Source organism: Lolium perenne, chromosome 4 (genome assembly GCF_019359855.2).
Source record: "Lolium perenne isolate Kyuss_39 chromosome 4, Kyuss_2.0, whole genome shotgun sequence".
Lineage (NCBI taxonomy): Eukaryota > Viridiplantae > Streptophyta > Magnoliopsida > Poales > Poaceae > Lolium > Lolium perenne.
Window position 1 is genome coordinate 303,016,689 of NC_067247.2, and position 72,089 is coordinate 303,088,777.

General features: G+C 41.3%; 1 protein-coding gene and 4 long non-coding RNA genes across 11 annotated transcripts; 2 read left to right on the plus strand and 3 right to left on the minus strand.

Annotated features, from left to right (window-relative positions):
• Nucleotides 1–18,120: 18,120 nt before the first annotated feature.
• LOC127349015 (uncharacterized) lies at nucleotides 18,121–20,035 on the minus strand. 2 transcript variants are annotated; one of them, XR_007880074.2, is made up of 4 exons: nucleotides 19,898–20,035; nucleotides 18,787–19,662; nucleotides 18,631–18,695; nucleotides 18,121–18,281 (listed from the first exon to the last, which is right to left on the minus strand). It is a non-coding gene; the product is annotated as an uncharacterized lncRNA (long non-coding RNA). The 2 variants fall into 2 exon arrangements; XR_011756870.1 differs by having other exon boundaries at nucleotides 18,631–19,662.
• Nucleotides 20,036–20,087: 52 nt separating this feature from the next.
• Nucleotides 20,088–21,257, minus strand: LOC139839200 (uncharacterized). Its single transcript, XR_011756871.1, has 3 exons — nucleotides 21,120–21,257; nucleotides 20,304–20,431; nucleotides 20,088–20,212 (listed from the first exon to the last, which is right to left on the minus strand). It is a non-coding gene; the product is annotated as an uncharacterized lncRNA (long non-coding RNA).
• Nucleotides 21,258–22,011: 754 nt separating this feature from the next.
• Nucleotides 22,012–26,312, plus strand: LOC127295975 (uncharacterized). 2 transcript variants are annotated; one of them, XR_007848199.2, is made up of 4 exons: nucleotides 22,012–22,504; nucleotides 22,606–22,877; nucleotides 23,519–24,602; nucleotides 25,937–26,312. It is a non-coding gene; the product is annotated as an uncharacterized lncRNA (long non-coding RNA). The 2 variants fall into 2 exon arrangements; XR_007848197.2 differs by having other exon boundaries at nucleotides 22,013–22,877.
• Nucleotides 26,313–27,308: 996 nt separating this feature from the next.
• LOC127295976 (uncharacterized) lies at nucleotides 27,309–33,128 on the minus strand. 5 transcript variants are annotated; one of them, XR_011743741.1, is made up of 6 exons: nucleotides 32,711–33,128; nucleotides 32,348–32,618; nucleotides 29,624–29,967; nucleotides 28,149–28,341; nucleotides 27,764–27,890; nucleotides 27,309–27,659 (listed from the first exon to the last, which is right to left on the minus strand). It is a non-coding gene; the product is annotated as an uncharacterized lncRNA (long non-coding RNA). The 5 variants fall into 5 exon arrangements; XR_011743740.1 differs by having other exon boundaries at nucleotides 27,794–27,890; nucleotides 28,149–28,328; nucleotides 32,711–33,127; XR_011743739.1 differs by having other exon boundaries at nucleotides 28,149–28,328; nucleotides 32,711–33,127.
• A 4,654-nt stretch (nucleotides 33,129–37,782) lies between these two features.
• Nucleotides 37,783–38,488, plus strand: LOC127295977 (uncharacterized). The gene is made up of 2 exons (XM_051326004.2): nucleotides 37,783–38,009; nucleotides 38,120–38,488. The coding sequence occupies exons 1-2, from the start codon at nucleotides 37,882–37,884 to the stop codon at nucleotides 38,406–38,408; spliced, it is 417 nt and encodes a 138-aa protein (XP_051181964.1). The 5' UTR covers nucleotides 37,783–37,881; the 3' UTR covers nucleotides 38,409–38,488.
• Nucleotides 38,489–72,089: the final 33,601 nt, after the last annotated feature.

Below are 72,089 nucleotides of genomic sequence, written 5' to 3' on the forward strand. Positions count from 1 at the left end.
CTGGCGGCACCAAAACATCGCCTCGGCGGCCTCCCGTAAAAACAAGCCTCGCACAGACGCATCTAGCTCCACACACGCACTGCCATTCCCGCAGGCTGCCGCACACCTTCTGTCCCTGCCGCCGCCGCCCACATCCCGCCCCGCGCACCGTCCCGGCGTCCCCATCGCGGGTCAGATCTCGCGTTGCTACCCTACGTTCGGCGACCACCACCGTCGTACCCCACTTGGCTTCCCGCACCACTGAGGTCACGCACAACCATTCCCTGCATCTCGACCACTCAGTGCAGCCCCGAAATTCCACCATCGTGAGTCCCAGGAGTCCACATCTGCCACGGGAATCCAGTGCGGGCGACCTCGGAATCCACCAATGGCCGAAACGGGAATCAACCCCTGATCCGCCCAGGAGCCCATCCAAGCTCCGCCTAGGAGTCCCGATCTACAGGCTGCAGGCACCAGGTTTGTGCATTAGCGTGAGCAACTTTCTATACTCCAACGAGCACCAGGTTTGTGCATTTTTCGCTCTGCACTTCTCCAAATTCGTGAAGATAATTTTTTATACGGCTGATGTGGTATGGATGATTCATTTTTTTTCAGTACGTATGTGGGAAATTTAGTGTTTAGCACTTCAATTAGGCTGAAGGAGTTCATATTCTGGACAGTAAGTTCTGGACACTTTATAACTTCATATAGGTAGTTCACCAATAACCAATTCTATTTCCCACTATAAACGTATGTATTTGGGGCAATTCGCCTCTCCAACTCTTACTAATTTCACTCATGACTAGTCAGCAGTTCACTAATTAGACATATATAGTTCAGTCGGCATAAATAGTTCACTAAATAGAGGAGTAGGTGCATAAGAGTGTTCTATTTTGACAGCTAAGCAACATGGTGAGTGCAGGTTCTTAATTTCCTGAACTCCTGAACGTGTAGTTCAGAATTTTACAACCATGGATGCATATGCGGGAAGATTGGTTCACATTTTGAACTAGTCACACTTCCATTTTAAACTAGTCGCACTTCAAAAACGAAAGTTCACCTCGTCCATGTCTGAAGTTTAGTTATATATGTTTGGAAGTTGGATTAGAAGTTAAGAGTTCAATCTAAAATATGCTCATATAAAATTGCTCTCGGTTTCGAGAAATGCACTACTGTTATATGCGAAGTGCATGTGTATATTCATTTTATAAAGAAAAAGAGTGCATTTTGTTTTTGCAGCCAATTATATGCGAAGTGAGTATGTGGTTCAGTTTGATGTTGGGATTTTGTACACAGGTTCTGGGCACATTTGTCCATCTGAAAGTTCAGTTTCGTATTACCAGGAAGTTCATCTTTTTTGAGTAAACGAGTTTTAGGTAGAAACAATTTGATTTCACTTTCAAAAGGAGTACAATTTACGGTGAAAAAGAAAGTACACTTGCCAACCTATAGCGGTTTGTTTGCTGAAAAGCTGAAGGCCACTTCATAAAAACTTGCTTTTATGTCTAAAATGAAGAACTATATTTCTAGAATGATTTCCAGCGGAAATATGTTGGTCTCTGTTGAACTCCTAGTTTACAATGAAATACATATATTTGTTGTTAAGAGTTGCTGAGAGAAATATTTAATAGAAGTTCGTATCTTTCTATTGACAGATTCATTTTCATATTTTCGGGAGTTCATTTCGTTTGGTGAATATATCAGTTTTAAACATGTTGAAAGTTCACATATAAACATGCAGGAGTTTGCCAATGACGCTGCCGGCGGCAGAAGTTCAGAGATACGTGCATGCGGAGTTCGCAGATGGGCTGTGTGGTGCTTTCGATGATGCTGTCTGTGTTTGTCATGTGCACGCCGGCACCGCTAGTCCCGTCGTTGGCTAGGCAGGGCACTGCTCGACTCTATGGACCTTCTCTGGGTCCAGCAGAGCAAGCACTTGCTGCAGGTGGGTACCAGACACACCCTGTCCAGCGGCAGGTAAGAGAGCCACTGTTGTAGCTTCTTGCTGTTATTATTATTAACACTGCAAATGTCTCAGTGCTCCTACTAATTTGTGGTTGATGCTTTGTTGAGAGATCATTGATGTTGACCGTGTGCTATTTAATAGAGAAACTAATAGAGGTTTGTCTAGAAGTGCACATAGGAGAAAATAGGCGGTTCTTTATATATAAACTAAATAAAAGTTCACTTCATTTTGTAAGTTTACCTTTTTCTGTCGAAAAAGTTCATCATTTTGGGAGTTTCTTTGGTATTCACGGGGGAGTTCGTTCCTTAAAGGAAATTCAGTTTGGATCGAAAAAACAGTTCAATCAGGCCACACATGCAGTTCAGTTTTCTTTTGTCGTGAAGTTCAGTTCGTGTGCACTTGAAAGATTACGATTTGTATATATAAAAATTGTAGAGATCACATACTCATACAACTTCAGTACACAGTTAATTATTCTACAGTTCACAGACCACGCGGGAGTTCACCACCATGTTGCCCTGGCCTGCCGCCCACCACCGCACTGCTCTGGCCTGCCATCCACCTCCAGTAGGCGCTCGCTCCCTCCCTCTTGGTCACCTGCAGTCCCATGTTTTGATCGAGCTACAACTCTATACTCTAATTGTCGCGTTTCAGTCGAAGAACACCTGGTTCCCTCGACACGGCCACCGCCTGGTACTCTTCCTTCGGTGAGCTCTCCCCATCATGTAAATTGGGCTACTACTGCAACAAATGTGAATTGCCATTCTAATGTGAACTGCAATGCTGATGCCTCGTATGTGAACTGCATTATGCATAGTTTATTTAGGAAGATTACTGCGTTTGGCACTGGGAGCACACTTTTTATTCTAGGTAGTTCATTCGTTCGGGCAGACAAAAGAAGTTCGGATTGTTTACATGGCAAGTTCACTTTATATATTTTTTGGGAGATTTGATTCACTTGTGTATTTATGTTTCTGATCTGACATTAGATAAGAAATATGTAATAGGCAAGCAGCTGCAGCCATTCTTCTGGCGCTATTTGTCTTTTTTATACATAGGCAGGGGTGATTGAAGAAACCATTCAGCTTTAAAAATACAGGAAGTTCATCTCGAATTCACCAAAAGGTTCACCTTCTCTTTGTCACGCAATTCACTCTGTCAATTATTTTTGCCTGCAAGTTCACATCATTTTCCTTTCGAGGTTCACTTTATCTCAATGTGAAAATTCGGTTTTATTTTGTGTGAAAGTTCATTATTCCTATTAACTTAGAAAAGCTAAACAATAGGAAGTCCACTTATTAAGCGACATATGATTATTTACCCAAGTCCACTATAAAAAAACTTTTGAGTTTGATGTGTAAAACAATTAAAGTTCACTTTTCGTTTTGTAGAGTTTGATGTGTTAAACCAAAGTAGGAGTTCACTTTTCGTTTTGCATGATATGGATCAGTATTTCTTTACCATGAACTCCACTTTTATTACAAAACGTACCTTCTGAAATTAACAGCAGCTCATCGTGTTAAAAGAAACCATTGCTGGGTAGTTCACTACGTCTGGACTGGGGATTCATTCTTACAAGTATGTATGTGTTAACATGTTTCTGACTATATATAAAAAGGTAGAAGTTCGGTTTGTTTACAAAAGAAAGTTTACGTTTCATTTTGTAGAACCTCACTACCTTTTGCGGTGATTTCTTTCTGCTGGTGAAAGATTCGCCATAAGTTCACTGTCTCTCTGTTTTATTTATGTGTTCTTCTCTGTTTCTTGTGCAAAAAACAAACCTGGCCCAGTGAAAAGAAAATTCACTTTTCATTTTGTAGAAGTGTACTATGTCCTGTGATGATTTCTTTCTGTTGGTATACCACCGTGGTGAAAGCTTTCAGCCAGTAGTTCACTGTCAGCCCAGCTAAATAGTTAGCGTCTTCATATGTACACAAAAATATCAATTCATGTTTGATTTATCTGCTGTTTGTTCTAGACAAGTTCACGTTCTTGTTTTTGGAAAATTCACCTTCTTCCGGTTAGCTGTGTATGTATGGGTGTTAGCTCTGTTCTCATTTGGAGTTCGTTTTTTCGCTAATGTCATGAAGTCCACAGCGTGACCCCACGAAGACCAACATGTGTGCCTCCCAAAAAGATACCAACATGGGTGCCGCATGCAGAGACATCTGCCGGGTCACTCTAGGTGATGAATCGTCGGCTCGTTGACATATTTGAAATAAAATCTACATATATGTTCGTCAGTTATAACAATGTGTTTTAATTAGCACTGAATTGCACATGGTCTGCATCGAAAATATGTCTTTTTTCGATGCAGCGAGAGGTAGTTCACTGGCTCTGTTCGTGATGCAGTGAAACTCTTTTGTTCTTGTTTATTGACAACAAAAGTGAGTAACAGTTTTTTGATGTCTGCTGAACTTCCATGTGTTGCTTTTCTTTCCTTCCTGTTCTTAGAGCGAGCCCAAGTTTGATGTTTCTTCTATGTATTGCATATAGAAAGTGTAGGATAACGTTGCATAGAAAACAAAAAATTTCCTACCGCGAACACGCAATCCAAGCCAAGATGCAATCTAGAAGACGGTAGCAACGAGGGGGTATCTAGTCTCACCCTTGAAGAGATTCCAAAGCCTACAAGAGGAGGCTCTTGTTGCTGCGGTAGACGATCACTTGCCGCTTGCAAAAGCGCGTAGAAGATCTTGATCACGATCGGTTCCGGCGCCACGAACGGGCAGCACCTCCGTACTCGGTCACACGTTCGGTTGTTGATGAAGACGACGTCCACCTCCCCGTTCCAGCGGGCAGCGGAAGTAGTAGCTCCTCTTGAATCCGACAGCACGACGGCGTGGTGTCGGTGGCGGTGTAGAAGTCCGGCGGAGCTTCGCTAAGCTACGCGGGCAATATGAAGTGGAGGAGCAAAGCTAGGGTTTGGGAGGGGGTGGCCGGCCACTCAAGGGGGGCGGCCAAGCTATGGTCTTGGGGTTGGCCGGCCCCCTCCCTTGGCCCCTCATTATATAGGTGGATCCCAAGTGTTGGTGTCCAAGTCTTCGAATAAGACCCGAAACCAAAACCTTCCATAGGAGGGGGGAAACCTAGCCCAACTAGGACTCCCACCCAAAGGTGGGATTCCCACCTCCCATGTGGGGGGTGGCCGGCCCCCTATGGTGGAGTCCACTTGGGACTCCACCCCCACTAGGGCTGGCCGGCCATGGAGGTGGAGTCCCTTGTGGACTCCACCTTCCTTGGTGGTTTCTTCCGGACTTTTCTAGAACCTTCTAGAACCTTCCATAGAACCTTCCGCGACATTTTATTTCACATAAAATGACATCCTATATATGAATCTTATTCTCGGACCATTCCGGAACTCCTCGTGATGTCCGGGATCTCATCCGGACTCCGAACAAATATTCGAACTTCATTCCATAATTCAAGTACTACCATTTCAACATCCAACTTTAAGTGTGTCACCCTACGGTTCGAGAACTACGTGGACATGGTTGAGTACTCACTCCGACCAATAACCAATAGCGGGATCTGGAGATCCATAATGGCTCCCACATATTCAACGATGACTTTAGTGATCGAATGAACCATTCACATACATTACCAATTCCCTTTGTCTCGCGATATTTTACTTGTCCGAGGTTTGATCTTCGGTATCACTCTATACCTTGTTCAACCTCGTCTCCTGACAAGTACTCTTTACTCGTACCGTGGTATGTGGTCTCTTATGAACTCATTCATATGCTTGCAAGACATTAGACGACATTCCACCGAGAGGGCCCAGAGTATATCTATCCGTCATCGGGATGGACAAATCCCACTGTTGATCCATATGCCTCAACTCATACTTTAGGATACTTAATTCCACCTTTATAGCCACCCATTTACGCAGTGGTGTTTGGTGTAATCAAAGTACCTTTCCGGTATAAGTGATTTACATGATCTCATGGTCATAAGGACTAGGTAACTATGTATCGAAAGCTTATAGCAAATAACTTAATGACGAGATCTTATGCTACGCTTAATTGGGTGTGTCCATTACATCATTCACACAATGATATAACCTTGTTATTAATAACATCCAATGTTCATGATTATGAAACTAATCATCTATTAATCAACAAGCTAGTTTAAGAGGCATACTAGGGACTTCTTGTTTGTCTACATATCACACATGTACTAATGTTTCGGTTAATACAATTCTAGCATGATATATAAACATTTATCATAAACATAAAGATATAAATAATAACCACTTTATTATTGCCTCTAGGGCATATCTCCTTGAGTCTCCCACTTGCACTAGAGTCAATAATCTAGATTACATTGTAATATACCTAACACCCATGGCATTCTGGTGTTGGTCATGCTTTGCCCTAGGGAGAGCTTTAGTCAACGGATCTGCTACATTCAGATCAGTGTGTACTTTGCAAATCTTTACTTCTCCATCTTCGATGTACTCACGAATCGAGTGGTAACGCAGCTTGATATGCTTCAGCCTCTTGTGTGACCTTGGCTCTTGTGCATTGGCGATGGCACCCATGTTATCACAAAATGATTAATGGGTCCAATGCACTAGGAACCACACCGAGCTCTACAATGAACCTCTTCATCCATACCGCTTCGATGAAGCCTCACGAGCCGCTATGTACTACGATTCCGTTGAAGACTTCGCCACCGTGCCTTTGCTTCGAGCTTGCCCACTTGCTGCGGCACCATTCAATATAAACACGTACCCAGATTGTGACTTAGAGTCATCGGGATCGGTGTTCCAACTTGCATCGGTGTAACTTGTTACAACGAGCTCTTGGTCACCTCCATAACAAAGAAACATATCCTTAGTTCTTTTCAAGTACTTCGGGATATTCTTGACCGCTGTCCAGTGTTCCATTCTGGATCACTTTGATATCTGCTAGTCAAACTAACGGCATGTGCTATATCCGGTCTTGTACATAGCATGGCATACATAATAGAGCCTCTTGCTGAAGCATAGGGGATGTTACACATCCTTTCTCTTTCTTCTGTAGCCAGGTCCTTGAGTTTTACTCAATACCTTGCACAGTAACATAGGTAAGAACCCTTTCTTACTTTCGTCCATTCTAAACTTCTTTAGAATCTTGTCCAGATATGTACTCTGTGATAGCCCTATTAGGCGTCTTGATCTATCTCTATAAATCTTGATGCCTAATATATACGATGCTTCACCAAGGTCTTTCATTGAAAAACTATTATTCAAATAACCCTTAAAACTGCTTAATAGTTCTATATCATTTCAGATCAATAATAAGTCATCTACATATAATATCGGGAATGCTACAGAGCTCCCACTCACTTTCTTGTAAATACGAGGCCTCTCCATGACACCGTAAAAACCCGAAGTCTTTGATCACCTTATCAAAGCGTCGGTTCCAACTTCTTGATGCTTGCTTTAGTCCATAGATTGAACGCTGAAGTTTGCATACTTTGTCGACATTTTTAGGATCGACAAAACCTTTGGGTTGTACCATATACAACTCTTCCTCAATGTCTCCATTAAGGAACGCCGTTTTGACATCCATCTGCCAAATCTCATAATCGAAAAATGCAGCTATTGCTAACAAAATCCTCACAGATTTTAGCTTCGCTACAGGTGAGAAAGTCTCATCGTAGTCAACTCCTTGAATTTGTCGGAAACCCTTTGCGACAAGTCGAGCTTTATAGACAGTAATATTACCATCAGCATCTGTTTTTCTCTTGAAAATCCATTTATTCTCGACAGCCTTTCGGCTATCAGGTAAGTCTACCAAAGTCCATACTATGTTATCATACATGGATCCCATTTCGGATTTCATGGCTTCTTGCCATTTGTTGGAATACGGGCTCATCATCGCTTCTTCATACGTCGCAGGGTCCTCATCATTGTTATCTACAATCATGACATTTAGACAAGGATCATACCAATCGGGAGTGGCACGTTCCCTTGTCGATCTGCGAGGTTCGATAGTTTCCTCGTTCGAAGTTTCATGATCATTATCATTAGCTTCCTCTCGTTGCTGTGTAGGCGGCAGTACAACTTCCGATCTTGCGCTACTCTGATCAACGAGTATAGATTCATCAATCTCATCGAGTTCTACTTTTCTTCCAGTCACTTCTTTAGTGAGAAATTCTTTCTCAAGAAAGGTTCCGTTCTTAGCAACAAAGATTTTGCTTTCGGATCTGTGATAGAAAGTGTACCCTATAGTTTCCTTAGGGTAACCTATGAAGACGCATTTCTCCGCTTTGGGTTCTAGCTTGTCCGGTTGTAACTTCTTTACATAGGCTTCGCAACCCCAAACTTTCAGAACGACAGCTTAGGTTTCTTATTAAACCATAATTCATACGGTGTCGTTTCTCACGGATTTTGATGGTGCTCTATTTAAAGTGAATGCATTTGTCTCTAATGCATAACTCCAAAATGATAACGGCAAATCGGTAAGAGACATCATACTACGAACCATATCTAAGAGAGTTCGATTACGACGTTCGGACACACCGTTTCGTTGAGGTGTTCCCGGCGGTGTCAATTGTGAAAGTATTCCGCATTTCTTTAAATGCATGCCAAACTCATAACTCGGATATTCACCTCCACGATCAGATCGTAGAAATTTGATCTTCTTGTTACGTTGATTTTCTACTTCACTTTGAAATTCCTTAAACTTCTCGAAAGTTTCGGATTTATGTTTCATGAAATAGATATACCCATATCTACTCAGATCATCTGTGAAGGTTAGAACATAACGATAACCACCGCGCGATGCTACGCTCATTGGTCCACATACATCGGTATGTATGATTTCCAATAAGTCGATGGCTCGCTCCATCATACCAGAAAATGGAGTCTTTGTCATTTTTCCCATTAGACATGCTTCGCATCTATCAAGTGACTCAAAATCAAGTGATTCAAGTAATCCATCAGTATGGAGTTTCTTCATGCGTTTCACTCCAATATGACCAAGGCAGCGAGTGCCACATATAAGTAGAATTATCATTAAGTTTAATTCGCTTAGCATCAATGTTATGTATATGCGTATCACTACTATCGAGATCTAACAGAAATAAGCCATTCTTTTGTGGTGCTCGACCATAAAAGATATTATTCATAAAAATAGAACAACCATTATTCTCAGACTTGAATGAATAACCGTCTTGCATTAAACAAGATCCAGATATAATGTTCATGCTCAACGCAGTACATAATAGCAATTATTTAGGCTTAAAACTAATCCCGAAGGTAGATGTAGAGGAAGTGTGCCGATTGCGATCACATTGACCTTGGATCCATTTCCAACGCGCATCGTCACTTCATCTTTCAGCTTGTCGTTTATTCTTTAGTTCTGTTTGAGTTACAAATATGAGCAACCGAACCGATATCAAATACCCAGGTACTAGAACGAGAACTAGTGAGATAAACATCTATAACATGTATATCGGATATACCTTCTTTCTTCTTCTTGACAAGGCCGCTCTTGAGATCAGCCAGATACTTGGAGCAATTACGCTTCCGGTGTCCCTTCTCCTTGCGTAATAGCACTCAAGCATCAGGCTTAGGGCCATTCTTAGGTTTCATAGGAGGCGTGGCAGCTTTCTTGCCACCCTTCTTGAATTTTCCCTTAGACTTGCCCTGTTTCTTGAAACTGGTGGTCTTGTTGACCATCAACACGTGGTGCTCTTTCTTGATCTCACTCGCGGCAGCTTTTAGCATGCCAAAGAGTTCGAGGTAACTCCTTGTTCATGTTACGCATATTGTAGTTCATCACAAAGTTCTTGTAACTTGGTGGCGGTGATTGAAGGACACGATTAATCCCCGATCTGTTAGGAATCACTATTCCCAAGTCACTGAGTTTCTTCGCATGCCGGTCATGGCGAGCATGTGCTCACTAACGGAGCTGCCTTCTTCCATCATACAATTTGAAGAAATGTTTCGATGCTTCATAGCATTCCATCGCCGCATGAGTCTCGAATATAGCTTTCAGCTCATTCATCAACTCATGAGGATCATGGTGCTCAAAACGTTTTTGAAGATCGGATTCAGATCGCACAGGATGGCACACTGAACTTGAGAGTACCGAGTTTTCCGAGTCGCGTAAACAGCTTTTACTTCATCGGATTCATCTTACGCGGGAGGGTCACCTAGCGGTGCATCAAGCACAAATTGCAGATTTCCGCGAGAGGAAGATCCTCACATGACGGAACCGATCGGTGAAGTTGCTACCGTTGCTCTTAAGTTTCTCTTTCTCTAGGAACTGATTAAAATTGATTGGGGACGCCATCTCTACAACATATATTTGCAATAGTTTAGACTAAGTTTATGACAAATTGAGTTCAAATTTTAATTCAACATAATTAAAAACCTAAGTGAACTCCCACTCAAAACAATATCCCTCGCATTGTCTTAGTGATCACACGAACCAAATCCACCGCACCTAAACCCGATCATCACGAGAAAAGGTGTGATTTCAATGGCGAACACTCAAAGTGTTCATCATATCAACCATATGATTCATGCTCTACCTTTCGGTATCACGTGTTCCGAGACCATGTACGTACATGCTAGGCTCGTCAAGGCCACCTTAGTATCCGCATGTGCAAAACTGTCTTGCACCCGTTGTATGTACTTATCGAATCTATCACATCCGATCATCACGAGATGCTTCGAAACGATAAGACTTGATAACGGTGCTACTAAGGATGAACACTTTATTATCTTGAGATTTTAGTGAGGGGTCATCTTATAATGCTACCGTCGCGATCTAAGCAAAATAAGATGCATAAAAGGATTAACATCACATGCAGTTCATATGTGATATGATATGGCCCTTTTGTCTTTGCGCCTTTGATCTTCATCTCCAAAGCACGGACATGATCTCCATCATCTTCGGGCATGATCTCCATCATCGTCGGCGAAGCACCAAGGTCAATGGCACCGTCTTCATGATTGTCCTCCATGTAGCAACTATTACAACTACTTTGAAAAACTACTCAACATGAAATTTAAAGACAACCATAAGGCTCCTGCCGGTTGCCACAATACAATAATGATCATCTCATACATATTCATCATCACATTATGGCCATATCACATCACCAAACCCTGCAAAAACAAGTTAGACGTCTCTAATTTGGTTTGCATATTTTACGTGGTTTAGGGTTTTCGAGAGAGATCTAATCTACCTACGAACATGAACCACAACATTGATACTAATGTTTTCAATAGAAGAGTAAATTGAATCTTTACTATAGTAGGAGAGACAGACACCCGCAAAGCCTCTTATGCAATACAAGTTGCATGTCGAACGAGGAACAAGTCTCATGAACGCGGTCATGTAAAGTTAGTCCGAGCCGCTTCATCCCACTATGCCATAAAGATGCAAAGTACTCAAACTAAAGATAACAAGAGCATCAACGCCCACAAACCATTGTGTTCTACTCGTGCAACCATCTATGCATAAACCTGGCTCTGATACCACTGTAGGATAACGTTGCATAGAAAACAAAAATTTTCCTACCGCGAACACGCAATCCAAGCCAAGATGCAATCTAGAAGACGGTAGCAACGAGGGGGTATCTAGTCTCACCCTTGAAGAGATTCCAAAGCCTACAAGAGGAGGCTCTTGTTGCTGCGGTAGACGATCACTTGCCGCTTGCAAAGCGCGTAGAAGATCTTGATCACGATCGGTTCCGGCGCCACGAACGGGCAGCACCTCCGTGCTCGGTCACACGTTCGGTTGTTGATGAAGACGACGTCCACCTCCCCGTTCCAGCGGGCAGCGGAAGTAGTAGCTCCTCTTGAATCCGACAGCACGACGGCGTGGTGTCGGTGGCGGTGTAGAAGTCCGGCGGAGCTTCGCTAAGCTACGCGGGCAATATGAAGTGGAGGAGCAAAGCTAGGGTTTGGGAGGGGGTGGCCGGCCACTCAAGGGGGGCGGCCAAGCTATGGTCTTGGGGTTGGCCGGCCCCCTCCCTTGGCCCCTCATTATATAGGTGGATCCCAAGTGTTTGTGTCCAAGTCTTCGAATAAGACCCGAAACCAAAACCTTCCATAGGAGGGGGGAAACCTAGCCCAACTAGGACTCCCACCCAAAGGTGGGATTCCCACCTCCCAGGTGGGGGTGGCCGGCCCCTATGGTGGAGTCCACTTGGGACTCCACCCCCACTAGGCTGGCGGCCATGGAGGTGGAGTCCCTTGTGGACTCCACCTTCCTTGGTGGTTTCTTCCGGACTTTTCTAGAACCTTCTAGAACCTTCCATAGAACCTTCCGCGACATTTTATTTCACATAAAATGACATCCTATATATGAATCTTATTCTCCGGACCATTCCGGAACTCCTCGTGATGTCCGGGATCTCATCCGGGACTCCGAACAAATATTCGAACTTCATTCCATAATTCAAGTACTACCATTTCAACATCCAACTTTAAGTGTGTCACCCTACGGTTCGAGAACTACGTGGACATGGTTGAGTACTCACTCCGACCAATAACCAATAGCGGGATCTGGAGATCCATAATGGCTCCCACATATTCAACGATGACTTTAGTGATCGAATGAACCATTCACATACATTACCAATTCCCTTTGTCTCGCGATATTTTACTTGTCCGAGGTTTGATCTTCGGTATCACTCTATACCTTGTTCAACCTCGTCTCCTGACAAGTACTCTTTACTCGTACCGTGGTATGTGGTCTCTTATGAACTCATTCATATGCTTGCAAGACATTAGACGACATTCCACCGAGAGGGCCCAGAGTATATCTATCCGTCATCGGGATGGACAAATCCCACTGTTGATCCATATGCCTCAACTCATACTTTCCGGATACTTAATTCCACCTTTATAGCCACCCATTTACGCAGTGGTGTTTGGTGTAATCAAAGTACCTTTCCGGTATAAGTGATTTACATGATCTCATGGTCATAAGGACTAGGTAACTATGTATCGAAAGCTTATAGCAAATAACTTAATGACGAGATCTTATGCTACGCTTAATTGGGTGTGTCCATTACATCATTCACACAATGATATAACCTTGTTATTAATAACATCCAATGTTCATGATTATGAAACTAATCATCTATTAATCAACAAGCTAGTTTAAGAGGCATACTAGGGACTTCTTGTTTGTCTACATATCACACATGTACTAATGTTTCGGTTAATACAATTCTAGCATGATATATAAACATTTATCATAAACATAAAGATATAAATAATAACCACTTTATTATTGCCTCTAGGGCATATCTCCTTCAGAAAGTGAAGTTGATTCCTGTTTAATACAACAATTTGGGATGGTACGAAAAAGAATTAGTTCACATTATAGTTTGGGGAAAGTCCACTTCTTATTTTTGGGGAGTTAATTCGTATGCCTCATGGGTTTACTTAAAAAGCACGCAACATATTAGGGAGTTCAGAAACATAAGTACGATGGGATGGTAAGCTCACTCTTTTTTGGACAAGTTCAATTCGTCCAACACAGGGTGTTCACCTTTTACAAAAACAGTTCAGTTTCGTCCAGCCACCGCTGCCCATCTACCTTCGCACCTTGCCAGCGAGCACAAGCCACCCGCCACCGCAAGCTGCTCCATCGCAACGGTGATGGAAGTTCAGATATGCGCAATGAAAGTTTAGATGTGGAGCAGGCAGGCTACAAGTTCAGTGATGAACTGCTACTGCATTTGTATCCAACCGCTGGCAAGTCCAGTTCACTATATTTGGACGGAGAAGTTCATTTCTATGGTGATTCGTCGTTTTTGCTTAGTGGTCTGTAACTTTTTTCCATCCAGTGAAATGTTGAATGCGAGAGATTAAGTGGATACATTTTTCTTAGATTATTTGGGATATTTCTTTACTGTGACATGAAATTTGGACTCCCAGGTGCGTGGTCGTCGACTCCTAGGAGCACTGTCATGGACTTTGAGGCACATCGCTGTCAGTGAACTTCACTCACGTCATGGAGGCAATGTGCCATGCCATGGAAGCAAGTAAGCATTCAGATAAGTTCACTATATGTACACAAAGAAGTTCCTTTCTTAGTTAATTTATGTTACATTCTACCATTCATAACATGGCGTTTTGTACTTTCCTGGTAATAGTGTGAACTCCCTATTTGGCCAAGATCATTTGAGATGTCTACATTTAAGAAACCTCTCTTGCGACCCCTCCAACGAGCTCTATTGGGAAGTTCACTTCTTCTGAGATGTGGAGTTCACATCTCCTAATTGGTAAATTTCACATCTCCCTGCTACTTCAGTTTAGATATTCCTGCCAGCTAAATTAGTCTTTCCGATTTTAAATTTTTTGTTAACTGAATTTTGAAATTCACAAATGGATAAATGTGAAGCTCAGATAGACATGAATGTGAAGTTCATGAATTTGTTGATGTTTGTGTTACAATCATGCTTGAAGTTCACCTCCTTTTTTTCTCTAGGATTTAGCATTGTCCATTTGATCGGAAAGTTCACATTGTAATTGCTTGGAAGTGCACATTTGTCTACGTGAAAGTTCAGATTTTTCTTACTAGAAAGTTTTATCTTTTTAGTATAAATTTTTTGGTCGAAACAATTCAATTTGACTTGCAAGAGAAGTCTAATTTAATGTGAAAATAAAGTCCAATTGTCAAGCTATAGAGGTTTGTTTACTGAAAAGCCGAAGTTCACTTCATAAAAAATGCTTTTATGCTTATTAGAAGAACTATATTTCTAGAGTAATTTCCACTGGAATATACCTATCTATGTGGACACTCCTAATTTACAAAAAGTTGGCTTTAGAATAGCTAGAGAAGTTCATTCTTGTTCAAATTCTGGTCCATATAAATCACTTTTGTAAACAAAAAAGTTTATTTCAACAGCTCAGAAAATGGTTCACATTTACATAGCACAAAAAAATTCACTTAATTTATCCTGGAAGTTCATCGCCCCTCCTCGGTGTCCTGTAAAGTTCGTTTTGCATATTTTTTTTTCAATTATCAGGAAGTACACTTCATATATTGTCAGACTTAATTTACGTTTACCAGAGTACACTTCGAGAAGCTTAGTCTGATTGATTTTCTTTGCTTCTTATTTGCTGCTATTATCATGTTTTTTCTCTGTATAAACTATAGAAATCCATTTGTTACTGTGTGAGATGTTTACGTTATTATGTTGAGAAAGTTCAGTTCGTCTAGATAGAATTTTTATTTGCTGGAAGTTAACTTATTCTTACTGGGGAATCCACTCTGTCAGTGTTGGGAGTCGATTTCCTACTTTGTAAACTAGCAAAAGTTCACACAAAAAGAGAGTTCAGACATAAGAAAAGACAGTTCATTGAAAGTGAATTCAATAGCAGTTCACTCACATCCTTTTGCTAGTTCTGACACATAAATAGGTGAAGTTCGTTTTTGAGTGATATGCTTTATCATCTTGAAGTTTGCTACAAGACTGATAGGAGTACAATCTGGTAAGTTGCCTCCAACTTAGTCATTTCTTCAGTTTTCATATACTTGCTACAGGCGGTGTAGCTGCTGTAGCTTCTTAATGCTATTATTAACATTGATAATCGCTGAAGTGTTGTTGATAATTTATTGTTGATGCATAGTTGGGTTCTCACTGATGTTGATTGTATTCTATTTTACAGAGAAACTACTAGAATGTATTTTTCGAAGTGCACATTGGTGAAAATAGGAAATTCATTGTATAGAAAAAAATATAAGTGCGCTTCACTTTCTTGTCTTCTCTTTTTGTGCAGGCGGGCAATGCTCTGAGGCTGTACAATAATTTCATCTCTCATTTCGAGACCAAGATCAACCTTCCTGAAATTGCTCACTAAATGGTAGTAGTTTCACGCCAGTATTCACAAAAAAGAGAAATAGCTGCTGGTGCCGAGTGAGGGAGTTTGCTTCTATATTTTGTGGAATTCACTACGTATAACAACAGAAGTCTAGGCTATAAAGTTATTTTTCTTGTTTATTCATTTCCATGTAATAGTAAATATTTTATTGAACTTGAGTTTTATTGTACGCAAGAGTTCATTTCATTCACGAGAGGAGTACACTTCATCCGTAAAAATCAAAATCAAATTCAACTCCACAAATTGATACTATTTGCAATATAAAAGCAATAGAAGTTCACTCCAACACAGAAGTTCGCTTTATAAACTATATTAGAATTCACTTCGTAACAAACAGAGAAATAATTCACTGTATGAAAACTTTATGTCCACTATGCAAAAAAATATTGTAGTATACAAAGAAATTTGGGAACATATATAGTCATGTCTAAGTTGCAGATTTGTGACCGAGAAGATAAATTAAGAAGTTAATTTTATTAACGTGGGGAAGTTAACTTTTATATTTTGGGGGATATTGTTTTGTCTAGATGGCTGATGAGAAACAGGAAATATACTTTGTGTAAAGTGCGATTTCACTGTTTTATTAGTGTTGGGATTCATTTCATGTTCTATTTCACAAAGTGAACTAAGTAGCTCAATGCATGTGACATTGAAGTTCACTCTACAATACATTAGGAAAAACATTGCGAAACTTAGAAAACAGATTTTCCATATTGAAATCTGCTCTTAATTTTTTAAGTATTTTGAAAATTGATTTCTATGAAAAGATGTGGAATTTGCATAGCGTTCCAATGATATATTAGTTGTATCATTTCGGGAAACAGTTTGAAACCAAAACGAAATGACCAGGTGCAGCGAAGACAATCTGTACCGCGATCAGAAGTTCAGTAGCACCTACTAGGAAGTTCGCTTATGTGTCGAAAGAAGTTCAGCCTCTCCATTTTTTACGGGCGGAAATCCTATGTACTAAATTCATCCCTGCTAGCTCCAGTTGACCAAATCGACCCCCGCCTTGAGTAGTTGACATCTATATGAGCCTAATTTCACTCTAATATGCTGCCTCGCCCCACTTGAGCACCCAAGCCATGTCAATTTTGAACCCGTGGCGTGCCGATGAACATCTCCTTTTTATCATATTTAAAATTACTTTTAAACTGTTCATAATTTGGAAAAATGTTCAGCATGAAAAAGTTGCACATTTTTCATAGCTTTCCAACGGTGTATCATATCTACCAATCCGACGAGTAGTTTGAAAATAGTGCCTAAAAATAGTACGAAAACTGAGAAGTTCACGAAAACAAACTTGAGTATATTTAAATCTGCTCTTAAAACGTGTAAAATTTCGGAAACCCATCCGAACGAAAGTGGTGCGCAATTTCCATACCTTTCCAATGGTACATCATATGCCTTAATCCGGCAAACGGTTTGAAAATAGCGGCCAAATAACTTTATGAAAACAATGAATTCCGCGAAAAGAGAGTTTAGTATATTTGAAATTAATTTTATATTGTAACGAATTTGGGAAAACAATCTGAACGAAAGTGATGCGAAATTTGCATATCTTTCCAACGGTATATCATATGCATCATTTCGACATTCGGTTTAAAAATCAACCTTGAAAAACTGTCCGTCAAAACAAGAAATTTTGTGTCTCGCCGAGAAGTTCACATCCGCGCAGCGGGAAGTTCAGAAAGGGTTCGAGAATAGTTATTCTCGAACCGGTTCGAGAATAGCAGACCTATATATATAGGACATATTCATGCTACACCCGGGTGTAGTTACTCCCACGTGTGTTTCATACAATCTAGGTAGTATCTATCATACCGAAGAGTATATACATGTAGTATGAAGTATGTAAGAATATTTTGGTAGTATATATACTACTTTGTAGGTAGTATGTACACTTTTTTACGTACACTGTTTATTTACGTATAAATATGCATGTATTTTGTATATATACTGCAAACTATGGGTGTATTTAATTTTTTTTCACCAAAGTTGGTATGAAGTATCTTAGATATAGTGTACGAACATACTCAAACCAATAAAGTATGTTATATACTTCCGTATGGTAGTATATGAGACGTGGATGTAGTTACACCCAGGAGTAGGAAATATATATATATATATATATATACTAGTAAACAGCACGTGCTTTGCACGTCCCCAACCAAACAAGGCAACATAACAAAAATACATGTGACTTTTAGAACTCAAACAAATACACATAGTTACAAACTAATGAAATATTATGTGAAAATATTATGGAATACATTGACATCGTCTATCATATGTTGCGCCAAATGTGATGAATCCATGTTGTCTCAACGGAGCTGATTCATAAGTACATCATTCATGTTTCATAGGATCAGAACTAAATTTGGTGTTCTTCAAAAGAAGTGAAGATCGAAAACATGGACACATAGGGCTATCATAGGCCTTCACTTTAGGTTATTCGCGTTCAAAACAGGCACATGGTTCCAAATTCCCCTGCAAAAGAAAGTTTAAGACATGAGACATTCATTTATTAATACAAAATTCTTTCTTCTATGAGAAAGGGTATTAAATGGCATCTTCTACAATACCAAACAGAACGCAACCTTCAGCATAGTTTTTGTAAGAACCTACCAGCATCTAAAATTACAACAAAATTAGTTAATCACACTCAAGATTCGTAAATCAAATAATCCAGTCTAGTCATAAAAGAACAAGGATCATCTTTTAAATCTACAAAATATATATATATATATATATCTCCTTAGTAAAAATCACCATAACATTGATCTAGAGAGTATGAAGAACCATCGTCCAGTACTAACTGAAGAAAACAAAGAAGTACCCGTAGTTGCACCGTGGTTTTGCATGCAATGGAACTATAGTGCTGCCAAAAAAACATGCTACTTCCTGACAAAGGAAAAAAGAGCATCACTTTTAGCTGCATGATCGAAAAATATATTTTTAACATATATAAAATAGTAGCCAGTGATCAACATACCTATGTATTAGGAGTGAATGAAAAGCGGTATCATACACGAAACAAAAGGCATTGATTCATAATTCAAATTTATCATACCATCAATACCTCCTTATACACAATATTTTTGGTACTTTTGCCTGATGAGTCAATATCCTTGTTTGGCTTGGCAAGTATTCTTGTTGTTTGCCTTGATATCCCTCTTGACAAAGCAACATATAATTGACCATGAGAGAACACATTCTCGGGAAGGTAGATGCCAACATTTGGAATGGTTTGGCCCTGAGCTTTATTAATTGTCATAGCAAAACTAAGACGAATTGGAAATTGTTTTCTTGTAAATTTAAAGGGGAATACATCATCTTCAGATGGGTATAAAGGAATTCTTGGAAGGAATACGCGCTTTCCAGCATGTTGTCCTCCAATAATTTCTGCATCAATAGCATTATCTTGAAATGCCTTGATAATAAGTCTTGTGCCATTGCATAATCCATTAGATGGATCCAAATTTCGAAGCAGGATTACTGGGCAGTTGATCTTCAACTTGAGAACATGTGGAGGCAAGCCATTAGGTGTTAGAGAGTTCAGGAATTCGGGTTGGTAGTGATTCTGTGTATCATCCACTGCTGAATCAAAATTGTAGTAAACCTTTTCATCCCCAGGAAATCGGTTTATAAGTAGCGTATTTATTTCATCCACATATTCATTCTTAGTGGAAATAATGACACGGGCACTTATATAGGATGGCAATCTTCCATAGTGGTCAAGTGCAGGAAAGATATCGTTGACTAACTTACTAACCGATGCTTCTGAATCAGTGTAACCAATAATTATATCTTCAGGTAGGCGCACATAATCTTCACCAATTGATTCTTCGGTACATGTTTAAGAGTCCAACTGCATCAACAATATTAGAAAGAAAGAAAAAAGTTAGAAAAAAATATACAAATAAATACACCTCTTGCACTGTGGTATATAAACATTTTATCATCTGACTGCATGTCTTGAAAATAAACATATTGCCATTGACCCTTTTAATATCCATTTATGCTAGACTGTATGGATAATTAAGTCATGTAATTTTGTATCTAATAGATAAGATGGATTTTGAACTGTATTGATAGATACGTACCTTTCTCGCGTCTGTTGGCGAGAGCTGGTGCGTGCATGTTGATGTGGGTAATTTTATTAATTTGGCTAACTGCATATTGCACACCCTCGCTAAATGCATCATGATTCTTCCTTCTCCGTTTGTATTCACGGTTCCTTTGCGAGTAGGCATCACGCTGTTGCAGAGTCATCGTCACGTATCTTTCCTGGTCACGATAACACTTGCGCTCAGAAGCATTTCTTCCTATAATACTTTTATGTCCATGTGAAGGATTACTTGATTGTATGGATACACCAGATGGATATATTGGGCGTTTAGTTTCATTAACCAGAAGATCTACAAATAATAAAGCTTTGCTGATGATGACAAAGTTCACAGTGAACAATATATTATTTCGAACCGGTGATTGCAAATATCAAGGATATACCTTGTTTACCATTTGACGATATCCGCAAGTCAGCCGAATTTGTAATATCTTTAAATGGACTTCGTTCTTGTATTTTAGTGTATCTTCTCATGATTAGCTGAATTTCCCTTCATTTCATCTGTAGATAACTGTCAATACACGATTCCACTTAGGCGTTACATATTTTTCTAAAATGCAGCATAATAGTCATATTATTAGCAAAAGTATGGAGAAGATGTGGTTGTACAACACACGAATATTAAATCCACTCCAAATAGTTTTAGAAAAAATGACTATCATAACCCAGGCTTAAAGATGGTTTAAAACACACCAAGCTTAAAGAGATATCTTGCTTTGCATTTGATGATACCGGTGAGTCAACCGCATTTATAATATCTTGAAAAAGGTTCCATCTTTGTATTTTTTGGTGGATCTCATTGTATATTATCTGAATTCTCCCCAATTCCCTTTCTAGATAAATATCCCTGCATGATTCCACTAAGGCACCACATTAGTATAGGAAACATGTGCCTATACAAATGGAGGAAGCTCAAGTACCCTCTAAATATTCAACAGAAAACTAATTGTCTTCCATTATTTGTCAATGTCATTTCACAGTGGAAAAACATCCACCATCCATACAAAGATGGTTTAATTGAATGCACAAAATCACCAGAGTTTTTAAAATTAGTCATAACACGTACATACAGGTCCATTAGAAATTAGAATGGACAGAGATAAAAATCAAAATGATTCGTAGACACAAACACAAACACTTGGTGGGCATAATAGCGGATAGCCTGTAACTACTTCATTCTTTCAGAAATAGCATATTACCTCTTCAAATGGAAGTGCGTTGTTGGGCTGTACTGATATGGCGTGGCTGCAGTAGCAGCTGCAACCCACAAACCGAGAGGCGAAGGAGCTGAAATTTTAGGCCAGCAGTACGTAGCGGTAGCACCAGAGAAACAGACGACCACGGATGGCCGAGTCCAGAGGGCAGGAGGCTCGAAGCGAGCTGGGCGAGCGCTTGCCGCGGTTGGTGAAGAGCGCGCGTACGGCAGATGTCAGGGAGCGGTGTTGGCGGCAGCGGCAAAAATGTGGAGTTCCGCCGATTGGATTGGAAGCAGCTCGATTTAATTGGAAGCAGCTCGATTTGATTGGAAGCAACTTGGTGACGGACGGACGAACACTTGAAACCTAGCGAATCGCTTGTGAAGGATGAGTAGCAGCGAGGGCAAGCGCCGAGGAGATGGCGGGCGAGCGGTGGAACTGGAAGCTGCTAGAGTTTTTTTTTATCGAGACTCTAGGTGCTTCTAGTCTAGTCAGGCGAGCAGGAAAAACAAATCGAGAGAGCGCGCTGGCCGGCCGCGAATCCTGAAGATCCTAGCCGTTGGATTTGTTCCTGTATGAATCTAACGGTAGATCGGCATCAGAGTGACTTAAATCAACGGTTGGTAAGTGTTCTAGGATTCCATGATAAGAGAGAGAATGGAACGCAGATTCAAAATTCAAAATTGGTACACTATATAGGAGTATAGATATAGATATATATATATATATATATATATATATATATAGAGAGAGAGAGAAACTCTATTAGATACCCTGGGAGTAGAATAAGTAATTCTGCACCCGGATCATATACCGAGCCGGTCAAGCCAGGTTCCGGTGCGGCCTGCCGACCGAGGTCATGTTGGCCAACACCTAGGTCCCAACGTAATTTCTTTTTCCTTAATTTACATCAGCGGTTTCTCTTCTTTTCTGGTCGTGGGGTGCCGGAGTTACGAGCTAGCCCATCATCATCTATCGTCTAGTCGCGTGCGTGCGGTTCTGGAATTTCGACGGCTTCAGGCTGGTGCGGGCGGCGCCGCGGCGAGCGACTTCACTTGGGCATTGCGGTCGGCGGTGAGCGCTGCAGTTGGAATTGCGGTGGTCGCGAGGGCTACATACAGCTGAGGATTGGGGCAGGCGGCGCCGCGGCGGGTGTCCTCGGCGGCGCTGTCATGGTGGGTGGGTCGATTCGTCTCCAGTTCCGTTGAATCCGCAGCGGTGTCAGCGGCGCTGGGCAGTGCGGCGTCTTGTATTGCCGGGCTTCCAGGCAGCACGGTGTCTGGTCGTCGTCGAGCAGCATGGCGGGTGGCCGCTGCGGGCGGCGCTGCATGTTCAATCGACATCCTTGAGCGGCAGGTGAACTATGCCCATGGACATCACTACGTCAGGTACGTGGCTCGTTTGCTCTCCCTTGTCACATCCCTCTTTCTTCTCAACACCATGCCTCAGCTCCACCCCGTCGGATCTGACCTCGCCGAGAATCCGGCAGCCGGATCTGGTGAGTCCCGTTAGGTCCTCTGTAATCCACGCGCTGCTCGTCGACTTCGGCCCGCCCGGCCACCACGCGTCGCATCCAACTTCACCGTGGATCTGCCGCCCTCCATCCTGCAGTTGCCGGAGTTCCCCGGCGCCTCGCACCAGCAGACCTCCACCATCCTCCCGAAATCGGGCGCCGCCTCCACCAACCTGCCACCGCCACACAGTCCCCCCTACCCGGCGTATATCAGCAACGTCGAGCCTCTTTATCCCCTTATTGTAAAGGTTGCATTGAATTTATTTGTAACTATTATCCACGGATTCATGGTTCCTATGCCCAGTTCTTAAACCAGATCCGTAATTTTTTGTGTTCGTATTGAGCTCAAGCCAGGTTATGTTACTGACTTTCCAATTCGTACTTCCTGTGCTGCTGTACAAGCTTATCAAATTCATTTTTTACAGGATTAGAGTCTTATCAATTAATACAAATTTGATTTGAGCTGTAAATGTTTTCAGTTCCGTGATAGTTATTGATTGTGTGGGTAAGTACTCTTATTTCCCACAATCCAAGCACTTTGTAGATGCTTAGACGATTGCATAATTTAATTACTGCAGGAAGTTAGGTGGATAAGCACCCGTTAAACACTTCTTTGCAGATCCAAGAACTTCTTTTTAGATGCTTAGATGGTTGCAAATATTGTTGTACACGTGTCGCAAAAAAAGACACCGATTAAACACTAGTGTGTAACCAAGCACTAGCGCCGAAATATTAGCACCTTGCTCTGCTATGTGGAAAGGAAAAACATTTTTTTCTTTTGGTAAGCATGAACCCAGACATCTGCATTGTGTATGACAAATAAGTGATGCATTTAGAGTTCATGAACTATGAACTGGTTCCAACTCCATTCTTTCCTGTGTGAATGCAGCAAAATTAAGACAAAGAAGTGAACTAGGAAGGCAGGGTGCCTGATGTGATTGTTGTGATGGAATGGTTTAATTGGATGCTATGTTGCATGGAGCTGAGGGATAACAATGTTTCAGTTGCCAGAGGGATTGGTGAACAACTGAAGCTAACAGGAAATTTCTGGCCATATGCAAATTGAGCTACTTGAAGACAAGTTCAGAGTTCAGACCTGTATCTGGCAATAAATTTGTGCAAGTCGGCTTCCAGTACGAGAAATCAGCAAGCCACCACTTTGAACACTCCCATCTACCTCACATATGGCGTGGTCGATAATGGAGCTCCCATCCTCAGGTTCGCCATTTTTTTGTCTGCTCTGATCCATCAAATGTTCATTATTAAGAAAAAAAAAAGATGTTGCATCATTACCTTCTGCCTTCTTTGGGGTGTTCAGGAATACACGCATTGTTCAGGTCAACTTGTAAGCAATTAAGCATTAAGCATTTGTATAATATAATTTATTCTGCAACCAAACGCTGGCACATAGCGTGCCTTGGCATTATTCTTTTGTTGATACCAATTGATTTATGACTAGCTATGCAGTCTTTCATGTAAAAGTTAAAGAAATGGTTGGCTCACTTTGCTGCATGTCACCAATGTGTAATTTCTGATCAATCACGAAATAGACAGTAATTTTTTGTCTCTTGTTGTAGCTTGGCTCTACCAATCTAATTATTAACAGGTCAAGTTATTTTCATCCTAATTGAATTTTATTTCACTTCAGCGGAGTGGCAACCCAATATAATTTTGTCGGTCACTGCTAGCAGTTCTCAAACCTGCAACCATGATTTTTAGAATCTTGAATCGATAATTTTCATCATTACTCGAATGCTAAATGACATCGTTTCCCATTTTGCAGAAAACTTGGCTCCAGTCTTGTGAGCATCGTGGTCTAGTGTTGATTCATGTTGCTGCAAACTTAGCATATGCACTTGTTTGTTACACAAATTCAAGTTACGTTGCAGGTTCATCCCACTTATAAGCATTTGGCAAATTTGTTGCAGGTTCATATTATAATGATCTCTTGATGGCAATGCTGTCGCATTTGGGTAAATCCTTCTGCTAATTTTTGCAGTTTCTTTCTCTCCGTTGTTGGTATTTTTTAGTTTAAGCTCAACACATGGCCAGAGTTGATATATGGTCCTTGTGGTTTACAAGCTGCTTGCGATACCTTCTGTTAGTAAATCTTTTGCCTCTTTCTGTTTGGCATGCTTCTTAGTTTTTACTTTTTTCCAATCATTATACCTACCTTTGGTTATGCATAAATGCCTCTCCTTTTCAGATGCCTAGTTATGCCATTGTCATTTGCATGAAAATTGATGATAATGTGAATGGCCAATACATGGAAGTTGGTGTAACATGTTAGTTGATTTGCTTCGAGCTTTGCCTATGTTCCAAGCCTAGTAGATTTTGCCTTGCGGACCGATACAGACCCCAAGTATGCCAAATGCATTTTAAAGATGTCAAGATCATTGTATGTGGAGCTAATTTCAGTTTGCTGGCCGACCATAGGATTTTTTAGGGATAATTTCTTCGACTCCAATCTAAAACATGACCGAATTCTAAATAGTCGCATGATACATTCTTTCTTGCACCTGATGCTACATGGGTCATATATTTCTGCTTTTTCTTATTAGCACCTAGTCAATTTCTAGTCCAATTCTTGAATGCAAGCTTGGTTTTCTTTCTAGCATGGTCGCGGACGGCCCCGACCTTTCTCTCTAGCTGCAGCCATGGTCCCTGACCTGAGATTTCTTAGTTAAACTTTATCATGTGCATGAAATTGATGATAGTTTGAATGGAAAATGCATGGAAGTTAGTTTGACCTGCTAGCTTCTTTGTTTTGAACTTTGATCATGTTCCGAGCCTTGGTAGATCTCGCCTCACGGAACAATATCAATGCAATATGCCAACTGTAATTTAAATCTGGGAAATCTGTTTGGTACTAGTACTAGCCGAAAACTTAGCCAACTTTAACTTTTTTCCACTTCGGTGTTTTACTTGTAGAGATTGCTTTGCTTCTGCTAGCGTATTTTGCCATGGTAATTCCTATTGGTTGCTGCACCATCTTCCTCAGATTTCCAAGTCATGTGTATTGTATCGCATAAGGCATTGATATTTTCATCTTCATCCCAATTTGCTATCTTGTAGAGCTGTACATTCAAGTATGGTCAGTTTGTACTTTCGGAAATTTTACCACGGCCACTGTCCATGGCTCTGATGTGAATGTGGCAAGGCAGCTGAATAAGTTTTCCATTAACAGATCAGACCCCAAAACGATGCTACATGACCACATTCTCTACCGAAAGCTTCACTTTTCATCTTACGCATTTGTTGAGAACCCTTTTTGCGTGCTTCTTACATAACTTTTCTGCCATTTCAGGCATGAGCATAGTAACTATTCACCAATGGTACGATAAAGGCATAGCTTCTGCTGTCAACTAAGCAAGCCTTGCACTTGTGCCAAATGGAAAGGAACTAGCAAGTCGTCCGTTATAAACATCGGTGGTTATGCCATTGGGACAGTATACTTTGTTACATTGATTAGTTCAAGTTTTTTGTTCTGCGGTAGTTCTACCATGACTTGGAGTTCTTATGTCGTGTTGTCGGAGACATGTTCCTTTATGTCAAGATTGGCACCTGAAATTCTTAGGTGACATAATGTATTCAGAATTTTATGCGACATAATGTATTGGAATTCTTTGAGTGACATAATGTATCGTACGACAATTAGTGGAACATAATGTATCTTTAAGTAACACTGTGTGCTGGCAGATTCTTACAAGCAGCTCAGCGTTGTCATGTACGAACACACCATTAGTTCTTACGCCGATTGGTGGTTGAATTACTTGCACGTGATGAGCTAGTGGTTCTGCTTTTATGTTGTCTTCAGAATTCTTACACCAGCAATTCACACACACCATTAGTTCTTACGTCGATTGATGGTTGAATAAATCGCACGTGATGAGCTAGGTTCTGCTTTTACGTTGTCTTCAGAATTCTTACACCACCAATTTCACTTGGCATAAAATAGTTCACACGGGCTGACTACGGACGGTTGGCTGCTATAATTTACTTTGGCATAAGATTCTTACGTCAGGTAGTGCGCACCGTGGGTACACGCGCGGCCGGAGCAGAGAAACTTACATCGCATGCAAACAAAATTATGTCGCTTCGTACCGGAGCGGGCGTGTTTGTGACTAGAGCCTGGCGCGCGGGGATCGGCCCGGGTGCAGAATAATATTCTGCCCCCAGGGAGCCAAATAGCGCGCTATTTGGCTCCCTGGGGGCAGAATATTATTCTGCACCCCGCCGGACCATGGGCACGAGCCGCGCGCCCGCGCTCCACCAACCCACGCGCCAGGCGTTGTAAACTTACGGTGCATGTGACGTAAAATGGCCCATCGGAATGTGAGCCTGTGCAACATAAAAATGCTTCAGAACGCGATGTAAAAACCGTGGGACCAATATAATTACAACTCAGTGTGACTCGTCGTGGCCACACCAACGAGTTCGCCCACATGCATGAGCCCGTGTGAGATATTTTCTTTGTCACCAGCTGATGTAAGAAAACTGGTGACAACGTAAAACAGGAACGTCTCCACTAGTTCTTTTTTTTTTTGAAGGGGAACGTCTCCACTAGTTCATCTCGCTAGAAGCCACCCAACAACATAAGATATTTTTTTTAAGGCTGATGTGCTTGTGAAAAATTGCCGGCCTGCTTACACACCCTTAAGAAAACAGTGTCACAAGGCTTAATGTGCCAGCAAAATGACACCATGGCCTAATGCGCCGTAAAATCATAAAATTCTGATCTGAAGTCTAGCAACTTACAAACTAGAAAGGGCTAGCAAGAAAAGAATACACATAATGTTTGTGTAACCAATAATTACATTTGAAGCCTAGTGTATACACAATTCAAATGAGATAATGATAGTTTATGCATGAGGCATGATATAAAGTTTAACAAAAGAAACTACATAATGTTGTCGCCAACTTTTATCACTTCACTTGATGCTCAGCGGAGAAGACATGCAGCAGGAATACAATGGTAAGTATATCCAAGAAGGGACTATCTGGACCAGCGATATGGTTTCCCAAGAGTGCTGCACAAGGAGAAAGATAACACATCACGTATCTAATGTATCTTAAAAGATGAAACAGTAACAAAGTTTTGACGTGATATTTTATTATTAGAGAAGAACTTTACCAGAAAGAGCAACACCAATTGGAATTTTACCTAGAAAGAGCAAGACCAATTGGTACAAACCACAGCTGCCAGCTTGCCATCTTGGCATGACTATTGAAGTGAACTTAAGGAACTCGATGATAAGAGCCTGCGTACAGAGGAATAAGATTACGACACTAACATAAACCTGTTTAGTAGTGTGGAACAGAAATATTATAGTGGTGCATCGATAAAATATTTAAATACACCAACACATGGGAGGTAGCTACTCCTTAACTACAAGATTCAAAATTTGAGCTTCCACTCCTGGATAATATAATATGTACAGAGAATGCACGTGAAGGCTGGATTTCATTCCTTATAACTGAAAGTTCTCATCTGATAAACTGAAAGATGTGGTTTTTACCAATTGGTCTTGCCATTTGAAGCTCCAACTTTCTGTTTGACATAATGGTACCATCGCAGAAATTACTAGATTTTGATTACCCCCCTATTCCAAACTTCTTTCAAGCATGTTGACCAACTGTTGAGAGAAGCCAGCGGATATTTGTGGACATGAAAAATGGAAGCCAACAACATTCCAATGCTACAAAAAAAAACTATCCAATTATGCTACAATCAGATACTAGTAATGGAACGGAATCATTTTTTCTGCTGGTGTAGGAAAAATATGCCACCAAACGAAGTATTCAAGAAGTAAAATATAAAATAAAAGATAAAAGAAATTGGCATGCGTGCTAGCTCTATATTTACCAAAATGAGGTGTTCGCCTAACAAAATTTGGCATCCACATGTTAGTATATGAGTCAGTCATATATGCCAAAGTCAAAAACTGTAGCAGTGTATGGCACAGACTTCTACATAAAAAGAAGCAACATACATGCTCGATCTTTGAAGACATTTACAGGAAAGGTTTATCAGAATATTGCATACACAAAGGGCGTTCCTCTTAACAAACGGATCTACAATCTGCTCATTTTTCATGTGCTAATAAACTGAACTAATACAAGAACAGATCCATGTAAAATAATCTAGAGGTACAGAAGGCTATAAAGGTTTAGTGTCCACATACATGGATCTCACTCTAGCAATTTCAATTGATCGTTTGCCAGCAGAAATTGACATGATGTTGCTACAAGGTTTAGCATTGGTACAGAAAGAACGATTTATGTGCACTGAAATTAAATCGGATTGAGCATTTGGTGAAGCCGCCGATTTCTACATAAAACTACTTTCCTCTGAATCTCAATTTCAGAATGCTGACAGTAATCTTGCATTATTAAATTTAGTAACAGATGCATCTTCTTTGCGCTAAGGACACTTGAGTCTACCCGCCAGGCATGGCCAAATAAAATTACTACTTATCAGACGCAAACAAGGATTCTGAAAAGCTCACAAGCAAGAATTCTTTTAAGAAGTATCTAGTGAATGAGGTCAAGAATTTGCATCTTCCTTTATCCCAAATTATATCACACCTATAACATTATTTCCCACTCATGCTCTAAAACAAACACCGTAATATTACTGAATGTCACATTCCCATCTACTGATCTACCTAGCTAGAATTGCATGATTACTCACCAAAATAGAACATTTCCATCTCATGTATGCTACATCCTATAGAAAACTAACAAAATGAGTAGTCAAAATTGCTATTATAAAACATTACTCCTGGTTGGGGGTGGATTAACCAAAAAAAAACGAAAGGTTGGGCGAGGGCAGTACTGAGTCCACCTCATTACAATTCAAATAACTCTTAAGTCGAATTTGCCGCTACATGAATATCTGGGTAATACCAACTAAAACAACAAAATTAAATGATGTATTTGCACCCGTAATGAAGATGGGCTAGGAAATTAGATGGTTGTGAGTGTTTCATACCAATGTGGCCTTACAGTTGAGGACGCCTTGGCATGTGAGGTAGATGGGAGTCTTCGAAGTGGTGGCTTGCTGATTTCTCGTACTGGAAGCCGACTTGCACAAATTTATTGCCAGATACAGGTCTGAATTCACTGCCAGATACAAGTCTGAACTTGTCTTCAAGTAGCTCAATTTGCATATGGCCAGAAATTTCCTGTTAGCTTCAGTTGTTCACCAATCCCTCTGGCGACTGAAACATTGTTATCCCTCAGCTCCATGCAACATAGCATCCAATTAAACCGTTCCATCTCAACAATCACATCAGGCACCCTGCCTTCCTAGTTCACTTCTTTGTCTTAATTTTGCTGCATTCACACAGAAAAGAATGGAGTTAGAACCAGTTCATAGTTCATGAACTCTAAATGCATCACTTATTTGTCATACACAATGCAGATGTTAATTTTTTGTGCTTACCAAAACAAACAAAATGTTTTTCCTTTCCACATAGCAGAGCAAGGTGCTAATTTTTCGGTGCTAGTGCTTGGTTACACACTAGTGTTTAACCGGTGTCTTTTTTGCGACACGTGTACAACAATATTTGCAACCATCTAAGCATCTAAAAAGAAGTGCTTGGATCTGCAAAGAAGTGTTTAACAGGTGCTTATCCACGTAACTTCCTGCAGTAATTAAAGTATGCAATCGTCTAATCATCTACAAAGTGCTTGGATTGTGGGAGATAACTCTCAGACAGGTGCATGATGATGTAGCTATGCTTTTTTAAACAGAAGGCTCCACGAGCCCGACTTTGAATTAACAAAGCCATCAACCGGCCAGGCGTACAACGATACAACGAAACAACCGAAGGAAAGAAAAAGAAAACAAAACTGGGGTTACCAGCTAACGATACAAGCACAAGTGATGCAAAGCTATAGCCTAAACCAAGATACAAGGGCGCCCAAGACTACAGCTAAACATCGGCAGCTCGGCTGGAACTTCAAGCAACGAGCCGCCACTCCATGGAGCCGCACCAAACTGAATCGGCACAAGGCCGCCATGCAGAGGACCACCATCACCGAGGGAGCTGGCTAACGGCGCAAGTGAGCATACGAGCCTCCAGAGTTCAAAGGGGAAGAACTTCACGACAACGCCTCCATGAAGGGGAACGGCGCTCACGAGCGTCGCCGTTGTCGGCACAGGGGAGCCGTGCAATGCTTTCGCGGAAGTCTTAACCCCACCCCAAGGAAAACCAAAGGCTTTGCACCTGCCATCAGGACAGCCACCGGCTGTTTAGAACCACCGTTGTCCTCCGGTGCCACGACACACTCTCCGACAGCCACCCTAGGCACGAGAGAGGCCGCGCAAGCCGGAGGAACACCGTATATATGAAGCCAGTAACAACAAGACACAGGGCATCGACTAGAGGTATCCCGAGGAGGACCTCGGAGAGAACGCAAGTCAGCAAGGTCGTAGACAGTGCCCCAGGGGAGGCAACCAGCGGCAGGACGTGTGTCATGGCCACCCTCCAACAAGGTGAACGACATCCAAAGACGTCGCCGTGGCCGGCAATGGCCGTAGCCTTGCGGTGCTTTCGCGGACACACCGTCGCGCACGCTAGCGTCCCTGTAGGCCAAACCTCGCGGACCAACCAGTCCATCAGGCGCAACTCCGAACGCATCGTCCCCACGAGCGTCACGACTGGCCGGGAAATCAAGCAACTTGTGGCGACGAGAATCGACGCCACTCCGATGAAGCGCCGCCCACACAGCCATCGAACCCAGATTCTATCAAGCGGAGCAATCTCGAGAGAACCGTGCAAGATATCCCAGCCCCTGCCAATGGACATCTGCAGCTAGAACAGGGCTTCGGGCCGCGCCGGACGCCGAAGCAGCCCCAGCGCCGGCCACCGGCCATGACTAGCCGGGGAGGAGACCGCACCTGCAGCTCCGGCCGCATCTAGCCCTCCAACCCGCGAAGGCCCAGATGGGGCCCAGACCTAGGCCCGCTGGCCCCGGATGCGGGCCCGCCGCCGCCACCCATGGCCACGGCCGCCCCGGTGTCAAGGTCGCGCCACCGGCTGGGCCGCCGTGCCGCGCCGCCACCAAGCCGGGATCCGGTGGCACGCCCGCGCCCGACCGGAGGAGGAGGCGCCGCCGCCGTTGCGGACCGCCCCGCGAGGCCCGCGGCAGCTCGCGCCGAGAAGAGCCACCGCCGCCGGCACCGCGCGGGCTTTGCCCGGCGGCTCACGCCGGCAGCGGCAGCGGGGAGGGGCAGGGGAGGAGGGCTGAGGCGGGGAGGAGGCGGGGTCGCCCCTGTCGCCGCGGGGGCGACGCGGAGCGACTACGTTTTTTCACTGTTTTAATAATTACTGAAGTTGTTTTACTGTTGGAAAGTCCCCGAGCATTCTAACTTCTAAGAATATTAAACGTGGAGTTTCTATTGTAAATAACAGTACTTGCCCACACAATCAATAACTATCACGGAACTGAAAACATTTACAGCTCAAATCAAATTTGTATTAATTGATAAGACTCTAATCCTGTAAGAAATGAATTTGATAAGCTTGTACAGCAGCACAGGAAGTACGAATTGGAAAGTCAGTAAAATAACCTGGCTTGAGCTCAATACGAACACAAAAAATTACGGATCTGGTTTAAGAACTGGGCATAGGAACCATGAATCTAGATCATCAACATGAACCAAGCATTAGGAAACGTGGATAATAGTTACAAAGAAATTCAATGCAACCTTTAGAATAAGGGGAAAAAGAGGCCCGACGTTGCTGATATACGCCGGGTAGGGGGACTGTGTGGCGGTGGCAGGTTGGTGGAGGCGGCGCCCGATTTCGGGAGGATGGTGGAGGTCTGCTGGTGCGAGGCGCCGGGGAACTCCGGCAACTGCAGGATGGAGGGCGGCAGATCCACGGTGAAGTTGGATGCGACGCGTGGTGGCCGGGCGGGCCGAAGTCGACGAGCAGCGCGTGGATTACAGAGTACCTAACGGGACTCACCAGATCCGGCTGCCGGATTCTCGGCGAGGTCAGATCCGACGGGGTGGAGCTGAGGCAGGTGCTGACGGGATGTGACAAGGAAGAGCAAACGAGCCACGTACCTGACGTAGTGATGTCCATGGGCATAGTTCACCTGCCGCTCAAGAATGTCGATTGAACATGCAGCGCCGCCCGCAGCGGCCACCCGCCATGCTGCTCGACGAACGACCAGACACCGTGCTGCCTGGAAGCCCGGCAATACAAGACGCCGCACTGCCCAGCACCGCTGACACCGCTGCGGATTCAACGGAACTGGAGACGAATTGACCCACCCACCATGACAGCGCCGCGGAGGACACCCGCCGCGGCGCCGCCTGCCCCAATCCTCAGCTGTAGCCCTCGCGACCACCGCAATTCCAGCTGCAGCGCTCACCGCCGACAGCAATGCCAAGTGAAGTCGCTCGGCGCGGCGCCGCCCGCAGCAGCCTCAAGCCGTCGAAATTCCAGAACCGCACGCATAACATCATGTAATACAACAAAGCCATGCAAGTTTAAGTTCTTGAGAGCTAGAGCTATAGGGCAAATCCTGCTTGTGTGAGATGAAGAAATACAAGTGAAGATAGGCCTCTGTTGTGAAGTACCCGCTTATAGTTGCTGGGAGTGTGGCGCCCACTCTAGCAGATCCTCATTTTATTTATATACATATATAATGTAATAATATAACTATATATAAAATCTGAGGGGATTTGTCCTCCCCATATTGATATGGACACTTTTCACGTACATGACCATTGTACTTGAACAGTACAATCTTTTTTTTTTACTTTTTAAAAGTTGATAGAAATTTTTCGCACTAATTCATCAGTAGAAATATTCTACTGTAACTTAGTTATCTGCGGGTAATACTTCATATGAGCACAACTCTTTAGCGGTAGTTCTAATTTACCGTGTATTTCGTAGTGGTTTTTCGCCATGCGGTAACTACCTAGATTTTCTCAAAAAGCAATTTGTCGATAAAAAATCTCGAACGCCAACAATAATTTGACGATGTCAACTACGAAACAGGCAGTTAACTACCTAATAAAAATTCTTTCTGTGTGTATTTCCATGATGGTAATTTCTCAACGGTGCACAAGCGTGGTAATTTTATAGAAATCTTCAGTGTTGGCTATTTGGACAGTAATTAACCCTTAGTAGTTTCTCACCGGTGCATAATTCTTGATCTGTTATTACAAAAAAAGAAAAAATCTCTACCTCTTTTACCGGATAAAATAATGTTGTATTCTTCTACGATACCATCGAACAAATATATTTACTATATTGCCCGTCTATATTGCCATCTTTCCGGTATTTGTGTAAAAACTTGCTCCGGCGTACATCAAAACCGATGCCTTTGTCCTCGCTCCGGGCACTGCAGCTACTGTGTGGTGCAACTAGCATATTACCCCCTTTTTTTCATCGCCTACGATCGCTCGGTGTTTTTTCATAGTACCCACTTTTTCATGGCCTCACGATTATTGCTTCCATGTTTTCTTCTTTTCCTTCCTTTAGACCACCGAAAATACAACATCTAATAGTAAAGGCTATTTTAGGATGTTTTAAACAAATGATTTTACACTTTTATCTTTCATGTCTTTTTCTGTTAGGGGAGTTTGACCCTTCTACATCCCTATTAAGAAAAAAATATCTCGCATGTGCTTTCTTTGTCAGGAAATCAGTTTTTTTTCTTTCATACCTATAGGAGTTGGAGAAAAAAATCTAAACCATAGCGTTATAATACTACTTTTACGTTTACTTAATTATTACTTCCACGCCATCACTTTTGTAGTACCTATATATTGCAGTAGTTCTAAGCTATTATAACAATACTCTAACAACTAAGAACGCGGCGTGTCGCCGCGACAAACTTTCTACTCCCTCTGTCTATAAATAGATATATGACATTTGTCCAAATATGAATGTATCTCCTCGGATTCCTCTCACGCCAAGTGAAGATCGGTCGGAAGCTTCTTCCCACCGGGCTGGTTGGATTGTCGTGTTCCGGAAGGCACTGCTAGCGAAATTCATTGTGCGATCAATGCCTGAAGATTGCTGGATTTGGTGTTTTCGGTCATGGGCACCCATGTTTTTATCTGACTGTTTGGTTTCAGAGGGAGCGCTTCGAAACTCGGTTGGCTGTTAATATCATGGAGCTCTTTTTCTTTCCATGGCGCTGGCGGAGAAGGTCATGAAAGCCGAACGGTGGAGGAGCAATGTTGATCAGATCTTGACGGTGAGGTGAAATTGTATTGGTGCTTCGTGACTTTAAACAACGACTTGTATGTGAAGGCGACTGCATAGGAGAAGTTCAAACTTCTATATTTCAGAGGGAAAATCCAAGGTCTGGCCTTAATTGGTTGTTCTTGGCAATGTTCTTGTTGAAGGCATTGTTTTGTGAGTAAGAATTTTTTCAGGGTGAAAACCTAAAATCTATGATCGGGCGACGATAGCGTTTGTGCACTGTTTCCTTTTTGGAGGCGTCGTTTATGGAGAAGCTGATCTTCTGGTGTTGTCTTGGTGGTGCCAGTGTTGCTGTTTTAAGTTTTCGATCTCTGTAGCGGAACTTTTTTTTGTAATTCTTCTATTTTTTTTGGGTTGTGTGCATCCTTTATGCTATTAGGGCATGATGTTGTTCCAGAGGTTCGCCGTACCGCATTGGGCGGCAATGGAATGTCCCATTCTCCATTTCCCACAATACCCCTCTCAGGCTTAGTTTGGTACTATAGTGTTCATGGAAATTAGTGGGAATAATACTTTAAAGTATTAGGTAAACCTTTATCATCACCCTATCCCCGCAAAACTCCATCCCCAATCACTAGGTAGGAGTAGAGTACTGGAAACTGAAAAAATGCACTAAGATTTAAAAAAAAGTAAAAAAAGTGTAAACGAGGATTAAACTCACTCAATACTTTAACGCCAAATATATACTACCTCTGTCCATTTTTAGATGTCAAAAGTTTGTCTAAATTCGAATGTATCTAGACATATTTTAGACATAGATACATTCAAATTTAGATGAACCACTGGACATCTATTAATGGACGGAGAGAGTATTTAGAATAAGTAAGAATTTAGAGTTTGCTGCGAATTATTGTCACTAATTCTCACCTCACGAGGAACATTTCCGAAGAATCTGTGGAGACGAACTGGTTGCCACCAAATGAGTGGCAAATCCTATACACCGACCAGGTCGGCCGCTACCGCGCGCCGCACACCACGGTATGGCAGTACTTTGGTCGGCGATTCGCCTTTTTTTCTGTTCATTTCTTTTCTTTCCTTTTTTCCTTTTTTATTTTCTGTTCCTTTTTGTTTCTTTTTTGTTTATATTTATTTTTGTTCAAATTAAAAAATATTTCAAATACAGAAAAAATTCAAAATTGAAAACTGTTCAAATTTTTAAAATGTTCAAATTTTAAAACCGTTTAAATACAAAAAAATGTTCAAATTTGAAATCCGTTCAAATTTGAAAAATGTTCAAATACAAAAAATGTTCAAATTTGAAATCCGTTCAAATTTGAAAAATATTCAAATTATAAAAGCGTTCAAATTTGAAATTCGTTCAAATATATAAAGCGTTCAAATTTGGAAAATTATTCAAATTCGAAAAATGTTCATAACTAAGAATGTTAATTTTTGGAAAAAATAAATTTTACAAATTTTTAATTTTTTTCAAATTTAAACTATATCCATATCCGAAAATGTTCAAATTTCGAAAAAATCAAATCAAAATCTGAACATTTTTAAAATTTCCAAAATTTCGAATCTGAACAGATTTTGAAAATTTGTTCTCCGAAATATATTTTTGAAAAGTTAGATATTAAAAAAGAAAAATATTAACAAAAAAGAAACAGCAAAAAAAGAAAAAAAACGTACCTACTACTAACGGACCGCGGCCCAACCAACCGGTCTGGTCGGTGGGGTGTGCGGTGGCCCGTACACACCGACCAGGTCGGTGTACAGCACTCCCCCAAATGAGTGATGCGGGAGGTGCTATCCACCGAGCTGGTCGGTGCCGAAGCGGTCACCGCACACCCCGCGCCCCGGGTTACTAACTGGGCCGCAGCCCAACATCAGGTAAGCCAGTTTTTTCTTTTTCGTTTTTTTTCTGTTGTTTGTTTTCTTTTTTAAAAGAATCTTTTTTAAAAATCTGAACATTTCTAATATTTAAAAAAATCAAATTAAAAATAAATCACTTTTTAAAAAATCTGAACATTTTCAGATTTGAACATTTTTTAATTTGAACAAAAATGTATTTTTTTCTATGAACAATTTCCGAATTTGAATTTTTTTGAATTTGAACAAAATTTATGTTTGAACAAATTTCGAATCTGAACGATTTTCATATTAGAACAATTTTCAAAAATGAACAAATTTCATATTTGAACAAATTTCGAATATGAACGATTTTCATATTTGAACAATTTTTGAATTTAAACAGATTTCATATTTGAAAAAATTTAGAGTTTTAGTAATTCTCAAATTTGAACAATTTTCGAATTTATATATTTTTCGAATATAGACTTTTCAATTTGAACAAAAGAAAAAATAAACAGAAAGAAAAGAAAATGAAACAGAAAACGGAAAAACAGAAAAAAAAAGAGAAAACGAAAGCGAAAACGCTAAATGGGCCAGGCCCAATACCCGACCAGGGTGTGCGGCAACCGCATCGGCACCGACCTGGTCGGTGTATAGGACTGGCCGAGTGATCCCGTCCCGTCCGAAAGCTTTAATGGGCCGAGCCCGGAACTAGAGGAGCACCCCAGTAAACCGAATGCACGATCCAATAAAATTTAGCCCCATATACAGCCCAACCCCATGAGGCCACGAGCGACCAGTCCAGCATCCCAGTCGCTCACCGAGTTGTTCTGCATGTTCTCAAAAAAAAAAAAAAACGAATTGTTCTGCAAATTGCGTTGGTTCTGAAAGTTCAAACTATTCCCCACCGGCCACCGCTACCCAGCCTTTGGAGCAGGTGCTCGATCCGAACCTCTTCACTCCACGCGTGTCACCGAGAAGAAAGGTAGAGGCTGAAACGTGGAGAGAAGACTCCAGATCACAGCACGCATGCGCGCCACCTCCCAAGCTTCCCGATGGAACCGACGATTACGAGCCGCAATAAAAGGAAAACCATACCCTGTGCGCCGCTAAACGAGTGAGCCCAGCAAGACAGAACTGCTCCAGACGAACACCGTGCAATCTGCATCTTCAAGTGGCTAGCACCCGCACCCGTACGCAGGGAAGGGACGATCGAGCCATGGCGTCTAAGGCGGTGTGTCCGGCGCTCGCGTACATCGTGGTCTACGTCGAGGACGTGCTGAAGTCGGCCGAGTTCTACGCCGCCGCTTTCGGTTACTGCGTCCGCCGCGTCGAAGACTCTCGCAAGTAATTCATTCGTTCTCGATCTAGCTCCTGCCGTGCGTACGCATCAGTACTTTATCAGATCAGGGCCATTTTGTCATGCATGTGTCTTTGTGTGCATCCACTGTGAGCAGGTGGGCGGAGCTGGACACCGGGGCGACGACCATCGCCTTCACGCCGCTGCACCAGAGGGAGACGGACGCGCTCACCGGCGAGGTGCATCTGCCTAAGTCGCCCCGCGAGCGTGGGCCCGTGGAGATCTGCTTCGATTACGCCGACGTCGACGCGGCGTACCGGAGGGCCGTGGAGAACGGGGCGGTGCCGGTGAGCGCGCCGGAGCAGAAAAAGTGGGGCCAGAAGGTCGGATACGTAAGGGATGTTGACGGTATCATCGTACGCATGGGAAGCCACGTCCGCGAGTAGTCGACTTACCTAGTATAACGAGTACTGTACTTGTATGTCGATACCAAATAAATCGAGATGTCACCAGTGTTTCCCAGTCACAGCAACTTCCAGTCTTACGCACTGATATGCCTCCCTTGTCGTGATGACGCGAACCCTGAATGCTCTTGTTTTCCCCTTGGCAAGCAAAACATCTGCGTTGTTCTTTTGGACACTCGTGAAAAACTAAGTATTCATAATTAATCATGTATATTAATTAATCCCTAGATTAGTTAAGAGTTACTACTACTGGATTTGTTTAGTGGCTGGGTTAATTTCTTCCATTAGAGCGGGTCCTTCATAAATTCAAAACGCCAGGCTGGGTAGTTGGCACAGTATTGGGTCTGCCAGAAAAAGCAGCCGCAGAGCTCAGACTGTATAGGCTTCTGGGTAGTTGGCTGGTTCAGACTCTGAATTTGCCACAACGATTACAAATAATAATACCACACTGGATACATTTCGGGTGAGAGAAATGGATGGTTAGATGCGGTAAGGATAAACGGAGCAATCCAGCTCGGGCGAGCTTCGGAGTTTTCGGGAAAATTGCCACTATAATACTACATATCACATGTACTATTCATCACATAGACCTAAAACCAAAGCCTGTGAATTAGAATACTTGCCATAGTATCTACAGTTTTTGCTACATTCAGAGCTCACACTGGTAGAAAAATGGCCTTCCGTCCAGCCCCATTAGTCGCCAAAATATAGGAACCGCGACTAATGGGGTTTTTAATCGCGGTTCGGGTGGCGAACCGGACTAAAGACCTGGGCCCAGCGCGCTTGCTGGCCAGCTGGTGGACGGGAGGGGCTTTAGTCGTGGTTGGCCAGGCCAACCGCGGTCCTCAGGCCTGGCCCGAAGGCCTTTAGTCGCGGTTGGCCAGGCCAACCGGGACTAAAGGCCCATCCCTAAAAGGGCCTCAGCTCACAGCACTTAGCCATTTGGTGTCACTTCTCTTCACAAGCTTCACAAGGGGGTGTAGGTTTGCTTTTGGTTCCTCTTATGCACACAAGGTGTTTGATAAAATGCCCCAAGAGCATGAAACAAACATGATATGAAGTGTTGGAGCCACAATTGAGCTTCCTCATTTATTTTTTCCTCCTCGATCGCGGTTAGCAACTTGAACCTTTCATGCATGTGTGTCATTGATAAAATATGCATGTGTGTAGTTCATTGTTTAATTTCTATTGATTATAGCTAGTTAGTTTAACAAATGCATGATGGTTAATTATATATTTTATATTATAATAATGCAGATGAATCGGCAATGGATGTACGGTAACCGACTCTCCGGCGAGTTCACTACGGGTTTGAAAGATTTCCTCGTAGTGGCTAATGCGAACAAGCAGAAGGGTTTTGTTATCTATCCATGTGTTGACTGTAAGAATCAGAAGGGTTACTCTTCCTCAAGAGAAGTTCACCTGCACCTGCTTCGGCACAGTTTCATGCCAAGCTATAATTGTTGGACCAACCATGGAGAAAGAGGGGTTATAATGGAAGAAGATGAAGAAGGGGATGATTTCATCGATGAAAACTATCTTGCTCATTTCGGTGATACTTTCATGGAGGATGCTGAAGGTGAAGGGGAAGGTGAAGGGGAAGGTGAAGAAGAGGCACGTGATGAGCCCGTTGATGATCTTGGTCGGACCATTGCTGATGCACGGAGACGCTGCAAAACTGAAAAGGAGAGGGAGAATTTGGATCGCATGTTAGAGGATCACGGAAAGTCGCTGTACCCCGGATGTGATAATGGTCTGAAAAAGCTGGGCTGCACACTGGATTTGCTGAAATGGAAGGCACAGGCAGGTGTAGCTGACTCGGCATTTGAAAACTTGCTGAAAATGTTGAAGAATATGTTTCTAAAGAATAACGAGTTGCCCGCCAGTACGTACGAAGCAAAGAAGGTTGTCTGCCCTCTAGGTTTAGAGGTTCTGAAGATACATGCATGCATCAACGACTGCATCCTCTACCGCGGTGAATACAAGAATTTGAATGAATGCCCGGTATGCACTTCATTGCGTTATAAGATCAGAGGCGATGACCCTGGTGACGATGTTGAGGGCGAGAAACCCAGGAAGAGGGTTCCCGCCAAGGTGATGTGGTATGCTCCTATAATACCACGGTTGAAACGTCTGTTCAGGAACAAAGAGCATGCCAAGTTGTTGCGATGGCACAAAGAGGACCGTAAGTCGGACGGGGAGTTGAGACACCCCGCAGATGGAACGCAATGGAGAAAGATCGACGAGAGAGTTCAAAGATTTTGCATTGACGCAAGGAACATAAGATTTGGTCTAAGTACGGATGGCATGAATCCTTTTGGCGAGCAGAGCTCCAGCCATAGCACCTGGCCCGTGACTCTATGCATCTACAACCTTCCTCCTTGGTTGTGCATGAAGCGGAAGTTCATTATGATGCCAGTGCTCATCCAAGGTCCGAAGCAACCCGGCAACGACATCGATGTGTACCTAAGACCATTAGTTGATGAACTTTTACAGCTGTGGGGCAGACCTGGTGTCCGTGTGTGGGATGAGCACAAAGAAGAGGAATTTGACCTACGAGCGTTGCTTTTCGTAACCATTAACGATTGGCCTGCTCTTAGTAACCTTTCGGGACTGTCAAATAAGGGATACAATGCATGCACGCACTGCTTACATGAGACTGAAAGTGTACATTTGCCAAATTGTAAGAAGAACGTGTACCTTGGGCATCGTCGATTTCTTCCAAAAATTCATCCAGTAAGAAAGAAAGTCAAGCATTACAACGGCAAGGCAGCGCACCGGCCGAAGCTCGCGGAACGTGACCGTGCTGAGGTATTTGATATGGTCAAGGATTTGAAAGTCATCTTTGGAAAGGGTCTGGCGGACAATCGGTTCCGAAGGAGCTGACGGGCACGCAGCCATGTGGAAGAAGAAATCTATATTCTGGGAGCTAGAATATTGGAAAGTCCTAGATGTCCGCTCTGCAATCGACGTGATGCATGTTACGAAGAATATTTGCGTGAACCTCCTAAGCTTCTTGGGCGTGTATGGGAAGACAAATGATAGAAAGGAAGCACGACAGGACCAGCAACGTTTGAAAGACCCTGATGACTGATACGTCCCCGACGTATCCATAATTTCTGTCGTTCCATGCTTGTTTTATGACAATACTTACATGTTTTGCTTGCACTTTATGATGATTTCATGCATTTTCCGGAACTAACCTATTAACGAGATGCCACAGTGCCAGTTCCTGTTTTCTGCTGTTTTTGGTTCCAGAAAGGATGTTCGGGCAATATTCTCGGAATTGGACGAAATCAACGCCAAACCTCCTATTTTTCCCGGAAGGCTCCAGAACACCGAAGAAGAGTCGGAGAGGGGCCAGGGGGCCACCACACCACATGGCGGCGCGGGCCAGGCCTTGGCCGCGCCGGCCTAGGGTGTGGCGCCCCCAGGTGCCCCCCTGCGCCGCCTCTTCGCCTATATAATCCCTTTCGACCTAAAAACACCGTACCAATTGACGAAACTCCAAAAAGACTCCAGGGGCGCCGCCGCCATCGCGAAACTCCAATTCGGGGGACAGAAGTCTCTGTCCCGGCACCCTGCCGGGACGGGGAAGTGCCCCCGGAAGCCATCTCCATCAACGCCACCGCCTCCACCATGCTCCGTGAGTAGTTCCCCCATGGACTACGGGTCCTAGCAGTAGCTAGTTGGTATCCTCTCCTCCATGTACTTCAATACAATGATCTCATGAGCTGCCTTACATGATTGAGATTCATCTGATGTAATCGGTGTTGTGTTTGTTGGGATCCGATGGATGATACATTATGATTAGTCTATCTATAAAGTTTGTGAAGTTATTGTTGCTGCAATCTTGTTATGCTTAATGCTTGTCACTAGGGCCCGAGTGGCATGATCTTAGATTTGAGCTCTATACTTATTGCTTAGATTGTATCTACAAGTTGTATGCACATGTCACTGTCCGGAACCAAAGGCCCCGAAGTGACAAGAATCGGGACAACCGGAGGGGATGGTAGTGATGTGAGGATCACATGTTTTCACGGTGTGTTAATGCTTTGCTCCGGTACTCTATTAAAAGGAGTACCTTAATATCCAGTAGTTTCCCTTGAGGCCCGGCTGCCACCGGCTGGTAGGACAAAAGATGTTGTGCAAGTTTCTCATTACGAGCACGTACGACTATATACGGAAAACATGCCTACATAATTAATAAGCCTGATGTTCTATCTTAATGCCTTTGATTCCTATCAATTGCCCAACTGTAATTTGTTCACCCAACACCTGTCACTTATTGGAGAGTTACCACTAGTGTAGATCGTTGGGAACCCCGGTCCATCTCTCATCATTATATACTCGTTCTACATGTCATTGGAAGTAGTATCAACTATTTTCCGGTGCCATTGCTCTCATATTGCTATTACTGCTGCTGTGTTACTGTTAGTATTGCTCTCATATTACTTTCCAGGTGCAGCTGAATTGACAACTCAGTTGTTAAGGCTTGTAAGTATTCTTTGTCTCCCCTTGTGTCGAATCAATAAATTGGGTTTTACTTCCCTCGAAGACTGTTGCGATCCCCTATACTTGTGGGTCATCAAGACTATTTTCTGGCGCCGTTGCCGGGGAGGCATAGCTCTACTCATAAGTTCACCTGGGGAGTACACTCTACCTCTCTCTCTGTTTTTATTTTGTTTTGTTTAGTTTACTTTTGTCTAGTTTATTTGTGCTTAGTTTATTTCTGTCTAGTATTATTTTGCGTAGTTTACTTTTGCTTAGTTTATTTTTGTCTAGTTTTATTTTTCTCATATACCCAAAAATCCATAAAAATTTGAAAAACCAAAAAATTAAAAACTGCTGTTATGGGAGAACCTACAACCTACTTGGAGCTTATAGAATGTTATAATAATTATAGAGAATCAAGAACTGGTAAAATAATGAGTGCTATGATAGAGAAATTAAATACAATTGCTAGAATCTTGCTTAGACGCCATGATATAAACTGTTGCTCTCAACAGGATACTAAACATCTTAAATTTCAATGTGGCTTTAGTGAGGAATTTTTTATTAAGAACTATAACCGGAATTGCTATATTCATTATGGGTTCGAAGAGGTAGAACAATTTGTCTTATTTATGGGAGCCTCCGAGATAGAATCCTTCATGGTTGAGAATTATGAAACTTGTGCTATTTGTAAGGACCTTAAAGATTATGTCTCTACTATCCTTAATTCTTGCATAGAATGCTACAGTAGGAATCCTTATATCCTTGATTATAAAGAGAGACACATTAATGCACAAGAATGCACTCACAATTTGCAGGAACCGGTGGAAGAAGAAATTGATGAACCTGGAAGCTCATTGGATGAAAAAGAGGAGGAAATTGATGAACCTGAAAGCTCATTGGATGAAAAAGAAGAGGAGAGCGACGAACAAAAGGAGGAAGAATGGATTAGCTACCCATGCCAACCTTCTAATGAGAGTAACTCTTTATCTCTTACACTATTTGATTGTCCTCCATGCTTACCGAAAGAGGTTGAATGTTATGTTCCTGTGGATTCTCTTGAAATACTACCTATGAGTAAAACTTGTGAAAATAATTATGCTACTGTTATATATGATAATCCATGCTACTTTGATAAATCTTATGATAATGCTTTGTTTGTGTCTGATGTCGAAATGCATGGTACTAAAGAATTTTTCTTGGCAAATGTTTATGATAAAGCTCTAGATGATGGTCCTATGTTACTTGATAATATTAATTGTACTACTAATGAAAATGGGATTGGAGAGTTCTTGACTTATTCTATGAGTCCCATATCTATTGAGATTGATCAACTACCTTGTTATATTATTAATAAAAGTAAGTTTGAAAGTTTTAATTCCACTATTCTTGAACTTGATAAAAATGATATGTTTGTGGATCATGAAAAGTATGCTGCATGTGATAGTTATATTGTTGAGTTTGTTCATGAAGCTACTGAAAATTATTATGAGAGAGGAAAATATGGTTGTAGAAATTTGCATGGTACTAAAACACCTCTCTATGTGCTTAAAATCTTGAAGTTACTCTTGTTTTATCTTCGTATGCTTGTCACGTTGTTCTTCATGAATTTATTTGTGTACAAGATTCCTATGCATAGGAAGCATGTTAGGCTTAAATGTGTTAAGGATTTGCCTCTTGATGCTCTCTTTTGCTTCAAATACTATTTCTTGCGAGTGCATCATCAAAACTGCTGAGCCCATCTTAATGGCTATAAAGAAAGCAACTTCTTGGGAGATAACCCATGTGTTATTTTGCTACAGTAATTTGTTTTATATTTGTGTCTTGGAAGTTGTTTACTACTGTAGCAACCTCTCCTTATCTTAGTTTTATGTTTTGTTGTGCCAAGTGAAGCCTCTAATCGAAGGTTGATACTAGATTTGGATTTCTGCGCAGAAACAGATTTCTATCTGTCACGAATCTGGGCTGTTTTCTCTGTAGAAAAATCATAAAAATATGCCAATTTACGTGCGTGTTCCTCAGATATGTACGCAACTTTCATTAGTTTTGAGTTTTCTGATTTGAGCAACGGAAGTATTTTATTAAAATTCGTCTTTACTGGCTGTTCTGTTTTGGCAGATTCTGTCTCTGTTTTTTGCATTGTCTCTTGTGGACTTTAAGCGAGCTTTTCTAGACATAGAGAGCTGTAGCTAATGTTTTATTGAGTTCTTGCAATGTGCCACTACAGGACCAAGGTGGATTCAAATTTTTTGAGTACTAACCCCTCTAATGAAGTTTATGAGAAGTTTGTTGTGAAGGAAGTTTTCAAGGGTCAAGAGAGGAGGATGATATATGATCAAGAAGAGTGAAAAGTCTAAGCTTGGGGATGCCCCCGTGGTTCATCCCTGCATATTTCAAGAAGACTCAAGCGTCTAAGCTTGGGGATGCCCAAGGCATCCCCTTCTTCATCAACTTATCAGGTTCCTCCCCTGAAACTATATTTTTATTCAGTCACATCATATGTGCTTTACTTGGAGCGTCTGTGTGTTTATTTTATTTTTGTTTGTGTTTGAATAAGATTGGATCCTAGCTATCCTCGTTTGGGAGAGAGACACGCTCCGCTTTTTCATATGAACACTTGTTCTTCGTTTTGCTTTTAATGTTCAATGATAAAAGTTGGAAGCTACAATACTTATTGTTTGGTTGGAAAAAGAAAATGCCTCATATGTTGTGGATAATTTGACACTTGGCAATTGTTTTGAGCTCTCAAGTAGATCATAAGTTTTTGCATATAGTTTAAACCTATTAGTGGAGAACTACCGTAAAGCTTGTTAAAATTGGTTTGCATAATTGATCTCTCTTAAGGTCTAGATATTTTCTGGTAAAAGTGTTTGAGCAACAAGGAAAACAGTGTAGAGTATTATAATGCTTGCAATATGTTCTTATGTAAGTTTTGCTGTACCGGTTCATACTTGTGTTTGCTTCAAACAACCTTGCTAGCCTAAACCTTGTACTGAGAGGGATTACTTCTCGTGCATCCAAAAACCTTGAGCCAAAACCTATGCCATTTGTGTCCACCATACATACCTACTATGTGGTATTTCCTGCCATTCCAAAGTAAATTGCTTGAGTGCTACCTTTAAACAATTCAAAATGCTTCTCAATTTGTGTTAATGTTTTATAGCTCATGAGGAAGTATGTGGTGTTTAGCTTTCAACCTTGTCATTTACTTTTGACGGACTCTCATATGGACTAGTGGCACATCCGCTTATCCAATAATTTTGCAAAAAGAGCTGGCAATGGGATTCCCAGTCCCGAATTAATTAACTTAAATAGACACTCCTCCATGGTATGTGATTGTTGGAAGGCACCCGAAGGATTCGGTTAGCCATGGCTTGTGTAAGCAAAGGTTGGGGGGAGTGTCATCATCATAATAAAAATAAAATAAAAAGGCACTCCTTCATGGTATGAGATTGTTGGCAGGCACCCGAGGATTCGGTTAGCCATGGTTTGTGAAAGAAAGGTTGGAAGGAGTGCCACCCAAAAATAAAATAAGATGGGAGCCGCTCTTAAAAGTCCGGTTGGCGAGGTAGTTAGTGTACCCATTACCATTCGTTGACAACAACAAACACCTCTCAAAATTTTACTTTTTATGCTCTCTATATGTTTTCAAAACCAAAGCTCTAGCACAAATATAGCAATCGATGCTTTCCTCTTTGAAGGACCATTCTTTTTCTTTATGTTGAGTCAGTTTACCTACTTCCTCCCACCTTAGGAGCAAACACTTGTGTTAACTGTGCATTGATTCTTACATACTTGCATATTTGCATTCATCATATTACTTTGTGTTGACAATATCCATGAGATATACATGTTGAAAGTTGAAAGCAACCGCTGAAACTTATATCTTCCTTTGTGTTGCTTCGATGCCTTTACTATGAACTTATTGCTTTATGAGTTAACTCTTGTGCAAGACTTTTGATGCTTGTCTTGAAAGTACTCTCCATGAAAAGTTTTGCTATATGTTATTTACTTGTTAGCAACTATAGATCATTGCCTTGAGTCACTTCATTCATTTCATATGCTTTGTAATAGTATGATCAAGGTTATGTAAGTAGCATGTCACTACAGAAATTATTCTTTTTATCGTTTACCTGCTCGGGACGAGCAGGAACTAAGCTTGGGGATGCTGATACGTCCCCGACGTATCCATAATTTCTGTCGTTCCATGCTTGTTTTATGACAATACTTACATGTTTTGCTTGCACTTTATGATGATTTCATGCATTTTCCGGAACTAACCTATTAACGAGATGCCACAGTGCCAATTCCTGTTTTCTGCTGTTTTTGGTTCCAGAAAGGCTGTTCGGGCAATATTCTCGGAATTGGACGAAATCAACGCCAAACCTCCTATTTTTCCCGGAAGGCTCCAGAACACCGAAGAAGAGTCGGAGAGGGGCCAGGGGCCACCACACCACATGGCGGCGCGGGCCAGGCCTTGGCCGCGCCGGCCTAGGGTGTGGCGCCCCCAGGTGCCCCCCTGCGCCGCCTCTTCGCCTATATAATCCCTTTCGACCTAAAAACACCATACCAATTGACGAAACTCCAAAAAGACTCCAGGGGCGCCGCCGCCATCGCGAAACTCCAATTCGGGGGACAGAAGTCTCTGTCCCGGCACCCTGCCGGGACGGGGAAGTGCCCCCGGAAGCCATCTCCATCGACGCCACCGCCTCCATCATGCTCCATGAGTAGTTCCCCCATGGACTATGGGTCCTAGCAGTAGCTAGTTGGTATTCTCTCCTCCATGTACTTCAATACAATGATCTCATGAGCTGCCTTACATGATTGAGATTCATCTGATGTAATCGGTGTTGTGTTTGTTGGGATCCGATGGATGATACATTATGATTAGTCTATCTATAAAGTTTGTGAAGTTATTGTTGCTGCAATCTTGTTATGCTTAATGCTTGTCACTAGGGCCCGAGTGGCATGATCTTAGATTTGAGCTCTATACTTATTGCTTAGACTGTATCTACAAGTTGTATGCACATGTCACTGTCCGGAACCAAAGGCCCCGAAGTGACAAGAATCGGGACAACCGGAGGGGATGGTAGTGATGTGAGGATCACATGTTTTCACGGTGTGTTAATGCTTTGCTCCGGTACTCTATTAAAAGGAGTACCTTAATATCCAGTAGTTTCCCTTGAGGCCCGGCTGCCACCGGCTGGTAGGACAAAAGATGTTGTGCAAGTTTCTCATTGCGAGCACGTACGACTATATACGGAAAATATGCCTACATGATTAATAATCTTGATGTTCTATCTTAATGCTTTGATTCCTATCAATTGCCCAACTGTAATTTGTTCACCCAACACTTGTCACTTATTGGAGAGTTACCACTAGTGTAGATCGCTGGGAACCCCGGTCCATCTCTCATCATTATATACTCGTTCTACATGTCATTGGAAGTAGTATCAACTATTTTCTGGTGCCATTGCTCTCATATTGCTATTACTGCTGCTGTGTTACTGTTAGTATTGCTCTCATATTACTGCTACTTTCACATCACCCCTGTTGCTAGTGCTTTACCAGGTGCAGCTGAATTGACAACTCAGTTGTTAAGGCTTATAAGTATTCTTTACCTCCCCTTGTGTCGAATCAATAAATTTGGGTTTTACTTCCCTCGAAGACTGTCGCGATCCCCTATACTTGTGGGTCATCAATGACCGGCATCCGGAATGGTTTCAAGGTCGTGCCAGCTACGCTCTGACCAAAGAAGAGAAGGTCATCTTTTTTGAATGCCTGAGCAGTATGAAGGTCCCGTCTGGATTCTCGTCCAATATAAAGGGAATAATAAACATGGCGGAGAAAAAGTTCCAAAACCTGAAGTCTCACGACTGCCACGTGATTATGACGCAATTGCTTCCGATTGCTTTGAGGGGGCTCCTGCTGGAAAATGTTCGAGTAGCCATTGTGAAGCTATGTGCATTCCTCAATGCAATCTCTCAGAAGGTAATCAATCCAGAAGTTCTACCACGGTTACAGAACGATGTGGTCCAATGTCTTGTCAGTTTCAAGTTGGTGTTCCCGCCATCCTTCTTCAATATTATGACGCACCTACTGGTTCACCTAGTCGAAGAGATTTCCATTCTCGGTCCTGTATTTCTACACAATATGTTCCCCTTCGAGAGGTTCATGGGAGTATTAAATACATTTGTTCGTAACCGTGCTAGGCCAGAAGGAAGCATCGCCAAGGGCTATGGAAATGAGGAGGTAATTGAGTTTTGTGTTGACTTTGTTCCTGACCTTAAGCCGATTGGTCTTCCTCGATCGCGGCACGAGGGGAGACTAAGTGGAAAAGGCACGATCGGAAGGAAATCAACGATATGTATGGACGGCCATTCTATGACTGAAGCACACCACACAGTTCTGACCAATTCCAGCTTGGTAGCTCCGTACTTTGAGAAACACAAGAATATTTTACGCTTGGACAACCCGGGGAAGCCTGAATCCTGGATTAGGAAGGCCCACATGGAGACTTTCGGCAGTTGGTTGAGAAAACATTTAATGAATGACAATGATGTTGTAGATCAGCTGTACATGTTGGCCAAGACACCATCTTCGACTATAACGACTTTCCAAGGGTACGAGATAAATGGGAATACATTTTACACGATCGCCCAAGATAAAAAGAGCACCAACCAAAATAGTGGTGTCCGCTTTGATGCAGCAACCGAGAATGGGCAAAAGGTCACATATTATGGTTACATAGAGGAGATATGGGAACTTGACTATGGACCCTCCTTTAAGGTCCCTTTGTTCCGGTGAAAATGGTTCAAGCTAACAGGAGGTGGGGTAAAGGTGGACCAGCAATACGGAATGACAATGGTGGATTTCAACAATCTTGGTTACCTTGACGAACCATTCGTCCTAGCGAAAGATGTCGCTCAGGTTTTCTATGTGAAGGATATGAGTAGCAAACCGAGGAAACGGAAAGATAAGAAAACGATCAGTACATCATGCGATGATCCAAAGCGCCGCATTGTTCTTTCAGGGAAAAGAAAAATCGTGGGAGTGGAGGACAAGACAGACATGTTAGAAGATTATAATATGTTTGCTGAAATTCCGCCCTTCAAAGTGAACACCGACCCAAGCATTAAGTTAAATGATGAGGATGCTCCATGGATACGGCACAATCGTAAGCAAGCAGGGACACAAGGGAAGAAATGATGTGTAATAATTTATTGTACCAAACTTTGTTGAATGGATCATGTGAATTATATTACCCGTGATGTGTTTGGTGTCCATTTTCGAATGATTCAAGATACCACTGATGATACATGAAATTTGGAGTGATTTATTCATACTCCTGCCTAGGCGTATAATATGCATACTCGTAGTCTTCATAGCCGCCGCCGTTGTACTGGTAGTCGTCGCCTTCTAAGTTGCCGCCGTCGTCGTCACTGCTGTCGTCGCTGTCGTCGGGCGGCGCTCGTGGCTCGAACTGAGGGTAGCTGTGGTGACCCAGCATACCACTGCATGGTGTAGTATGCAAGTCTGATATAACACCAATGAAACATCGTTCCACTAGTCTTATATCGCTCAGAGTGGTACAACAGAAACATATGCGGGTCCAAGGCATGTCTATAGAATTACATACGAGACTCGATTACATAAGATCAGCTGACCTCCTACTTTACAATGAGGTAAATCTGCAAATAAACTCCAGAAGAACGACTCGTAGTCTAATTCTATCACGAACTCTATGTGTAGAGTATTTGACTAGCTATAGGGGCTATGAATAGATTCTAGCTAAATAGGAGCTAGGTTTAGGAGGCTAGTTCCCTTCTATGGCTAAACTTGGTTTTCTCCTTGTTGGATGTGATATCTGATTCTTCTGACAGGGTCATGTCCCGTGAAGTAGTTGTTGACTCCTCGGTCTCCGAGTTGCACTGTAGATCCTCCTTCAATGCCTCCATATCTAAGCAGGGGATTTAAGAGTGGAATGAGTACGAGCGTACTCAACAAGTTCATTATAGGAAAGAGGTGTTTAATGCACTAGCTACAGCATTAGACCAGAAAGTCTAATACCAATGCAAGTTTTCATAACCATTTCTTCAGAAGGTTGCTTTTATTCAGAAGAACTATGTCCATCAGCCTTCACCGGTTTACTAGAACTTCATGGAGCTCCTTTCCGGCCGCGTTTGCAGTTCCATATCCCGGAACAGGGAGTGACAGGTCACGGTTCTTTACACTCTGCAGAGGTGTGTTGCTTTACCCATAAGAGATCTTAACCTTGGTGCCAACCGGGCATATTCCCCGTCCACACTTCCTATGGTGTGAGGCCCCGTATAAGGTCTAGCCAATCATGTTCCTCCGCTACCTCGAACACCCACCCTTTGTTGCATGCCCCGACCCTGGGTCCACGCCGGTCCCATTATTCCTATAGATTTCAAGGTGGACCCCGACCACGATGACAGTGCTGGGCTCTACCATACACTCCTACGCCGGTAGCTGCAACCCATCATAGACCGCAATACCGTGGGGACTTAGGACTCCCCAGCCTCACCGCTTGCTCCTTCGGGCGACAAGTGTACTACGGACTATGCCGCGGGGACTTAGGACTCCCCAGCCTCACCGCTAGCCCCCTTGGATTACAAGTGTACTACGGTAAAGCGCATCCGTTGATGAACGAGAGGTGGAAACACTTTTGACTACTCCGTCCTACTCCGGATCTTATGGTTAACACGGGTATTACGGCACAAGAATCACTGGCGACATTTGTTGTTTAATCCTAGATGGATATAAACCCTTGCAATGGAACCTCCACCATATCAACACAATACATGGTTCCATTGCCCACCACATAGTCATATTCATAGTTATGAAAGTAGTGGTTTTGGTTTTTTATACAATAGTGATAATCATAGTACTTTGCAAGTAATTTGATAGAAATACTCAAATGACATGAGCAAGTGATGAACTTGCCTTTCTTGACTGCAAGATTATGCAGGCAAGGTCTTCATTACGCAATAACTCCAAATTCTGAAATAGCATCATCGTCCGGTAAGGGCGATGTTTAAAAGATTGGCAAGGATGCAATAATGCATAAGAATGAGATGCAATCGCTCTAAGCGTGACCTAACCCCGATGATTTAGGATCAGTGAGTTGTAATAATTGGTTTAGGGTGTGTTGCACTTTTAGAGTGATTCACATACAAGGTTCTTATTCATGTGTGATTATTTGGTACTATAAACAGGTAGATCATAAAGCATAATAATCAATTGAGTACACAAAGAATGATAATTAGCATAATGTTATCAAGTAAAGAACAGTGGTTAGTTTTAACCCTTTATGGCATGGTTAATGATTAATTATCATATACTTCAAAAGAATAACTTTTGAAGAACATATTCTTTAATAAAGAATAAGTATGATAATTAGGGTTGTGGAGATCTATGGTTTATTATGATTCTAATTGGTTTCTGAAGTAAGTGGTAAATGGATCACAACCTAGTTGGATTCATCAGCTACTAGGCTTGTATTGTTGAATTAAGCCTAAACATCTTAATTACCAATAGTTGCTATCAAGGTGGTATACCTTGTTGGTGATAGCTGGCTAGGGTTTATAGGTCCTTATAAGCAGGGTTGATGATGATTCTTTATTTACTTCAAAAGAATAACTTTTGAAGAACATGCTTCTTAAATAATAAGAAGTATATCAATTAGGGTTGAGGTGGTCCAGGTTTTACTGTTGGTTCTATTAAGTAAGGAGTAATTGGCTCCTAAATAGGATGGTTGGTAAGTTTCCAACACTAGTAGGGTTTAGTGGGTATGGTGTGTGATGCACAATTAATGGGCATGGTTGCTATTATGGTTCATCACAGGGGTGTGATGCTAAATATGGATAATTAAGGTTGTTGCCTCTAAGGATAGGAACTATGGTTGGTTCTATTTGATCATCTAGGTTTGATTAAGATGAATATATGGGATACTAATTTAGTAATGATGGTTACTACATTTTATGTGATCAAGGTAAACATTTAGAAGCTACTATGGTTCTATGAATGAAATCAAAATATCATGATCACATGTTCTAACTTAGGTTTAGGTTTGGAAGTAATTTAGGGTTCACAAGTAATAATGGAACTAGGGTCTAAATGGCATTAGGGTTTTAGGTTTATACATGAAATGATGAATTCCTGTTTTTCTACCATGTGGAACTAGGGTTTTCTGGTTACCCTATAATTCTTTGATTAATAACTTTATTAAGGAAATTAAAGTTATTAATAGCTTTGAAATAAAAATAATGTTGGATTTGGCATTTTATTATTTTTAATGAATTAATAAATTAGGGTAATTATTAATTAGGGTTTAAATTTCCCTAATAATGATTTAATAGGATTGCAAATAAAGAAAATTAGTTTTCATGTTTTCTTTATTTGCTTACTGGTTTTATTTAATTTATAAATGGTTTCTTAATTTCTGAATTTTTAATGGTATTTAGAATTTAAAATTAAAGGCTTAAATAACAAGTATTAAATAAGTGAATTTTTATTAAAAATAAAAATTTCATTTTATATTTTTATTGGATAGAGTTTTCTTTTCTAAGAATTTTGATATCTTATTTTCATTTTTCTGAGTTATTATTTATTTTATATAATTTTGTAAAGTTGCAGCAATTAATGGATTTTGAAATAAAATGAAAAGATCTGCTAAACGCACCCAGGCTACTGCTACACAGGGTCACTGACAGGTGGGCCTATGGTCCACGTCAGCTGCCACGTAGGCTTGACTGGGTCAAAATTGAATTCATGTCCAGGGGTTGCTGGCCGGCGGCCAGACGGCGATGATCCCCGGCGATTTCGGGCGCGTGAGGTCAGGGGATTACTCGCATTCAATTCGGGGTGGTGTGGTGAACGTTTTGAGGGTGGCGCCGCCCACTATCGGCCGCCGGAGCCTGCTCGCCGGCGTGGTCGAGCGGCGGTGCTCACAGACGTGCGATGCAACAACGATAGAAGGCGCGCGCGAAGGAGCTACGGGGTGCTCGCGAAGCAGGAGCTCACCGTGATTACGCAGGAGGCATCGGCGAGGTCGGAGACGGTCCCAATCATCGGAATTGATGGCTACCGGCGTCAGAGAAGGTGAGCATGACGCGGACTCTCTGATGGTCTGTGGCTCGATTCCTCGCGCGGTTTGGGCATGTCGAGGATGGCGATGACGATGGCGTCCACGGCAGGGCCTAGGGCTTCCCCAATCGGCGGCGAGAGGTGGCGGTCCGGGAGCTAGGGTTTCCAAAATTGGGACGATTGAGACGAAGAGAGGAGAATGGAAGGGCTTCTGCGCCTTTTATACGGGCTTCGTCGTGTGCTGGCGGTCAGCGTCGGCGGCGGCGACCGCGGGATGTGTCCCTTCCCGTCGCGGTGTCGACCTCCTGTGGCGCGGTGGAGAAGACGAAGATGATGTCCTTCATCTCGTCTTTATCCACGACGAAACGGTAAGTGGATCGGTTCTGATGGTGGACTAGGCCGTGCTGATGGGCTCGTGCTGGGCTGCGGTGGCCCGTCAGGTAAGCCAGGTAGGCTCCCTTCTCTTTTCTATTTTTCCATTTTCTGTTTTTAATTTCATTTATTGAATTCTATTTTAAATCTAATTTGTTTTCAAAATTTTCTTGCAGGGTTATTATTATGTTAATTCAATTAAAAAATTAGTGTGATGTATTACAGCACACTCCAATATGAAGCAAGTATTTTACATTTTATTACATTTCATGCTTGTTGGCTTATTCAAAAATAAATAGGCATGAGTTTATATTCTCATTTTTAATTTTCTTTTTCCTTGTGAATCCAATTATTTGGATTAGTATAGTTGATACTTTCATCTCAAAGTATTTTAAAGGTTGTATTAAGAGGTGGTTTCATTTTAGGGAATTTATCACTTGCACAGAGTACTTGCTTGTTAAGGTTTTGTGGTTTTTATTATAACCACATTTCAAAGGTGGCACTAGGATTATATTTAATAACACCTTGAATTACCTAGAGTAGACATTACTCTTATAAGGGTTTGGTCTTGGTTATAAGGGCAAGTGTTTGATCACCAGACATGGGTTTAATTATAGGATTTAGCACTAAGTTATTCTTAAGTTCCATATTAAGCATGAGCTTTAATTAGTGAACAATTCTAGGGTTCCCATCATATTCACCTAATGGTAATTGGTTTGAATCTCAATTGTGGTTTAGGTTTTATTTGTGATCACCCAAGTGATACTCAAACTAGGGTTGAGATTTAATTCTAGGGTGTAGAGATGAGATGACACCATATTGCATGAGCTAGGGTTTAATCTCCCCTAACCATGATAAGGTGGTTACTTGCTTAATATTTCATGTGCTTCTCTATTTACTAAGGATTTGGGAATTGGTTTTATCTTTTACTAATTAACTTCTATTAGTATTCTCAATTATTCATTAAAGTAACTACAGAGGTTATAGTTCTTTTTATAGTTAACTTTGGTCATATGGATGGATGGTTTCTCACCATTTAGAGTATAGAGTTTGACTCTAAATGTTTTCTTGTGGTTCTTAAATGAAGAATAGGTGGAATGTAAAAGTGGTAGGATTCTACTTATGATCACCAGGTGATTCACAAGTTAAGGTTGTGATATAAGCCTAGGGTTTGCTTACTATTGACCTTTTTATAATTTCATGTGGTTAATGATATCTACTTATCCTATTAGGTTCTAACTTATCCTCACATAGCTCAAGGGCATGATCATGGATTAGGCATAATCAACTTGTTCTTAATCTCTCATTAATTAGGTTTCTCAGTTCCATGATCAAGCATTATCTTGATCAACTAGGGTATAGTACTTCTAATTTACCTTCTTGAATGGGACTACTATGGTTATCTCAATAGGTTATATCCCAGGAGAATGCCTGAGATATTCTGTTAGGGTTCTACTTAAACAATGTTGATATTATCATCTGGTTATATGGATAGTTCTCTCCCTCACCTTCAAGTGTTGGATCTAACATTCTTGAGGGTAACACCTTGGCTTGATCTCTCTTATAAAGGAATGGTTTATTCTAGGTTTTATGGTGTACTCCTAATATTTATTTAGATTGCTGAGCTAAAGATTCAATTATCTAACTTAGTTGGATTATTCCACTCCTTATTTCACTAATTCATAGATATGGTCTTATACCACTTGGTATTTGGTTATCTCACCACTCCAAGATGAAATGGTTAACAACCCAATACTTTAGTTCAAAGATTGTCCTTTATTCATTAATAGGTAAAGCTAGAATTGATATGAATGGGCTCTCTCACTTGGGAAGGACTTCAATACTAACCTAAGGTTATTCTCCAAAGATAATTATGTGGTCACCAATATCTATGGTTAATATAAATGGGTTCTCTCTCTAGAAAATATCTTGAATAAGATCCTAGGGTTCCTCTTAAAGATGATGATTTGAATATTTGGATGTATATCCAAGGTTTGACTCAAGGTTTGTTATTGATTCTCTACTAAATACTATATAACTCTCACCTCTCTAGGTTTGATGTGTAATAACTTGGAATGTAGAAGAATATATACTTCTTGAGTGGATCTCCTTGTTATAATTCCAATGTTGAAGTGGAATGAATACCATGAGGTTTCATGGTAGGATCATGGATTAGTTTTCAGACATGGAGAAGATAAGTCAAGAATGGTTTCTCCATTTTATTGTTACTTGGTTTGTAATTGCACATATGTTCTTATGTTATGGCAAGGGTTACCATATTATAATCTTTTATAAGATCAAGCAATTGATCATTGAGTAAAGTGTTGTTGTGTTAATTATTAGTTCCATTTGATCTAACCCCTTAGATCAAATCATCTCTACCCAAAACAAAGTTTTAGCAAAGTCACATTGAGGTTTAATAGCGCTTGACTTGATGAGCTACTTCAATTCCACCAAGGTCAAGTGAAACTTCAGTTACTATGACTGTTTTACTTTAAAGCGCGAAAATTCCCCAGATTTTCTATGCATGAATGCAATGCACACATCTGTTTCCTCTATTTTTGTAACCCCATTACCTGGGATATTACAGTCTCTACCCCTTAAACTAAACTTCGTCCTCGAAGTTTGATCTCTCTCACGTTTCGGAGTGTGGATCTGACTTGTGCAGACTATATCTTTTCTCGAACTCCGTAGTGATCTCACTGGATATAATTGAATTTATCCCTTGTCCAGATTCTTCCTGAAATCCAATAGTGTCTGTCTCTGAGTCATGGTTTCTTAGTTCAATACCATGATTTCTTTTAATATCATAATCTTGTCTCCTTTCTCATTGAATATTCAATGATTGGGACTTCTTCTGATGCTGCTAGTCTTAACTGAAGACTAGTTTGATAACATACTCCTAATTGGTAAATAGGTCTTTGTTTTCCCTTACTACCAAAACTGCAATAATGGTACTAAGTAAGGTACTTAACATGGAAATGATCATGATGGCTTATTCCACTAAGAATGGATTAGACTCATTTAGTCCATCCAATCCTGGTTTATGGTTAATATTTATAACTATTTTGGTTCCTTTAGGTTCCATGAAAGGAATATTTCTATTAGTCTTTGATTTTGGTATAGTTAAACTTCTTCGGTCTTTGGCCTTTTTAAAGCTTTGTTTGGTCTTCGGTATTTCCGTCGTCCAACTTTATTAAACTTAGCTGACTTGAGCTATCATACTTCTGAGTAGATACTACTCACTTGCTCAAGTGATAATCCAATTATTACTTCCTCGAGGTATGAACCTCGGCTTCTGGTATGACATCCTTCTGAAAGTAGTGTTCAACAATCTTATGAAAATAAGATCGAACTTACTCTCAGTTCAGACCTTCTTCTTCTTCTATCTTGCTTAAAGTAGTGAGTCATTATCCATCCAACTCAATCTTTACTCTACCCCTTAGAGTTTTCTTAAGTCCTTTAACTCCTTATCTTCCAACTATTGGACTTATGATTAGAATATTGGTCTAGGTCTAGTTTATGGTTTGTACTTCTTCTAAGGTCTTGCGAAGAATATATGTGGTGCATCTACTCAATTGTGGACATCCAATGTGAATCCTTCGACTAAATGATTATATGTCATTGTTATTTGGCTAACAAAATTTTATTTTTTCACAACTTCTTGGTACAAATAATCCAATGGTGGATTACTTGATACCAATTGTGGCTATTTGTTATCTAGAAATGGATTCTATTATAGGTTTTGATCAACTGGACGAGACATCTCCTACTTTATCTCGTAGTATTGATCCTATATCAATTGTGGTCTTCTGATATCAACTATGGTCTTCTTATATCTGCTATGGTTTCATAGGTCATCTTCCTTTCTTCCGGGTTTTTTTTGCAAGAAAACCACTATGAATAAGTATCCAAAGTGATTTCCCATGCATTCCATCTTCTATATTAATTATGGATCTGCTTGAGCTTCACCATAATCACCAGATTTCTTACCTTCATGATTCTTATGTACTAAAGTACTCCTCTGTTGAGGCAAAGCATGAGTTTTGATTGGCACTTCCTTCAGAGTATTGTGGTTTCTTCCCACAATTTTACTTCCTTCTTTTGATGAACCTTCATCTTGTCTTAAGAATCTTCAGAATTCGTCACTTCCTCACACGAATACCATTACCCTCTAGATCTATAACATCAAGTAAGGACTTGATATTGCAACATGCATTTGCATACCAAAGTCAAACTTCATGTATGGATCTAGTCAAACAATGAAAATCCAATAAAATCCAAGAAGATTCAGCTTTGTGCATATAATACACACCATCATAAGCCTGAAGATAATAGTTGAGTAAGACATCTCTAAACATCAGGCTCTGATGTGTACTATATAACACCACATAAGATAGGTTTATATCGTGATACTTAGCACGAATATGGGGATTTCTACTATTTATCTCAACATTTACCATAATTGCACATTTGCAATGTGATAAACTTGAAACAAAGTGGTTTGGGATGGTTAAGATTAACCTAATTTTCTTTGGAAGTACTAACTTAGCTTCCATTATGTTGAGGACTACTTCATATGGTATATCTAGATTCTAACATCATTACTCTAAATACATAACTATTGCAATATAGCTCTTATACTTCCAAGTGTTTATACTTATCATGAGACTATGGTCATGATGTGCTTGGCACACTTCCCATGGTTTTGGGAACACAATTCTTGCACTATTGTTGAACACCTAACTTCTTATGGTACTTCTTCTAAGTATTTATGAAGTTCTAATCCATCACATAACGATTCTCAGGTGAATCATATATGATTTCTATCTCTACCATGTAAGTAGGCATATTTTATTCCTATCTTTCTTCCTTACCTCCCATGATTGACTCATCATGGTCTATACTACCTCATATAACTCATAATTATCACTTACTATCAATTGTTTCACATGTCTAGATAATTTTTTTTTACTTTCTCATTACTTATCTGGGTCTACATCTTCTATTAGGATAACTTAATTATCTTTATTACTTGATATAACTCCTATTACAGTTTTGGATAACTCTTACTTAATCATAACATATGTTGGTACACATCTTTCAATAGGATAGTTTCCTTATGGTTGTATCCTCTCTTTGGACTACCATGTATTGTATACCAACTGGGGTCTAATCATCTATTGTTTAAGGGCTTCATGGTGTACTACATGTTTGGGATTATCTAACTAACTTTATTTTATCTTGGTAAGCTAGATAAGAAATGTTGACTCAAGTGTGTCAGGATTATTCTCAAGTGAATATCCATCTCAAGTCATAAAAAGTATTTGGTTTACCTAGGACAACTTCCTATAGACACTACCAATCCTATAGGTCTCCTTTTAAAGGGTTTTAATCCTAGGTCAAAGCATTTGCTCTGATACCAACTGTGGTGACCCGGCATACCACTGCATGGTGTAGTATGCAAGTCTGATATAACACCAATGAAACATCGTTCCACTAGTCTTATATCGCTCAGAGTGGTACAACAGAAACATATGCGGGTCCAAGGCATGTCTATAGAATTACATACAGACTCAGTTACATAAGATCAGCACAGCCTCCTACTTTACAATGAGGTAAATCTACAAATAAACTCCAGAAGAACGACTCGTAGTCTAATTCTATCACGAACTCTATGTGTAGAGTATTTGACTAGCTATAGGGGCTATGAATAGATTCTAGCTAAATAGGAGCTAGGTTTAGGAGGCTAGTTCCCTTCTATGGCTAAACTTGGTTTTCTCCTTGTTGGATGTGATATCAGATTCTTCTGACAGGGTCATGTCCCGTGAAGTAGTTGTTGACTCCTCGGTCTCCGAGTTGCACTGTAGATCCTCCTTCAATGCCTCCATATCTAAGCAGGGGATTTAAGAGTGGAATGAGTACGAGCGTACTCAACAAGTTCATTATAGGAAAGAGGTGTTTAATGCACTAGCTACAGCATTAGACCAGAAAGTCTAATACCAATGCAAGTTTTCATAACCATTTCTTCAGAAGGTTGCTTTTATTCAGAAGAACTATGTCCGTCAGCCTTCACCGGTTTACTAGAACTTCATGGAGCTCCTTTCCGGCCGCGTTCGCAGTTCCATATCCCGGAACAGGGAGTGACAGGTCACGGTTCTTTACACTCTGCAGAGGTGTGTTGCTTTACCCATAAGAGATCTTAACCTTGGTGCCAACCGGGCATATTCCCCGTCCACACTTCCTATGGTGTGAGGCCCGGTATAAGGTCTAGCCAATCATGTTCCTCCGCTAGCTCGAACACCCACCCTTTGTTGCATGCCCCGGCCCTGGGTCCACACCGGTCCCATTATTCCTGTAGATTTCTAGGTGGACCCCGACCACGACGACAGTGCTGGGCTCTACCATACACTCCTACGCCGGTAGCTGCAACCCATCATAGACCGCAATACCGTGGGGACTTAGGACTCCCCAGCCTCACCGCTTGCTCCTTCGGGCGACAAGTGTACTACGGACTATGCCGTGGGGACTTAGGACTCCCCAGCCTCACCGCTTGCCCCCTTGGATTACAAGTGTACTACGGTAAAGCGCATCCATTGATGAACGAGAGGTGGAAACACTTTTGACTACTCCGTCCCACTCTGGATCTTATGGTTAACACGGGTATTACGGCACAAGAATCACTGGCGACATTTGTTGTTTAATCCTAGATGGATATAAACCCTTGCAATGGAACCTCCACCATATCAACACAATCCATGGTTCCATTGCCCACCACATAGTCATATTCATAGTTATGAAAGTAGTGGTTTTGGTTTTTTATGCAATAGTGATAATCATAGTACTTTGCAAGTAATTTGATAGAAATACTCAAATGACATGAGCAAGTGATGAACTTGCCTTTCTTGACTGCAAGATTATGCAGGCAAGGTCTTCGTTACGCAATAACTCCAAATTCTGAAATAGCATCATCGTCCGGTAAGGACGATGTTTAAAAGATTGGCAAGGATGCAATAATGCATAAGAATGAGATGCAATCGCTCTAAGCGTGACCTAACCCCGATGATTTAGGATCAGTGAGTTGTAATAATTGGTTTAGGGTGTGTTGCACTTTTAGAGTGATTCACATACAAGGTTCTTATTCAGGTGTGATTATTTGGTACTATAAACAGGTAGATCATAAAGCATAATAATCAATTGAGTACACAAAGAATGATAATTAGCATAATGTTATCAAGTAAAGAACAGTGGTTAGTTTTAACACTTTATGGCATGGTTAATGATTAATTATCATATACTTCAAAAGAATAACTTTTGAAGAACATATTCTTTAATAAAGAATAAGTATGATAATTAGGGTTGTGGAGATTGATGACCCACAAGTATAGGGGGTGTATCGTAGTATCTTCGATAAGTAAGAATGTCGATCCCAACGAGGAGCAGAAGGTGTTGACAAGCAGTTTCGATGAAGGATTCACTGTAAATGCTCACAGACAAGTATTCAGGGGGGTTTGATGTAACAGTTGAATAAAGTACGAGTATGTAAAGTGCGAGAGTAATAATTGCAGCGAGTGGCCCAATCCTTTTTAGCACAAAGGACAAGCCGGTTTGTTTACTTATAATGACCAAACGTTCTTGAGGACACACGGGATTTTAGTCTAGTGCTTTCGCTACATACGGCTAAATAATCTTCATTGTTGTGATAAGTGTTGTGTGGGTGAACCTATGCTAATGTACCGCCCTTCCTAGGACTAATACATACTTGTGATTATACCCCTTGCAAGCATCCGCAACTACAAGAAAGTAATTAAGAATTAAATCTAACCACAGCCTTAAACTCTGAGATCCTGCGATCCCTCCTGCATCGATATACCAACGGGGGTTTAGGTTTCTGTCACTCCGGCAACCCCGCAATTGGCAAACGAGTACAAGATGCATTCCCCTAGGCCCATAAATGGTGAAGTGTCATGTAGTCGACGTTCACATGACACCACTAGAAGAATAACACCACAACTTAAATATCACACCATTGAATATTACTCAACCATAGTTCACTACTAACATTTAGACTTCACCCATGTCCTCAAGAACTAAACGAACTACTCACAAGACATCATACGGAACATGATCAGAGGTGATATGATGATGAATAACAATCTGAACATAAACTTGGTTCAATGGTTTCACTCAATAGCATCAACAACAAGTAGAAATCGATACCGGGAGAGTTTCCCCTATCAAACAATCAAGATCAAACCCAAATTGCTATGGCGGTGACGGTGTCCAGCGGTGATGACGGCGGTGATGATGGTGGAGATGATGATGATGGTGATGGCGATGATGTCCAGCTCGATGACGGTGTCGATGGCGTCGATTTCCCCCTCCGGAGGGAATTTCCCGGCGGATTCACGCCCGCCGGAGAGCTCTTTCTCTCTGGTGTTCTCCGCCCCGCGAGGCGGTGTAACTCTTCGCGAGGTACCCTACGTGGCTTAGGTCTTCGGGACGAAGGGTTTGGCGAAGAAAAGGAGGCGAAAGGGGTCGTGGGCCCTCCACACCACGGGCGGCGCGGCCAGGGGCCTGGCCGCGCCACCCTAGGGTGTGGGCCCACCCTGGCTGCTCCTGGCTCCTCCTTCTGGCTTCCTTCGTCATCTTGAAAAATAGGATTTTTGGTATAATTTCCTTCCAGAGTTGATCTTCCGAAATATTGCGTTCTGACGGTGCTTTTTCCAGCAGAATCCTGGCTCCGGTGTTCGATCCTCCAATAACGATGAAACATGCAAAATAGATGAAATAACATAAGTAATGTGTCCCAATATGAAATATATCAATGAATAACAGCAAATTATGATATAAAATAGTGATGCAAATTGGACGTATCAACTCCCCCCAAGCTTAGACTTCGCTTATCCCCAAGCGAAACTGAGCTCGATAGACATGACCACATGTTTATGGAGTGAAGAGTCGATAAAATAAAATACGGACAAGAAGCATCATATTCATTCACACAGGACATTATAGTAGACAACCTCTTATAACTCATATTGAAACAAGTATAGGGTAATCACAAGTAAAGGTGCATGAGAAATCATGATTGGTGATGGCAAACTTCGTTCTTGGTCAGAGAACAACTAACAGATTATATTTATCTTATTGAGCAGCGCTCTCATGTTAGAGTTTATAAGGCACAACTTGCATACTCAATCATAATGGTCTTCTCATGGTCATTGATAACTTGCAAAGCTATATTCATTCAAATAAAACTTGTACTAAACAAAGAAGAATAAAAGACATGATGTAGCAAATCACAATATAATGGTTTGATCACAACTACTCAAATGCTTGCTTGAGATGGAGGGAAATAGGTTTACTGACTCAACATAAAGTAAAAGACAGGCCCTTCGCAGAGGGAAGCAGGGGTTAAATCATGTGCTAGAGCTTTTTCAGTTTTGCAATCATATAAAGAGAATAAAAGTAACATTTTGAGAAGTGTTTGTTGTTGTCAACGACTGGTAGCGGGTACTCTAACCCCCTTGCCAGACAACCTCCTAAGAGCGGCTCCCATATTATTTTCATTTTGTGTGGCACTCCTTCCAACCTTTCTTTCACAAAACCATGGCTAACCGAATCCTCGGGTGCCTGCCAACAATCTCATACCATGAAGGAGTGCCTTTTTATTTTAGTTTTATTATGATGATGACACTCCCCCCAACCTTTGCTTACACAAGCCATGGCTAACCGAATCCTTCGGGTGCCGTCCATCAATCACATACCATGGAGGAGTGTCTATTTAGTTTAATTAATTTGGGACTGGGAATCCCATTGCCAGCTCTTTTTGCAGAATTATTGGATAAGCGGATGTAGCCACTAGTCCATTGGTGAAAGTTGCCCAACAAGATTGAAAGATAAAACACCACATACTTCCTCATGAGCTATGAAACATTAACACAAATAAGAGATACTAAGTTTTGAATTGTTTAAAGGTAGCACATGAAGTATTTACTTGGAATGGCAGAAAATACCATGTAGTAGGTAGGTATGGTGGACACAAATGGCATAGGTTTGGGTTAAGGTTTGGATGCACGAGAAGTATTCCCTCTCAGTACAGGTCTTTGGCTAGCAAGGTTAATTAGCAAGCATAAGAGTCGAGGGAAACAAACAAATATACATGTGATAGAAACAATCATGCATTTTCTTTGTAAGCACAAACAATTTTAACTTCAGAATAATAAGCTATGAGCTAACAAGAAAGACAATGAAACATCTACATGTATTTCTCTTTTCTATTTAAACCTTAAAGTGTTGTTGCTTATTGACCCATGCTAAGTTTGCCAAAACCAAATAGATTTATTCAATGCTCCCAAAGTGATACCAATACTAACAACAAGGTGAATCATATAGTAAAGATTGCAAACTAAAATAAGATGTGCAATATGTAAATGATAAGGCTTCTCATTAATATTCCATAACGATAACTCACACCAAGGGATACATAGACAACCAACTAAAGGAGAGATACTTCCAAACGCAACCCATCTTATATGATAACTTCCCTACTCATGATATGACACTACTTGACAATAAAAGTAAAAGGTAGTGATAATGTGATACCGCGGCACTCCCCCAAGCTTGGGACAAACCAAGGGGATGCCAATACCGATGATGAATTACTCCTTTGGCGATGATGGTGATGAACTCCCGTCATCAAACTTCCAAGGAAGAGGCTCTCCATCAAGAAACGACATCTTGGTCTCGGGGATCCTGAAACTAGCAGCACGGCTTATGTATTTAAACCTGTTTTCATACTCACAGTTCTGATTCTGAAAATCATAGAGTTGTGCTTGGAGCTTGTTGGTGGTGTCGTGAAGTGAGAGGATATCGCTCCAAAGCTTTGCAGTTTCCTTCTCATGTTCAGCAATGAGTTCAGACACAATCCTGTGGAAAATATCCACCTCACGCTCAGCCATCTTCTTGTATTTGAAAACCTCTTGTTCTAGCTTCTCCATCCTGTCTTCCAGGCTTCCTTCTCCTTTAGGACCCTGGACATCCTTGACCTGCAGTTCTCCTTCAACGAGCAGCAACTCCTTGGGGTGCATCCTCAGCTCCTCCATGTACAAGTTGCCAACATCCTTGCTGGAGCTGTCCTTCGGAGTTTCCGACGAAGACATGATGGCTCTAGATCCGAAGCAAATCTGGCGAAACAACTCGAAACAAAACACGTCGAGAAAACGATATACGGACCTCCAGGGGTCCGGGATTATATAGCAAAATTTTTCACGACAAACGGAAAGTACCAGATCGAACCAGAGTCGGAAAGGGGCGACGAGGCGGCCAAACCATAGGCCGGCGCGGGCCCAGGTCAGGCCGCGCCGCCCTATGGTGGCACCCCCTCGTGCGTCCTTTCCACTCCGTTTCGAACTCGTAATTCCTCATATTTTCCAAAAACAGCAAAAATATAGTTCGGAAAGTAAATTGCGTACTTTTCATTACCAGTACTGTTACCTATTCGAAGTCGAGTTCTGGCGGACTGTCAATTTGCCCTTTGATGTAGGCCTCTGGTGTTTCCACTTGAATAATATCAACATCAACATTATAAGAATCACCCGAGATATAATGCTTGAGTCTTTGTCCATTCACCACTTGCGTAGCATTGCCTTGGAGAGAGCTAATTTTGATTGCTCCTGAACGATACACCTCCTCGACAACATATGGTCCTTCCCATTTCGAGAGTAATTTCCCTGCAAAGAATCTGAGACGAGACCGATACAATAGGACTTTATCCCCAATATTAAATTCTCTTTTGATAATCCTCCTATCATGCCATTTTTTGACTTTCTCTTTAAAGAGTTTAGCATTTTCATAAGCTTCACTTCTCCATTCATCTAGGGAACTCAATTGCAACAACCTCTTATCACCGGCAAGTTTAGGATCTTTATTTAATTCTCTAACAGCCCAATAAGCTTTGTGCTCTAGTTCTAAAGGTAAATGACAAGCTTTCCCATAAACCATTTTATAAGGTGACATTCCCATGGGATTTTTATAAGCAGTTCTATAAGCCCAAAGTGCATCCTTCAATTTACTAGCCCAATTCTTTCTAGTTTTATTAACGGTCTTTCCCAAAATAGATTTAATCTCTCTATTTGATAATTCTACTTGACCACTAGTTTGAGGATGATAAGCAGAAGCAATTCTATGATTAATACCATACCTAGCAAGAGTTTTTCTAAAACCTCCATGAATAAAATGAGAACCTCCATCAGTCATAATATATCTAGGTACTCCAAATCTAGGAAAAATAATATCTAAGAGCATTCTTAAAGAGGTCTCACCATCAGCACTTTTTGTAGGTATAGCCTCCACCCATTTAGTAACATAATCAACAGCAACAAGTATATGAGTGTTACCTTCTGAAGACGGAAAAGGTCCCATGAAGTCAAATCCCCAACAATCAAACGGTTCAATAACAAGAGTATAATTCATAGGCATTTCATTGCGTCTGGAGATATTACCAACCCTTTGGCATTCATCACAAGATAAAATAAACTTTCTCGCATCTTTGAAGAGAGTTGGCCAATAAAAACCTGATTGTAGAACCTTTTGCGCGGTTCTTTCTCCGGCGTGATGTCCTCCATAAGCACTACCATGACATTTACTCAATATTTCTTGTTGTTCATACTCAGGAACACATCTTCGCATAATACCATCCACTCCTTCTTTATATAAGTGTGGGTCATCCCAGAAATAATGCCTCAAATCATAAAAGAATTTCCTCCTTTGCTGAACTGAAAAGGTTGGAGGCAAGTACTTGGAAACAAAAGTTAGCATAATCAGCATACCAAGGACTGTCTCGCGAGCTCACCTTTATTACAGCCAATTGTTCATTTGGAAAACTATCATTAACAGGAACAGGATCATAAGCAATATTTTCCAATCTAGACAAATTATCAGCAACAGGATTATCAGCACCTTTCCTATCTACAATATGTAAATCAAATTCTTGCAACAGAAGTACCCATCTAATAAGCCTTGGCTTAGCATCTTTCTTTGTCATTAGGTATCTAATTGCAGCATGATCAGTATGAATAGTAACTTTTGAATCAACAATATAAGATCTAAATTTATCACAAGCAAAAACTACAGCTAATAATTCCTTTTCAGTTGTAGCATAATTTCTTTGAGCAGCATCAAGAGTTTTACTAGCATAATGAATAACATTCAGTTTTTTATCTACTCGCTGTCCAAGGACAGCGCCTACAGCAAAATCACTAGCATCACACATAATTTCAAAGGGTAAATTCCAATCAGGGGGTTCAACTATAGGAGCAGTTGTTAAGGCTTTCTTAAGAGTTTCAAACGCTTCCTTACAATCATCATCAAAAACAAATGGTACATCTTTTTGAAGAAGATTAGTAAGAGGCTTTGAAATCTTAGAGAAATCTTTAATAAATCTCCTATAAAACCCAGCATGACCAAGAACACTACGAATACCTTTAACATCCCTCGGATAAGGCATCTTCTCGATTGCTTCAACTTTAGCTCTATCAACTTCAATACCTCTCTCAGAAATTTTATGTCCCAATACAATTCCTTCATTAACCATAAAGTGGCATTTCTCCCAATTAAGAACAAGGTTAGTTTCTTCACATCTCTGCAAAACTTTATCAAGGTTTCGCAAGCAGCTATCAAAAGAATTCCCATATACGGAAAAATCATCCATGAATACCTCTACAATACTTTCACAAAAACCATGAAAAATAGCAGACATGGATCTTTGAAAAGTAGCAGGAGCATTACATAAACCAAAAGGCATGCGTCTATAAGCATAAGTTCCATAGGGACAGGTAAAAGTGGTTTTCTCTTGATCTTTAGCTTTAACAACAATTTGTGAAAACCCAGAATAACCATCAAGAAAGCAAAAATGAGTATTTTTAGATAATCTTTCTAGCATTTGATCAATAAAGGGTAAAGGGTAATGATCTTTTTTAGTAACTTTATTAACTTTTCGAAAATCAATGCACATTCTATACACTACAACTACTCTTTGAGGAATGAGCTCATCATTATCATTAGGCACAACAGTCATACCTCCTTTCTTGGGAACACAGTGTACAGGACTAACCCATCTACTATCAGCAATAGGATATATAATACCAGCTTCAAGGAGTCGTAGTACCTCATTCCTTACCACTTCCTTCATCTTTGGAATTAGACGACGCTGAGGTTCAACAACAGGCTTTGCATCATCTTCCATATTAATAGCATGTTGGCAAATAGAAGGAGAAATCCCCTTCAAATCATCAAGAGTGTAGCCAATAGCGCCTCGATGCTTCTTCAATATTTCCAATAACCTTTCTTCCTCAATCTCTGAAAGCTTAGAACTAATAATAACAGGATATATTTTCTTATCATCAATATGAGCATATTTAAGATTATCAGGTAAAGGCTTTAAATCAAAAACAGGATCTTCCTTTGGTGGCGGTGTTGTACCCAAATCTTCCACCGGTAAATCATGCTTGAGAATAGGTTGGCGAAGAAAAATTTCCTCAAGCTCATCTCTTTCTTTCCTAAAAATTTCGCTCTCGCTATCCTCCAAATGTTGCTGCAAAGGATTATTAGGAACAAGAACAATAGATGCACATTGCTCCATTTTAATATCATTACTAGGCAAATCAGCTTTATAAGGAGTTTTAGTAAATTTAGAGAAGTTAAACTCATAAGATTCACCAGCAAATTTAGTCAAAATTTTCTCTTTCTTGCAATCTATAATAGCTCCACAAGTATTTAGAAAAGGTCTACCAAAGATAATAGGACAATAATCACTAGCAGCAGAACCAAGTACCAAAAAGTCAGCAGGATATTTAATCTTACCGCATAAAACTTCCACATCTCGAACAATACCAATTGGAGAAATAGTTTCTCTATCGACCATTTGAATAACCACATCAATATCTTCCAGTTGACAAGAATCAATTTCGTGCATAATCTCTGTGTAAAGCTCATACGGAATAGCACTAACACTTGCACCAATATCACATAATCCATAATAGCAATGATCACCAATTCTAACAGATAGCATAGGAACACTAGCTTGTTTGGGTTTATTAGGATGTGAAACAATATTAGAAGCATCTTCACAGAAAATAATATGACCATCCTCCACATTTTCAGTCACAAGATCTTTAACTATTGCAACAGCAGGTTCAACTTTTATTTGTTCTTCAGGTTCTACAGGTTTCTTTTCACTTTTATGAACCGCACTATTTATAACAGAGTACTCCTTCATTTTAGCAGGGAAAGGAGTTTTTTCAATATAAACCTCAGGAATAACATGATCAGCAGTTTCAACTACAACACATTTATTAATAGATGAATCAATTTTATCTTTATATGGTTCATGATACTTATCAAAGTTCTTCTTTGGCAATTCATAATGAGAGGCAAAAGCTTTAAAAAGATTTACAGCAATTTGAGAATCAAGACCATATGTAGCACTCATATTACGAAATTTATCAGTATCCATAAAAACTTCAATGCATTTGTAATCATAATTTATACCTGATTCTCTATCTTTGTCGATCTCCCATCCTTCAGTATTTTCCTGGATCCGATTAAGAAGGTCCCTTTTAAACTCTTCCTTATTACGCGTGAATGATCCAGAACAAGAAGTATCCAGCAAGGTCTTGTCTTCAAAAGAAAGTCTTGCATAGAAATTATCAATAATAACATTTCCAGAAGCTCATGAATGGGGCATTTGAGCATTAAAGACTTCAGTCTCCCCCAAGCTTGGGCAATACTCTCTCCATCATGAGGCCAAAAATTATATATGCGATTCCGATCCTTATGAATTTCACTTGGAGGATAGAACTTAGAATAAAACCAGGGCACAATATCATTCCATTCAAGAGAATCCCCATTATCCAGTAATTTATACCAATGCGCCGCTTTACCAGACAGCGATAAAGAGAATAGTTTCTTCCTCACTTCATCCATAGCAATACCTGCACATTTGAATAACCCGCATAATTCATGCAAAAACAGTAAATGATCACCGGGATGGACAGTTCCATCCCCTTCATAGCGGTTATCCATAACACGTTCAATAATTTTCATAGGTATTTTATATGGTATTACTTCCTCACTGGCGCTTCATCCACTACCGTTGCAGTAGTAGTAGATTTCCCAAATAAAAATTGAAGAGAAGATCTCTCCATAATGACTTATAGCGAAAGGCAGAAATAAAATCAGCACAACGAAAGGTTTTCCTTACCAATTCCACTTACCAATAGCGCTTCACTCCCGACAACGGCGCCAGAAAATAGTCTTGATGACCCACAAGTATAGGGGGTGTATCGTAGTATCTTCGATAAGTAAGAATGTCGATCCCAACGAGGAGCGAAGGTGTTGACAAGCAGTTTCGATGAAGGATTCACTTGTAAATGCTCACAGCACAAGTATTCGAGGGGGTTTGATGTAACAGTTGAATAAAGTACGAGTATGTAAAGTGCGAGAGTAATAATTGCAGCGAGTGGCCCAATCCTTTTTAGCACAAAGGACAAGCCGGTTTGTTTACTTATAATGACCAAACGTTCTTGAGGACACACGGGATTTTAGTCTAGTGCTTTCGCTACATACGGCTAAATAATCTTCATTGTTGTGATAAGTGTTGTGTGGGTGAACATATGCTAATGTACCGCCCTTCCTAGGACTAATACATACTTGTGATTATACCCCTTGCAAGCATCCGCAACTACAAGAAAGTAATTAAGAATTAAATCTAACCACAGCCTTAAACTCTGAGATCCTGCGATCCCTCCTGCATCGATATACCAACGGGGGTTTAGGTTTCTGTCACTCCGGCAACCCCGCAATTGGCAAACGAGTACAAGATGCATTCCCCTAGGCCCATAAATGGTGAAGTGTCATGTAGTCGACGTTCACATGACACCACTAGAAGAATAACACCACAACTTAAATATCACACCATTGAATATTACTCAACCATAGTTCACTACTAACATTTAGACTTCACCCATGTCCTCAAGAACTAAACGAACTACTCACAAGACATCATACGGAACATGATCAGAGGTGATATGATGATGAATAACAATCTGAACATAAACTTGGTTCAATGGTTTCACTCAATAGCATCAACAACAAGTAGAAATCGATACCGGGAGAGTTTCCCCTATCAAACAATCAAGATCAAACCCAAATTGCTATGGCGGTGACGGTGTCCAGCGGTGATGACGGCGGTGATGATGGTGGAGATGATGATGATGGTGATGGCGATGATGTCCAGCTCGATGACGGTGTCGATGGCGTCGATTTCCCCCTCCCGGAGGGAATTTCCCCGGCGGATTCCTGCCCGCCGGAGAGCTCTTTTCTCTCTGGTGTTCTCCGCCCCGCAGAGGCGGCTGTAACTCTTCGCGAGGTACCCTCTGTGGCTTAGGTCTTCGGGACGAAGGGTTTGGCGAAGAAAAGGAGGCGAAAGGGGTCGTGGGCCCTCCACACCACAGGCCGGCGCGGCCAGGGCCTGGGCCGCGCCGCCCTAGGGTGTGGGCCCACCCTGGCTGCTCCTGGCTCCTCCTTCTGGCTTCCTTCGTCATCTTGAAAAATAGGATTTTTGGTATAATTTCCTTCCAGAGTTGATCTTCCGAAATATTGCGTTCTGACGGTGCTTTTTCCAGC

What these genes read in the sequence shown, in the direction of transcription:
- LOC127295977 (XM_051326004.2), top strand. Translation starts at nt 37,882, where the DNA reads ATGGCGTCTAAGGCGGTGTGTCCGGCGCTCGCGTACATCGTGGTCTAC. An exon ending in CGCGTCGAAGACTCTCGCAA is followed by an intron (nt 38,010 to 38,119) that starts GTAATTCATTCG and finishes CACTGTGAGCAG; the next exon opens with GTGGGCGGAGCTGGACACCG.